The sequence below is a fragment of the Lygodium microphyllum genome, chromosome 16 (genome assembly GCF_053477565.2).
Source record: "Lygodium microphyllum isolate KBCC chromosome 16, Lygodium_microphyllum_v1.1.10, whole genome shotgun sequence".
NCBI classification, from domain to species: Eukaryota; Viridiplantae; Streptophyta; class Polypodiopsida; order Schizaeales; family Lygodiaceae; genus Lygodium; species Lygodium microphyllum.
This window is the reverse complement of record NC_141150.1, coordinates 73,220,839-73,292,927: the sequence shown is the minus strand read 5'-3', so window position 1 is coordinate 73,292,927 and position 72,089 is coordinate 73,220,839. Positions and strand designations below refer to the sequence as shown.

General features: G+C 37.7%; 1 protein-coding gene across 13 annotated transcripts; it reads left to right on the top strand.

Moving 5' to 3' along the window:
* The first annotated feature begins 36,209 nt into the window (after window positions 1–36,209).
* On the top strand, window positions 36,210–42,060 carry LOC148022979 (uncharacterized). Of its 13 annotated transcripts, none has more exons than XR_015693587.1 (2): window positions 36,210–36,441; window positions 41,757–42,060. XR_015693587.1 is itself a non-coding variant. In XM_087695931.1 (2 exons), the coding sequence occupies exons 1-2, from the start codon at window positions 36,215–36,217 to the stop codon at window positions 37,896–37,898; spliced, it is 393 nt and encodes a 130-aa protein (XP_087552057.1). In that variant the 5' UTR covers window positions 36,210–36,214; the 3' UTR covers window positions 37,899–38,373. The 13 variants fall into 13 exon arrangements, 2 of the variants coding, with proteins under 2 accessions (XP_087552057.1, XP_087552058.1); XR_015693586.1 differs by having other exon boundaries at window positions 41,751–42,060; XR_015693584.1 differs by lacking the exon at window positions 41,757–42,060 and adding an exon at window positions 38,411–39,023.
* Window positions 42,061–72,089: the final 30,029 nt, after the last annotated feature.

Below are 72,089 nucleotides of genomic sequence, written 5' to 3'. Positions count from 1 at the left end.
TACCACTTGTAGGTGCAAAGTTGCTAGCGATTGTCTTGAAAGTGTTTGAACTCTTAGGTAAGGTGATTAATAAGAATATAGCCTTCATTTTATCATGAAAAGTGATATTTTATGATGTCAACTGCTCGTCAACTAGCTAAAAATAGTATTAAACTCATTGAGATGATTGCACATAGAAATCTTCTCCTCCATGTGGAGGTCAATGGGTTTCTTCAACTAGTATACCTACAAAGTAGCACTTTCTTTCTCATGCAGATCACACACCTTCCATACAACATATCTAATTTTTCAATATTAACTGGTGTATTTTCTATTGAGATGGTAAGCTCAACATGTGCAGACATTGACGATGGACTACTTGGCTAGATGGGTCCATACATCTACCCTTAGCACGTTGGTGGTTATTATGATCCTCACATGGCCACCACTAACTTATCACTTATTATATTTAGTTTGTTGCCTACCTACAGCTAGCATAGTTATAGTGATAGTCGATTAGTATAGTCAATTATGCATTGTTTGACTTAGTGGGTCACATTCCTTTATATTGTATCTTATCTATACTTTGCATACATTGTATTGTGTAAAGAAGAAGAAGAATAAACCAAAAAGAAAACATTTTGACCTCCATCAATACCATATTAGAGAATTTGGAAAATTTCCAAGTCCCAATTTCAAGTAAGTGATAAATATTTAATCACATGAAAAAATCTTGATCCATATTTGAAAGTGGAATTCGGAAAGATAACTTATATAGTATTTAGGGTAGACTCCACTTTTAAGTAAGACAACAAGATTTGACCATATGGTCAAATAATAAAGGTATTAGGGGTTCCCAAAGTACATGGAAATTTCCAAATTTCCTAATATAGGATTTTTTTCTCTCTTATTATATGCTTGACTGAGCTTTCTCTTGTGTATATGGTGTGTATTTGGCACAAGATCTCAAGCAAGTCCCCCCACCACATGATTCTTGATATGGTATCAGAGCAATGGCAATAAGAGAGGTTGGTTTTGAAGGTCGAAATAAAGGAGAAGAAGCAAGGATTTGAGCAAACAAGCAACATGTAAGAAGCTTTCCCATTCTTTTAGTCTTTCTCTTAGATAGTGCATGTGGAGGCACCAGAAGCAAGGTAGACTGAAAATCCTAGATTGCTGTGAGATTTGGTGTGCAAGTAGAGCACCATATATTTTGCACATCATTTTTTAGGGTTATTTTATTGCTTTTTTAGCCATCTGAGATCGTTTTAGGTCCCACTTTAAACCAACCTTTTAAATCTGCAAGATTGCAGACAATAATTTCAAGGTACACTACAATTTTGATTGTGTTGATAAAAATTTGGTGCAAAGATTATAGATTTTAAATCTATAAGTTCCAAGATATTTATTATAAAGGAAACACAAGTTTTATCTGCAAACAAGTTACATATTACATGTATTACTAAGTAGTTAGTGAAAAAGACTGCTTGATGTATTACTGTGCACTTGTTGCAAAAGGCTACAATAGACTTGGTTGGTGTTTTGCATCAATTTTGTAATAATAGCAGAGAACAGTGGAAACCCCATCAGTGAAAAGCTAGACCAAAATAATTACTATCATAGAAGTTCCATGTGAGACAAACTTCCTTATTGGAAAAGGCCTTTACGAGTTTGTTTCAAGTGAAAGAGAAGGAGCCAAAGCCGAGTGACCTTGCGATTGTAGATGAATTAAAGGCATGGAAAGAATGGAATGAAAATGATAAAAATATGTTGTACTACAATAATTGATAATACTATGTTGAAATATATCAGAAATGTAAAAAGTTCACATGTAGCATGGACCACATTTAAAGATATGTTTTTTGTGAATACAAAGGCATGGAAGATTTAGCTTAAGCCAGAGTTGAATACTTTGAAGAAAGGAAAAATGTTTGTCAATGAGTATGTTTTGAAGGTGAGAAGCATTGCAAATGCTTTGGTAGCAATTGATGCAATACTTAATGATGATGTTTTGGTATCATCTACTTTGGGTGGTCCTTACAATAAAAAGGCCTAGAAATATTTTGTTACTTTTGTGTATGTACGGAAGCCATCTCTAGATTTTGATGAGTTGGTCTCTCTCATGATCATTGAAGAGATCAACATGCAGGGTGAATCATCTGAAAGAAGTGGTGAAGAGGTCCAAGCATTTTGATGAGTTGGTCTCTCTCATGATCATTGAAGAGATCAACAGGCAAGGTGAATCATCTGAAAGAAGTGGTGAAGAGGTCCAAGCATTTTACTCAAGTTTATGAAGGGGATGTGGTAGATCCTCTTCAAGAGGTCAAGGTATGTGATGTGTTGGTGATAACTAGAAAAATAAGTTAAATCAATAGTTCAATGAAATATAGGTTTTAGGAGGCAGTGGAAACTTTAGAGGCCATGGGAGCTCTAGAGGAAGCAGTGGATGGCAAAATAGAGGTTTTGGAAATTTTGGTATTGTTTGTCTTTACTATAGCAAAATAGGTCATATTGCATCCCATTGTTATGCTAAAAAGGATTATATTCATAGTGGTAAAGTAGAACAAGGAAACTATGCATTGTCTTCATGATAGAATGAATATAAAAATGACAGATTGTTTGTTAATATGCAACATATAATAAATGCTATTATAAGAAGGGAGATACATGATGATGTACAATATGTTGATTCTGCTGCATCTAAGCATGTGACCAATCATACTGAATGATTTTGAGAGATGCAAGACTTACAAAATCCAAGTTATGTACAAAGGGGTGATAATTCATGCCATCTAATTTCACACATTAGAAAGGTTCCCTTATCCTTGCATAATGGTTAGACAAAGAATCTCTTAGATGTATTACATGTGCCATCCATCACAAAGAATTTAGTGTTTGTTGGTCCTATGGTAGAGTAAGGGTTGGAAGTTTGATTTAATACAAAGGGTTGCTTTATGGAAGACTTCATGATAATTATAGGTTGGGCACAAAAGGAAGTAGAGTTGGCTGCATGTTCACTTTACATACTGAAATTTGTGCTATGAATGCTAATGTGGATCACTTGGAAGGTTGTAAACCACTTTCAAATGGTGGTGCACCGCATATAACTAGTATGGAAACTTGCATATTGGGCATACAGCTTTTATAAGTGGTAGCAAGGTGCTTGAAATAGTGACCTTTCTTTTCCAAGTGGTAACGTGTCACTTGAAAGTTTTATGCACCAATTTTAGATGGTAGGGGACCACATGTAAGAGGAAGAAACCCCCTTGGAATGGTATCTTGCTACCTAGAAGTGCTTGTTCTTAAATTATAAGTTCTATGGGAATACACGGGAGTTGTAGAATACCACTTGTAAGTGGTAGGGGACTGGCACTACACCACTTACCCACCACTTGCAAGAATAATGTACTAGTTGTAAGTTGTAGGAAACCACTTTCAAATGGTGGCACACAATATGTAAGTGAAAAATACAATTTCACAGTGGGCATAAAGCTTTTATAAATGGTAAAAGACCACTTAAAAGATTATTTATCACTTTTAGGTGTGGTAGGAGACCAGTTGTAAGGTGAAACAAACCATTTGGAATGGTAGCTTACCACTTGGAAGTGGTAGTGCTCTAATTGCAAGTTCTATGGAAGCACTTGAGAGCTACAACACACCATTTGTAAGTGGGGAGGGACTAGTTACAAGTGGTAGTGTACCACTTGCAAGTGGCAGGGGACTAGTTGTAAGTTATTGAGGACTAGTTGCAAGTGATACAGGGCTAGTTCCAAGTAGTGGGGGGGCCATTTGTAAGTGGTAGGGGACCACTTGTAAAGTTTAGAGAAGTAATTGCAAGTGGTAGGGGACCACTTGTAGAGGGTGGCACATCACTTATGAAGGGTATTGTCCTACTTTCAACGGTGTAGCGTTTCGATTGCAAGTTGCAGGGGGGAGAACTTATAATTGGTAATACACCATGTGGAAGTGGCAACGATCACTTGCATAGTGTAAGTGGTGGCACACTATGGTGAAGTGATTGTAAGTAGCACACTAATGAAAAATGATTGCAAGTGATTACAAGTAAAGCATAAAATTTGTGATTGGTAAAGTGAAGCAAAAATTCGTAATTGGTAGCGTAGCACTTCGAAGTGGTAGTGAATCATTTGTAGCTAGTCACACACCTTTTGTAAATGATAGCACTGTAGTGGTAGTGCAAGCCAACCACTTGTGAGTTGTAGCACACCAATTGTACCTAGCTCCAACAAAATGAAAAAATGATTCATGTCCAGCAAAATGAAAAACTAGTTCATAGACAAAAAAGTGGTGTATAAAGTAAAACACGTGTTTAGAGACACAAAAGAGTTGTAGTGCACCACTTGTGTGACTAGCTCCAATAAAATGAAATTTTGGTTCAAAGACATAAAGGATTGGATAATAAGCACAATGAGATAAAATGAACTAGAAATATTTATAAATATTGAAGGAAAACAACATTGTAAATTATTATAGACAAGTATATTGAATTGTCCAATGTAAATAATGAACCATCAACTTTACTTGCCACTACTTAAGTGATGTTTGGGTATGTATAAGTTGCTTATATAGATTCCCACAAGATTAGTAGCTTCCACTATGATCATTCAAAGCTTCACCCCACTTTCACCATTCACCAAAATCATTGCTTCAAAAACAAAGACATATTGATGCAAAAATTATATTTCAAATAGCTGGAGACCAGTATAGTAAATGTTTAAAAACTTATTAGCACTATAATACGAGTGCAAATCACCCAAACCAAGTTGTAGTACTAATAAATAGTGGTAAGAACAAAATAAGTCACTACCTGAGGCTCCTCTAGAAGGTAGATTGGATGTCTTACATATGGACATCTAATGAGTCTTTTACTACAAAGATCATTTTTACTAAGGGACATTGTCATGTGCCTACCTTCACTATTCTTGGAACTAGATGTTTGTGGCCCATCAAGAGGCTAAGGGATGTTAGCTTGTACTCCTTGGAATGACATGGGATTGATCACTTAGGTTCTCCCGAGTCTAGATCACGGTGAAAATGTTCTAGTCACGAACCCACTAGGATTGACTTGAGTCTGTATTTCTAGATCACTAAGGTCACCTAAAGATTCACTAATGTTGGTCTTCAAGTCACAAACCCACTTGGATTGACTTGAGCTGTATTTCTAGATCACTAAGGTCACCTAAAGATTCACTAGTGTTGGTCTTCAATTGTCCACTTTGCATGAGACTCAAACCAAAGTGGACTCTTGTCACACTTGGTTCAAAGAGAGTGAGAAATGAGGGGGAGTGTAGCACATCAATCCCTTTGCTCATACGGCATGGTCTCACTCCAATCCCCTAAAACAACATAGATTCAAGGTTCCTATTTAGTTTTTTCTTGCGTTAACCTATCTTCCTAGCTAACATAACTTTTGGAAGAAGTTTCCGGCTAAATAGGAACACCTTGCTATAAGACACGAACTTGTTGGTGGGGATCAGACGCTCTTGGTTTCCTCTATGGAACTTTTATTTACCTAATTACCTACCATAGTTACAATTGCATACTTAAAATCAAATTCATTAATTAGCCCTTTTAGAGCATAGGTTTTGTTCATCTATTTTAAGGCACAACAAAATAGCAAGATCAAACAATCATTATCACAAACATCTCTTTTATTATTTTGAAGATTTCCCATGCAGAAGTAACATCAAACCAAAGGTTTGGTATCCTCCAAGATTTTGCCCTATCAACTAGTATTAGGGCCCCTATAAAGACCATTTTGGGTCACATAGGGTTTAGGAAAATCCTGGGAGTTAAGGACCTTATTAGCTAGAGCCTCCCTAGAATCCTTACCTCCTCCTACCTAATTGTGAAAAGAATGGATATAAATGCGTGATAGAAGGAACAATGGCACAAGATATGGAGGCTCAAGCAATCTTCTTTATCTTCATCTTCATTCTTCTTCCATTTTCAACTCAGTATGTGCAAAGTATCTCCCAAAAGTGATAAATACATTGTGACCTTTAAGTCACTTCACATACAACTTCTACTTTATTTATGCATACATAGGATATAGACTTAGTGTACGTCTATTTCTCAATGGCCCCCCTCATGCTCAAAATGAGCTTACAAATATAATACCCCAAGTGCACTTCTAAAGTACTCAAACTTATCTTTACGTGAAGCACTCAAACTTATATTTACCTAACACTTTGGTAAATTGCAAGAATGACTCATAAATTGACATTGAAATAGACATGATTTGCTAAAATGTAGGCTAAAAGTATTTTACACCGGCTCTATATGTCACAATCTACATAAATGTTTGCTGTTTATACCACTAATTGGCTAGTTTAGTATCTCTATTGGTTGTCTATTATGGCCTCTATGACTGAATATGTCCATAGTGCTTGATTTACCCTTGACTGGCCACTCGAGTGGGAATGAAACATGAAAAAGTCATTTTGGATCATGTATTCTCTCTAGCTACTCTTTGGATGGTGTTGTAGATCCGGCTACAGAAGTATGCCATGTTTAATAAGACATAAGATATTATGAGTTAATGGTATTCTAAGATACATAATGTGTGTCTTTGTGTTTGGATCAAGTTGAGTACTACAATATTTCAAAAGTGATGAAGCCTCATTGTTGTGTTGATTGTAGAGGTATGAAAGTAAGAAGATTATTGCTGTAATATAGGTTGCTTGATCTATTTGAAGCAATCTATATGATCAATCGATGAATATATGTTACATTTTGCAAGAGTGGATCATGATTTGATACTAAAACAAACCCAATCTATTGAAAGGTAGGTTGGAAGCCTATTATATCAGCTTTGTATATCACATACTACATGAACTATTGTTTTTTTAGTATATCTCTTTGGAAGTCTGGAACAAGAAGATAGTATGTTTACTACTTTACTAGTCGAGTAGGTTGCTAGCACAATCTCTAGAGCTGGATATGTCAATGGTTGCTAAATTTACCCTTTGCTAGCTACTATGACACATTTACTAGGGATGAATAGTGAGAAAATATTTATGCCATTATAATATGGATGTATTATCCCTATATGATCCTTTGTAAAATGGGATGCTTGATCTGTTTGTAATAGTCCATATGATCAATCAATGAATATATGTTACTATTGACAAGAATGGGTCATGAATTGATAGTGAAACAGACCTAGTCTCTTGAATGGGCACAATCTCTAGAGCTGTATTTATTAATGGTTGTTGAGGTTACCCTTTGCTAGCTATTATGACATACTTATAGTAGTGAGAAAATATTTTTGCTATTATAAGTTGTATATTCTCCCTATATGCCCTTGTAATGGTGTTATAAATCAAATGCTAAAGTATGCTAGATAAGATTATTGCAATAAACATGCAAGAAATAAGCACTTACGTACTAAATGCATTCTGAGATATAGAGTGTATGTTTTAATGATTGGACTCAGTTGTTTGTTGTACTATAGAAAAGGTGATGAAGCCTCATTGTTGTGTTACTGGTTGCAAAAGTTTATGATTGGTTGCTACTGAAACTAATTGGTCTGGCATGCAGGCTGTTGCGGGATCTATTTATAATAGTCCATGGTTAATATGTTAATGCCTAGAGACCATGTATAGGAATGTATCTATTTTGATAACAAACACAAGCTACTAGAATCAAAGAAAATCTACCATATGAAAAGCTTCATTGGAATCATGAACTTATGAATGTATGTTGCAATGAATCTATTTGATATCATTAACAAGCACACTCACATATAGACCCTCATATCATCTCCATAAACCTTAGCTATCTTAGAAACGTACTTGCTTCCCACTTATTGAAAGCAAATAAATAGAAGTGACTTCCTAAGTCAATATTATTGACTCCGGTTTCAGTATGTATATCCTAAATTTCCTTTCCTGGTCTTAACTAGGCTACATAAATAAATTGTTTTCCTTGATTGATTATAGGAGGATACTCTTGCTGGTGAAGTTCTAAAGAACAAATGCAAAAAGTTTATTGTGATAGTGTAAAAAGATTCCTATTACTAAGGAACTATGAATATATAAGCAGACCTTATCAACCTAGGAAGGCCAAGTGTATATAATCTATTTTGAAATTTACTTTGAGGCCTATAGTTTGCTATGAGCCAGTTATTACTATTATCATTGACAAAGATAACAAGTGTTTAGAGTTGTTTTGATGCCTATAGTCCCATAGGTACAATCAAGGTTCTTACCTAAAATTTTCTGTGGATGGATGTAGGTAAGCAAACTCTAAACTTGTGGTACTAGTAGTTGCTGCTTGTGGCATCCCCAAGACCTTCATATAGAGAATGAAGAACACTTCGTCTTCATCTTTGAAAAATATAGAGATCCTCTTTTGTCATGTGGTTTATACATTGAGAGTGGGATTTTAAGCACCCAAGACATGTCAGAAAAGAGCGAAATAATGCAAATTTAATGCTGAATTTAAAGCCCAATGGAAGCGGAAGACATGGAGCCAACAACTTTAAGGACCGTGGAAGATGGGAATGAAAATTTTGACCTTTGTGGTGGTTGAGAAATTTTCATAATTTTTTTGAGTGCTAGATCGAAGTAAGACCACTTCTCGGCCGTTCAGGACCTCAAGTTGGACGTGCAAGATTTTCCAGACCTCGAATCAATGGTTGCGTGGACAGGGAAGAAACTAAAGTTGGGCACTTAGAATATTCAAATTGGACCACGATTGAGTTGGGCATGACCTTGGTTTTAGGGGGGGCAACATTAAATTTTTTAATCAATTGGGGGGGGGGGTGTTTTTTTCATAGCGGTTTGCAACAAAACGATGCCCCCTCGTTCACGACTATTTGGAGAGAGGGGAGATGTGCGGCAACAAAGAAGAAATCAAACTGATCATCTCTATGTATAAATCTATTTTTTTTGCTTCCAATCACTACCTTTCTCACGTGAAATGGCTATCTGAATGAGAACAAAATTTAGTCATTCTCTATGCTCTCTTTCTCTCTCTCCTCTTGATGCATGGTTCTATGGTTCAATCTATAAGAGAACGAGCTGGGTTGATTTGAGAGATTTTGATTTGGGAGATAATGCTGAGACACAATGGAGCATAGATTGATGTTTGGAAGAGCGTTAGCAGCTATTAGTGAGCGTTAGTGGCCTTCCAAATATGAGATACATGTAAGATAAGGGGCAGTTTTATGAGTAAGTGATAAATTTCACTATTTTATGATAGATCTTGATTGCAAATGGTTGAAAATGATTGCTCTTGATTGTCAATGATCTATTTTATGAGAAACATTAAGAAAATAAGCAAGAATCAGTCATCTATATTTTTCCATACACACTTTGTCATGGGATTCCTTGCCCATGGTTTAAAAATAAAACTTTTATCCTTTACATGTATCACTTAGTCACTTGTATCCTAGACATGGTACATAAAGACTTGCCTAGTGCAATACATCTTAAACACCTAAGTCCACCAGTTTATGACATGGTGTTAGTACACATGATAATTCAAGTGACTTAGCAAGGTACCATAGGCTGTGTTTTCATGAAGCATATGATATGCTTGTGCAACCATGACATTCAAAGTTTACAAGTGTTTTGATAAGAAGATTCACAAAGCGGTTAAAGTTGATTAAGTTGGATAAGTATTGTGAGAAAACATGGATCTAGAGCATGGCAGGAGCTATGGAGGATGGAAGATGAAGACAAGACTCATGAGAACATAGACACAGACAAGACCAACTGTCACACAAGTGAATTAGGTTTCAAGATTGAGACTTGAACTCATAAACACATTCTTGTGTCTAAGGACAATGACACTAACACTTGATTGAAAGGACAATAGCATTACATTGAAAAATGAACCAAGTACATGTCTTTATAGCTTTCTAGCTTGTTCCACTCTCCTCACTGTGCTTATGGGATACAAAGCACCTCATCCTGTAGCATACATCATTTGTCTATTCCTCAACACCCCCCCTCAAATGATGAATCTCTACCCTTGCTGGCTTCCCCCCCCCCCTACATACAAAGATGGGCCAAGAGACTAGCTCTGTGGCAGCCTAGTCAAGTTAAGGCTTGAAATTGTACATCTTTGGTAGGGTTTTTACAAAGTCAAATCCACTAAGGAAAAGAAAGATCCACTATGGGAAAAACATATGAAAGATACAATGAAAGTTCTTCAAAACAATATGTCAGAGTTGTTGATGGTAGCGGAAGCATCTTCTTCTTCCTCTTCTTCTTCCATGAACTGGTTCTGGTGATGATCACTTTGCACTTGTTGGGCTCTTTTCTTGCGAAAACATTCACTGGGTACATGGCCAGTCTTACCACAATAGTGACATATAATTCGATCCTTGTTGTTGCTATTGATGAATCCTCGACCTCTTCCTTTAGGTCCAACAGCTCCTTTGGTGTACAAAAGATTGTCCCTAGATGATGAGACATCGTCTTTTGCATTCTTGTTTTTTACTTTGCCTTCTTCATCGATTAGTGAGTGCTCAATATCTTTAAGTGCGAGGCTTGGAACATTACTCAAAGTGGACACAAGATTTTCATATGGATCCTTGTTTACACTTGCAAATAGTATAGCTATTGCTTCATCTTGATCAATATTATTTTTAAGAGTTGCAAGCTGGGTTTTTAAACTCTTGAACTTATTAATGTGTGTGGTCATGGAAGCACTATCTTTTATATCTAGCTTATAAAACTGCATGAGCAATTTTACCTTTGAATTCTTTGATTGAGTTCCAAAGATTTTGTTAAGCTCTTCCCAAGCCCTTTTTGCATCTCTGATGCCAGATATATGATGCATTACATCATCAGATAGACCCCAGGCAATGATGCCTAGTGCTTTGTTGTTCATCCTCTTCCACTCCTTGGTTCTTGGTAGAGCTACTGCAAGGATCCCACTTTCAGAATCTTCTTTCTCGCCATCTGCATCAGCTTCATCATCTACTCTATCAAAGTCTGAGAAGAGAAATATTAAGCAACAAGCAATACGATTTTCGATTATAATGGGTGTCTTGTATGATAAAGGTGTGGATGAGATTTATCATCGATGTGTAGTACCTGATGAGGTACCATTTATTCTTGAGGAATGCCATGATTCAGCATGTGGGGGATATTTTGCTGGACAACTTAGTGCCTAGAAAGCTCTACAAATTGGATATTAGTAGCCATTGATTTTCGAGGATGCTTTCAATCATGTTAAGTGCTGTGATGTCTATTAAAGACATGATGCCAGGGATAATTGTAAGCAACCACTGAATCCTATTTTAGTTATGTTACCCTTCGAAAAATAGGGTATCAATTTTATTGGACCAATACATCGACTATGCGGAAGCCTTATATCATTGTAGCAACGGATTTCTTTTCAAAGTGGTCTGAAGCTCGAGCAACGATAAAGGATAACGCTAAGGAATGACCAGTTTTATTATGGAGCAAATTGATTGTTGTTTTGGTCCACCTAAGGAGTTAGTGTCTAACCGAGGGACACACTTTTTGAATAAGGTTATAGTAGCCTTAACAAAAGCTTTGAAGATTAAACACAATAAAACCACCCATATAATCCGCAAGAAAATGGTCAAGTTGAGAGTACAAATAAACAACTTGTAGAGATCTTATCCAAGATAGTGTCTGAAAGTAAGCGAGATTGGGATAATAAATTATATGTAGTGGTTTGAGCTTACAATACGACATTTAAGAGAGCTATAGGACACACCCCGTTAAAGTTGGTATATGGGAAAGAGTATGTCTTACCATTGGAAATAGAGCTGTCCACTGTGCGATTTTCTCTCAATCATTCATTGGGTGAGGTAGAAGCATTGCATGAAAGATTTATTTCTCTTACACATCTTGATAAATTTAGATTGCAGGCTCTATTACATCAAGAGGTAGGAAATAAGAGAATGAAAGTTCTTTAGGACCTTCACGCTAAGAAATATAAATTTGTGAAGGGTCAGTTTGGTGCTATACTATGATGCTTGTCTCGTGAGCTATTTCTTAGTAAACTATAATCCAAATGGGATGGGCCACATAAAATTGTCCACATAGGAAAGAATGGCTCTATAGCCCTTATAACAAACTTTCGGGCTTTGTTGGTTCTCTTTGGTATCCATATCTGAACATGATTGAGGAAAATGACGAGGATGTGGCATTACATAACTAATTTGATGGTGTTGATCCTACGCAAGCAATATTTATCTTCCTGCCGGTGGTCTTGAGGTACGCATTGATGCTATGCATTCTACTTTTACGTGGTCTAATTGCATCCATGGCTCATGTGATTGAAATACTTTTTTACGTTCACGAAAATTGAAATTTGATCTTATAGCCCTATTTATCCCTTTGAACTTAACACTTTTCTTTTTACTACCCTTTATTTTGAGTAATAGTTCCTCAATTATTAGTTTTTGAAGAATTTTATGAGAATTCGATGTGTTTTCATAGGAATGTATCTTCCTCACGTTGGAACTCCAATTTGACATGATAGATCTTCTTCTTCCTTTTTCCTACCTGCCTTGTATTTCTTCCTCTGAGCTGGCTTCCAATGAACTCCTTTGTTTTTCTTCATTCGGATTGAGCCTCCCACTCCTTCTTCTCTGTTTCGGTCGCTCGATTGCTCCTTTTCTTGGTGGGTCAGTGACCTATCTAGGGTCTCATCTTCTCCTTTGTTTCCCTGTTGGGCCTCTTGTCAAGAATCGCGTGGTGGGGGGACTTGCTCAAGATGCTGCGCCGAACACACACAGAATGCACAAGGAGAAGCTCACTCAAGAGACAAGAAGAGAGATGGAGGCCAAAACATTTTCTTGCAGAGTTTAAAAATAAGGTAAAATTTAATAAGTTGAAGCCTTATTATGTGTAAGGATTGACGTTGGGCTTGGTGCCTCTTGTTGACCCTCAAACGAACAAGGTGGAAAAGCCAGAAAATCTAAACTAGAAGATAAGGCCAAGGCAAAAGTGAAATAGAAGACAAAGGCACGCCAAGAAGAATCTCAAAACACAAGAAGTGTAGAAAAGTCCTAAGTTAAGGAAAAAGACACACAAGAAAAAATGTGAGTCTATACTCTTATAAAAAAGTGCAAGGTGCACTATGATTTCTTTTAAGATGCTCGGGAACTAGGTGCTCGAAAGAGGAGAAGGAAGCTAGAAACAAGAGAGAATTTGAGGAATTATTTAAAAGCATTCTTGAAACAACTACGGCCAGGGATTACACCATTTGAGTCCCAGCCGATATCTTCCGTGCCCAGCCTCATGGGAGCCCCTCACTAGCACAACCCCAGTCGCCCGACCACCCGAACTCACCCCACCTCATACAAATAGAATAGCCCCTATGTTGTATAATTTGCTTAAAAAAGGCCATCTTGCCATAACTTTTTGTCCTTAAGTGGTTAAAGGGGCAGGCTCCCCAACTGTACAAACCTCCCTTACCTACTACTAATACATGTCACGTCTTTAACAAGCATCGATGATATGCATCGCAGTCAACACCATAGGATTTTGATAAAGTAATATCTTTTTGTGTTGCATCTGTTCATTATAATTCATGCATGTGACTTGCATATACTCTCACGAAGTATTAAGTGGATGCAGAACGACACATGTCTTTGTACGAAAGTGTTCAATGCCCATGTCACTTCAAGACCGCCAACCTCACAAAGAGCCATGACAAAGCCTCATCATCGAAAGCAAAACTCACCCTTGTCGATCACCCACATCGCATGGCCCAAAGCATGATCAGTGGGGGCCACTCTCTCTTTTTGGGTCAAACTCTATGCCTGGCACTCACGGCAGTATTGTACCAACATCGCATGTTACAAAGAGGTTTTGTAAAATCTCGAGTGTATCTCCCCATCTCAACAATTTTTCCTCTAGCAAAGAGGCTAGGACACAATCATCACTATAATATCCATTTTCATAGCCTTTGAATGTCAACATTTCCCAATCCAATTGAAAGATTGATAGCCTCAACGTATTGCAATGGTTGTACTCATGTTATTCTCTTTAATTTTAAAAAAAGGGGAAAGAAAAAGAAAGAAAGAAAGAAAAAACAAAAAGAAAAGAAAAGAAAAAGCACTCACAATCACAGCACGACACCTAGGGGTCCTCAAATTAGGTATGCCTAGTAACCTTGGTTGGATGGCTCCGTCCCTAGTCCCCTAGCCCTCTACACATCCCCCACAATTGTTTAGGGCACATCAAGGGCAGGACATACCTAGGGAGCTTGTCTCGCCTATGGTTAGACATGTCACCCTAACCCATTTGCATGATTCCTTTTTGCACTCCGCCTTAATACTATTGCAATAAATTGAGGTAAGCAATGCATGAACAACCATGGAAAGTACACCGTACTCGTCAAGCAATAAAAGTAGCTACCCGCTACCGAAAGTAAGGTATCACTGAGCTCAATTGTGCTACATTGTGTTGTCATAGCACAAATGTTGTCTCATGCGCCTTCCTGTGTACTTCCCCTCACCATTGATAACTTTTTCTACCTCACTGAACCCTTGCTTCCTCCACACATTGCTACGAGGCACTAGACCAATAGTCTTCGAACTACGTAATATCTAAGTATGCATGGGCGCTCTCATACTATCTAATCCACACTCTATACATAGTTTGGGTCCTCATGTGCAGGACATTACTCTCAGCTCGCTTAGAGTTCCAACCGGTCTCCCACACTTATGCGAGTTTTCAATCACAGGTACTGAAGACTCCTTCAAATGCATCATCAGCTCTTCATCATCAGTCAAATCTGACCTCTTGACCATTCCCATCATGCAAGCCCACGGTCTGTGCAGAATCCCCACAAACCACCACCTGTGCCAGCCCTCAACGCAATTCCCAACAACGAACATCCCTACCCCCAACTCCAACCACCCTACCACCAGCCACCCATGCCAACAATGTGGCCCCAATGACATCCATTCGCCCCACCACTAGAAATCCTCCAAGGCAACCATAGACGTCTCTCCCACCCACGTCTTTGGTGCATGCTAAAGCTTGCTTCCTATGACGGTGAGTGCCATGGGACTGGTACTCATCTAGGAAGGGGGTAATGTTAACCCTCAAACGAACAAGGTGAAAAAGCCAGAAAATCTAAAGCAAAAGACAAGGCCAAGGCAAAAGTGAAACAGAAGATGAAGGTGTGCCAAGAAGAATCTGGAAACACAAGAACTACAGAAAAGTCCTAAATCAAGGAAACAGGTGTACAAGAAAAAGCGCGAGTCTATACTTTTGTAAAAAAGCACAAGATGCACCATGATTTATTTTAAGACTGCCGAGCTCTCACTCGTGCAATTTGTAAAGGTGGATGGGTGGTAGGAAGGAAGCTAGGAAGATAGAAGGACAATGGGACAAAGGACCTAGGCCACAACGGGCCATGTAAAAAAGGGGATAAGGGGATTACCGCCCAAAAGGGATTTGGGGTTTTGTATATAAAGTTGAAAAGTGAATGAGAAGCTCATTCTTGTGTGTGGCAAAAAGTGGCTCTCTTCTTCTTCTTCTTCTTCTTCTTCTTCTTCTTCTTCTTCTTCTTGCTTGCTTGCTTGAGCTTGTGCTTGATAGAGGGAGTGTAAGAGTGTGAGGGAGTGAGTGCGTGAGGATGAGGGATCAGGGAGGAGAAGCTCTCCATCTTCTCCTCTCTTCTTCTCTTCTCTTCTCTTCTCTTCTCTTCTCTTCTCTTCTCTTCTCTTCTCTGGAGCGTGGAGCTTAAGGATGGAGCTTGCTTGAAGCTTGCACTTGGATTGTGGAGCTACCAGAGTGCTCGGGAGAGGAGGTAACTCGATTGGGCATGGAGGTAAGCTCACTACACCCATAGAGATGGATGGCACATTGGCTATGTGAGAGATAGCCATTAGTGCTCGGCTTGGAACGCTTGAAGCAATAAGCGGTCTGTAGGTCTTGGTGGTTGAGTGAGAGCTCCCACACCTTTGCATGTCCTTCAAGTTTCAACTTTAACTTGCAGTAGGTACCAAGAAAATCAAATGCGAAGAATCATTCCTTATCTTGACCATCCGTATTTGGAGCAGTGTTACCAACAAGGTTGAGTGATCTAGTGGAGTAAAGGTTGTCAAGTTATTGAGTGGTAAGACGGGACTTTCACATGGGATATTAAGGTCTATTGCCACCATTATCAAAGGATTCTTACGAGTGTCCCTATTGGGTTCAGCAACAAGGAAGGAGGGATTGTACTTGTTATACATCCTCTCTCTTGGTTTGACTTTGATTATCATAAGTATGAGTGAGCTGATCAGTATGGCGTGGCCTATTAATGAAGATTGGGTTGATACTTTATATTTTGACGGAGCTTCTAGAGGGCCCGCTAAGCATGCGAGTGTTGGTGTAGTCATTAAAGATCCCTGGTATAGAGTTGTTATAAAAATGGGAGCATATCTTGGCATTGCTTTTACAAATAACATGGCAAAATATAAGGCCTTAATCATGGGACTACCGATGTAGTGTTATTTATCGGTTATTGGTAAAAGGTGACTTGTAGCTAGTGATCAATCAATTAAATGGGACCTATAGTGTGAGGGATCCTATTCTACGGATGTTCCACCATGCAACCTTGGATATGATGCATATTTTTTAGGTATTTGCTAGCTTATTCCACAATAGTGGAATCACTTTGTAGATTCTCTAGCCAATTATGTTGAGAAATGTGTAATCACATCCACCATAACCTCTTTGTACAAGGCAAAGAAACATATTGCAAATAAAGCCTTAGACTAGGTCATGTATGCATGGTTTATTAAAACCACAGCTGGTGATTACCATGGTTCTTTCCACTTTTCTCCACCTACCAATACTAGCTACTGTAAGCCTATAAAAGGCACTCATCCCCACACTCATTCCATCAGTCATTATCAATCAGCTGAACTTGCATTATGCTTGGATAATATCAGTTGTTCTTCTTTGTCAATGCTTTTGCCTCATTATGATTGTTTATTTGCTCATCAGTGATCCTCCATAGCATGCATTCTCAATATTTTAACATGGTATCAAAGCGGGTTTTAAGTTAATGAGTCATTAGGCCACTAATTGAGTCATCCCAGTTTGAATTTTTGGCTCGCTCCACTTTTCCATGAATCTCTCACTATAGCTACCCATCTTCAGTGGAGGACTTGAATCTCCCTCTACAGGCCGTTTCAGCTCGTGGTTTCTTCTAGGCAAATACTTCGACTTACGACGCTCCTACCCATCACATCAAACCCTGACATTGGTGGTTTTACTGTCCAGCATTGAGTGAAATCTCAATTTGCAGACCAGTTTGCGCCCTCTGTTGTTCGTATGGTGCAGTCCACTTGCATACGTCACGATGCTGATAAGCATCATAGGGTTTTGATAGCCTATCTCTTAAGCTTCATTTCTATAAAGAAAGTTTTGAAAATGATCAAGTATTCAGTTCACAGGATTTGAAAAACCATGCTGCCCTAGAAACCCTAATGCAGACTCCATAGCCATCAACCTCAAAGCTCAAAATTTTCTTCAATCTCCTACTTCCTTTGGTTGAGTAATGTCACTAACTCTATGATCTACTACAACACTGATTTCCCAGCTAAATTACCATTTCTAATCAAGAAGAAGAAGATTCAACATCAAGTGCCAACTACATTGTATCTCTTAATACTAGTGTTGATTAACACTAATCCTCTTGTGTCCTTCGACACACTCAAATTCAACACTTCTACTCTCAGTTTTTTTTGAAACTCCAGTATCAAATCAAGGAGGGGAAGACTCAGACTTGCAAGATCTTGAAGATTGCAAGTTCAAGGACATCATAGTCACCAAATCACCTAGTATCTCTTGATACTAATCACCTAGTTCTTCTTAGCACTTGTGCTCAACTAAAATTTGACTTTTTTGGAGCTGATTTATTACTGATCTTGCAATATCAACATGGGCAAGGACTCATCGACATCCTGATTCAATGGTGTTGGATTTCATACATGGCAAACTAGGATCAAATTGATCCTAATGAAGAAAGGCTTGTGGTCAATCACAAGTGGCCAAGCTATTATCAAGATCGAACTTGATGACAACTATATTCATCACGTTGATGACTGTGAAACCTCTTACACGACATGGGATTGATTAGAAACCTTGTTTGGAGCTCATTCAAAATCCTCCAAATATGGCTTATTTTTTAGGCTCAACATGCAAAGTAATACCTCACTTGCAACTCATTTGAATTATATGGAAAGCTTGTTGACACAACTTGCAGGAATCAACTTGAAGATGGATGAAGACATTTGCATTGGAGTGCTTCTCAAGAGCCTTCCACCTGAGTTTGATAATGTTTCTACCACATTAATCAACATGACAAAGCCCAAGCTTGTGGACATCAAAGCCTCTCTCCTGGAAGAGGAAAAAAAGATCAAGAACAAGGGAGAAACAAGCATCCCAAAAGGAGACCAACAACTCCTCTATGTGAAAGGGAAGAATAGCGTAGTTTGTGATTTTTGTAAGAAAACTGGGCATATTGAGAAATTTTGCTATGCTAAGAAAAGGTCTCAATGAGCATATCTTGCTATAGTCAAAGAAGATGAAGAAAACATTGAAGAAGAATGAGAAGAAGAACCCCAAGAACAAAAGGATAGGACTCACCAATCCCTCTTTTGTAGCTCATTTTTTGATAGAATTTTTTAAAAGGTTAAAAATGTAGACTTGCCTAATGTTCCCACCATAAGCTCCTATACTCCTCATGTAACCTTTGCACACTACAGCCTCTACACACTTACTAAGGCCTTGTAATAACCTCTAGCTTTGTATGGTTGTCTTTTTCTTCCATGTGTACACTTAGCAAGGTTCTACTCACGACAGCCTTTGTATACTTAGTGTCTTTTCTGGTTGTGATTGAGGAGGGGTGTTGAGAAATGTGCAATCACATCCACCATAGCCTCTTTGTATGGAATAAACAAGGCAAAGAAACATACTGTAAATAAAGCCTTAGACTAGGTCATGCATGCATGGTTTATTAAAACCACGGTTGGTGATTACCATGGTCCCTTTCCACTTTTCTCCACCTACCAATACCCGCTAGTGTAAGCCTATAAAAGGCACTCATCCCCACACTCATTCCATAAGTCATTATCAATCAGTTGTACTTGCATTATGCTTGGATAATATTAGTTGTTCTTCTTTGTCAATGCTTCTGCCTCATTATGATTGTTTATTTGCTCATCAATGATCCTCCATAGCATGCATTCTCAATATTTTAACAAATTATGCTTTTGTTGAGGATATCTTTTTAAATTACGGTCTTGGTTCACTCTTACAATTGCCTCCTAATATCAGCTCAAGGCTACTTTGGGGATTTCTTGCTAATATGTCCTATTTTGGTTGCTATTGTGGTTAGTATGGATTATGAGTTAGGTGGCGGTTGATCACCTTCCTACTCTATCATGGATGCATAGGATCATTTATCATCATATTTGTCAAACACCCCTTGTTTTTTATGTAGGGGGTTAGCCAATAACTTGATGCACTTTTAGTGTAGGGTCAGAGGAGCCCTCAACCTTGGTTGATTTTATGCTTTAGTAGAGTTATGTCAGGATCAAGGGTTTGTTTCAGCAATACATTTGTTTCAGTAGAGTTGTGTGGAGATCAAGGATTTTATGCTTCAGTAGAGTTATGTCAGGATCAAGTGTTTGTTTGAGCAATACGTTGCTGAATGTTCATTTCCCAAATTATTTCGTTAGGCCAAGAGGACTAGTTATTCTGCAGTAAAGTGCTATATTTCATTAGGCCAAGGGGGCCATGTCTGTCTAGTGTGGGTGCGATTAATGGTTTTATTTTAGTACTATGCTATACAAATAAAGCAAAACTTGAGGGAACCTCTTGTTGTGCAAAAGCTTCTTGTGTCCAAGTCCAAGTGATATTTTTCCTTTACGATGACTTTCTCTCTGTGCTATATGTGTTTATGTATGGACGGGGGATTTTTCTTTTTTTGGGGACTAGCAATCAAGAGATGAAGCCCTAGGGTTAGATTAGGTGTGTCTGAGGGAGGTCTGAGCAGTTGTTTACCTCTTATCAAGACATTATCAAGCATTCTAAGAACTGTTTTAGAAGGTAGTCCTAGTGACCTTGTTCTGCTAGCATGTTAGGCAACTATTTCTAGGAGCTTTTGTTAGTAGTGAGGAAATTTAGAGAAGCCTACCAAAATAAAATAAGAGAAAAATTTAAAAATACATGAAATATAAAAATTTAGAGGTGTGTAAAAAGGACTTCTAACCCCTCAAATAGAAAAGAAAAAGAAGAAAATTTTTACGAGCAGTTGATCATTGCCTAGCGAAGGCATGGTAGGTTCTTGGGGACGAGCCTCAAGGCCGATGCCTTGTCTTCCTACGGGTAGCATCTAGTTGGGAAACAATACTAAGGAAAGTTGGAGCAAAAATAAAAGTGAGTGGAAGAAACAAAGATTTAAGTGCCACCTCGTGAGGGCTTGGTAGGTTCTTGGGTACTGAGTTAGCACTTGAGACCGATGCCCTATTCTCCTTGGGTCACTATGCACAACTCCCTCCTTTTAACACACCCAAGTATGGAAACTAGAAGGAAAAATATCATAAAATGAAAATTTATGCTGACCAAGCTATAGGAGTTCTCGCCTAGTAGGAGATCCTGGTCCAATTGTCCTAAGTTGGGTAGGAAGTTCGGGCCACCACGTAGGATAACTTCTTTGATGGTTCTTTTTAGCTAGTCTGTGTTGGAGCAGTTGGTTAGCGACTTGCTTTAGGTTTCTATGAGATTATGCTAGACCTCTGCCTCGTGTGTTTCATGCCTCGATCTTGTTAGGGAGGGGGGTAGAGTGAGAGCTGTGTTTGTGCCTTGTTGTGTATTTTGTCTTGTGGGTGGTAGCTTGATGCTTTTTATTGTTGTTGTTTTGTGCATATCAATTCGTGGATTCGACAGGTTGAGTCACCCTATCCTGTGTGGTTGCCAATGAGAGTGTGATTTTTATACACCCCATACATGTCACAAAAGAGAGGAATGATGCAAATTTAACATTGAATTTAAATCTTGACGAAAGTGGAAGACACGAAGCCGACGATTTTAAGGGATGGTGAAAGATGGGAATGCAAATTTTGACCTTTGCGGTGGTTGCAAATTTCTCATAATTTTCATGAGTGTGCCAAATTGAAGTAAGGCAACTTCTCAACCGTTCAGGACCTCAAGCCGAACACACAATATTTTTTGGATCTCAAATCGGTTGTCAGATGTGGAAGAAACTGAAGCCGGGCGTGTAGAAGATTCAAATTTGACAAATTTTGAGTTGGGCAGCATGACCTTGGTTTTGGGCCGGGGGTGGCTTTTTTTCATGACACCCTACAACAAAACGATGCTTCCCTCCTTCACAATGATTTGGAGAGAGGGGAGATTTGAGGCAACAAAGAAGCAATCAAACTGATCATCTCCATGGATTCCTCTATTTTTTTTTGTTTCCAATTGCCACCTTCCCCATGTGAAATGGTAGCCTGAATGAGAAGATCAAAATTCAATCTTTCTCTTTCCTCTCTCTCTCTCTCTCTCTCTCTCTCTCTCTCTCTCTCCCCTCTTGATGCATGGTTCTATGGTTCAGTTTATAAGAGAAGGGGGTGGGCTGATCTGTGAAATTTCAATTTGGGAGATGATATTGAGACACGATGGAGCCTAGATCGATGTTTGGAGGAGCGTTAGCGGCCTTCCAAATGTGAGATAAAGTGTGATTTTATGAGTAAGTGATAAATTTCATCGTTTTATGATAGATCTTGATTGCTCTTGATTGTCAATGATCTCTTTTATGAGAAATATTAAGAAAATAAGCAAGAATCAGTCATCTATTGATCTTTCCATACACACACAAAACCTGCAAAATTGTAGTTTTAAGGTAAATCATGGATTTTGGGGGATTTTGATGTGTTAATGGTGTTCTGGAGGGATGAAATGAGGAATTGAAATCATTCTCAGCAAGTCTAATCAAGTCACATTAGAAAAGCAGGAAATATCGGCATTTCTTGATAAATAAATACAAAAAGTAGAGAAAAATGGATAGGTTTTTCACACTTTAAAAATAGGAAAAAATAATATATATGTCCATGGATGTATGGTGGGACTAAACCATGAGGTTTAGCCTTAGTTTAGTCCTATATTTATGTTAAAGTGAGTATTTATCACCCTTTATGAAGAAAAATACATCAAAGCACTCTCTTAACCTACCACCAAATGCACAACCCTAAACGATAGGGAGAGGGGGGGGACTAATAAGTGCTTGATTACATGATGAACCTGATTTTTTTTAATGCACTTTGCATATAGGATATGCATGTTTTGAGAATTAAAGGGTTTAGTAGCACGAGCATGCTCGATGCTGACCCTATGTAATGCAACAATTACGCTTAGAATGAAAACATGAAAAGGAATGGTTTCACACTGTCACATTGTTGTTTTAAATGAATAAAAATGGTTGAGCACTATGAATCACTCATAGTGGCATTGCATTTAACACATGGTATCATCCTGGATGCATGGCAATTGTTTTCATGAGCATTGACCCACACTGAGAGTGAGCTATCCCAAGATGTAGGGTTAGTGATTCATTTCCTTTGGGGGACTTACCAAGTGAGTATTATCTTTTATCTCTTGGAATGATTGATAAAAATAGAGGATTATGTAGTATCACATGTGCTTTATGTGTTCATAGTGCATCTTGAGGCCAATCCTCGAGGTGTAGGAGAGCCATAGAGGGGATGCGACAATTAGGTGAGGGGTGCTCCCTATATTTGTTTTACATGGTGTATAACACCAATATGTGTAGGGACTCCCTTTGAGGAGTTTGGGAAGGGTTGTCCATTGGACTATGAGCCATACAAATGCAAATATCTAAATTAGAAGTTAGGTTAGTGTATCTCTGAGATGCTTGTGTGATCGCGAGACCGTGGGGTGTTTTGGTTTAGCATAGATGCTTGCCGGCTAGAGTTTTAGAGCTAGTGTTGGGCCCGTTTTAGGTCTCTACATACATTTTTTAAGAAATAGATAGATTTTTCTTGTTTAAATGATAAAGTAACCACAAACAGCTTGCTTTAAGATATATATTATTTCAAATCTTTATTTATTGTTCATTATTTTTTATGAAGTACATATGGTTTAAACATTTCAAAGGGATTTTTATATTGAACACACACACTTGCTATCCTTGTTAACCCTTGGCAAGTTTAACACCATATGTATTTAAGAATGAAGTATAAGAAATTGTATTTTCTTCTAATAAGGAAAATTTTCATTTTAAAACACTTGGATACCATCATTGGTCAAGTTGTGATATGGAACTACTCTAACTATGTTTGAGCCACCTCCCATTGCCATCCAATCAATCTTAGCTTGTTTTAAAGGCTCGAATTTTCACAAATGGCTTCTTGACTTTGAAACTCAAGCTTTGGAAAACTAGTCCCTATCAACCCTTAAAAGTTGCCTCCATTTTAATGATTGGGTTGCTCTCATGGTCAAAGCGCAGAAGGACCCTAATTCTCTAGGTGATTATCTTACAAGATTACTTGTTGCTTTGCCAAACATAAACTATGAAGATGCTTGTGGCTTGGAATTTTATGTTTCATCTCTCCCTAGCATAGTAAATAAACTATACCAGGTCAACTCTCTTCCACAATGATTTCTCTCTCATTGATCCCAACTTATTAGATTCAGAAGAAGAGAGAAACATTTCTTCCCTTACAAGAAATGTATCACAAAAAGAAACAAACGGGATCATACCTCTAATTAGAGTAATCCCTCTCTTACCCTTCAGGCAACTAGAATTGAACTCTATTAGGATTGAACATAAACTTTGGGACTTCGAAGTCATTAATCATTGTAGTCCTTTTTCAATAGAATCCCTAGCCCTCATATGCAACTTATCCCAAGAAGCAGGTGATTAGTGTAATTCATTTGCCATATAGGCTAGGCAACTACTCTCAACGAAATTTTCCTTTGATTTACATTTGATTAGACTCTTCGAATTAGACCACACCAAATGTGCTAGCCAACATCTGATTGCTCGTAGAAAAGGTGCATTAAATTTTGACAAGGTAGCCAAGCCAAAAAAGTTTCTTAAAAACTATTGGAATACATTTAGGCCTTTTATCAAATACCAATGTAGATCTACAAAAAACCCTTGCTCTTCATCTATAATTTGGGTTGTTCATCTCCTTTGTTATGTGTTTCAAAACCTCCCAAAATTCTTTCCCTTCTCCTCCAAACCTGCCCAAGTTTTTGCCTTCATAACATGGGTCTCCACCATACCCATGGAAATCAAAACAACCCTCATTATTTATTACCACTTTCATTCTTTCATGCTTGATGCCGTGAAAATTTTGTACTATGCACCATCCACAACTTCCCTTTTACCAAAAATGGCAAACCCCAATTGCCAATACCATTGAGATGATACTTTGGCAACAAAAAGATGACGCTAGTAATAAAAGAAGCCTCTCAACAATATCCTCCAGCAGAGCAGGGGATCATCCTCCAAAAGGCAGAGGCAATACCATGGAACTTTTGAAGCTCATGAAGTAGCCAAAGCATTAGACTATATTTGGTGCGCAAATCGGTCGCAGAATGCTCACGTAGTGAAGCCCGGAAGGTCCCCAAGAACAATGAACTCTACCTTTTTGCACAAAAAACAATGTAAAAGCATGAACGACAAGAAGCAAGAGACCAATTGGGTTCAATCTCCCCCCATGCCTTGTGTGAGCGCTTCACAAAGCATGTATTTTATGTATATTTCCATCTTTATGCTCAATAATAGCCCAATTTACAAAAATATGACAAGCTTTTAGCTTTTGAGTTTGCTTTCTACAAAAATAGGAAAATAAAGCTAATGGACGGTGCCCATAGAGTCTGGCACGCCCAATCTCAATGTCCAAAATAGAAATAACATATCCGTGCACATAGGCACATACAAAATAATAATCAATAATCGATGTCTCGATAGACATAACAAAATATAGGCGTGGCGCCTATCAAAATATAGTCCAAAGGTTGAATACTCGCGAATACTCGCTAGACTCCAATGCTTTCCTTCGCCACTGCTGCTATCTCTACACATCAACTGAAGCATTCACAATCGTTAGTAAAATAATACAATTAAATCGACAAAAGTGAATACCTAGCAGTCTTCAGCTACATAAATAAATCAACTGGTTAGAAATAAATCCTAACCTTAATTTATTACGAGTGCGCACTCTAAACTCATAAACGTTTATTAATTTAATATGCATTTTGCGGAATCACCCGCTATGGAATCACCCACATACACACTAAATTAATGAAACGCTCGAAAAGGATAGGCGTCCCCATCAACTTCTCGCACAAAGAATCCTCTTTGTGTATGAGCCCCGGTCATCTAAGTTTATGGAATCCACCGTAAAACCTCACGGAATCCACCGTGGAATATGCCTCCTGGCATCATACCCCCGGGGTGGGATAGCAATTGACCTCAATTGCTATTAGCTCAATGTGGAGCTAACAGAGTGGGGAAAGCATTTAAGTCTCTAGCGTGCATCCATTGTGCTTCCTCTACAGGATGGTTCTTAAATTTTACTAGATATCTAGAATACCTTCGGCCAGTTCTAGTGGTCATGTAGTCAGTGTCTATGATGGCTTCTGGTTCAAGTATTTCAGTCTCTTCTTCTAGTAAAGGTGGATTTTCATAAACAGGGTGGATAGGTAATTGGCCTCTAAATGGTCTCAATAAACTAATGTGAAATGTATTGTGAATTTTCCAATGAGATGGCAATTCTAACTTGAATGCATTATCATTAATCTTATGAATGATTCTAAATGGTCCATAGAATCTAGGAGCTAATTTGACAACTGGATGTCTATCTAACTTTGCAGTCTACGCTTTTCTATTCTAAGCCAAACATAATCATCAACTTTGAAATTCATGGCTTGTCTTTTCTTGTTGGCTTGTTTGGTATATGATTGTTGGGCTTTAGCAATCATATCCTTAACCTCATAAAAAATAGTGTTATGCATAGTAGCAATATCATCAGCACTCTGAATTCTATTAGACAAAGATGCAACATGTGTAGATAATCTATATCCATAAATGACTTCAAAAGGTGCTTTCTTTGTAGATGTGTGCGGTGTATTGTTGTATGCAAACTATAATAAATGCAAATGAGTGTCCCATGTCTGAGGTTTAGAGATAGTATATGCACGTAAAAGATCTAAAATGGTGCTATTTGTGGCTTCTGTTTGTCCATTTGTTTCTGGATGAAATGCAGATGAGAAATCAATCTTTGTGCCTAGATTTGCAAACAATGTAATCCAAAAATTATTACAAAATCTAGAATCACGATCTGAAATAATCACTTTTGGCAATCCATGGTTAGTAAAAACAGTTTTCAAAAATAACTGTGCTGCTTGTGATGCTGTTGAAGTTTTCTTACATGGAATGAAATATGCTTGCTTACTAAATCTATCTACAATTGTCCAAATCATGTCATGGTTAGATTTAGTATTTGGTAAACCAGTAATGAAATCCATAGAAATATGTTCCCAAGGTTTAGATGGAATAGACAAATGCATTAATAATCGATACTGTTTACCATGATGTCTTTTTATTCTTTGACAAATCAAACATTCAGAAACGAAATTAGATACATCTGCATCCATATGCGGCCAATAAAAATCTTCAGTTAACATGCGTAATGTAGATATGATACCTCTATGACCTTGATATGGGGGACAATGAATTTCATTCAAAACAAAAGATCGGAATGGAATAGTAACACACAGTCTCTTTTCAAAAAACATAAATCCATCATTGTATGACAATGAATTAATAGGAATGAAATTATTTTGAACTAATTTTTGCCAATTAGAATGAAAAGTAATATCCTGGTGATATGTATCTTTCATAGCAATCAAAGAATCAAAAGATATGATAGAAATATTATGAATTGCAGGTCTTCTACTTAATGCATCAGCAAATACATTTTCTTTTCCAGGTTGATATTGAATGATAGGATGAAAACTTTGAATGAAGGAAGCCCATTTGATATGATGGTCGGAAATTTGGGGTTGGCTAAGTAGATGTCTAATGCTTTGCTGGTCGGTCTTTATCATGAATTCTGAACCCATTAAATAGTGCTTCCACTGTTTTAATGCTTGTACAACTGCTAATAGTTCTTTGTCATAAGTGGAATATTTCAGCTCAGAGGGTTTCAGCTTAGAACTAGAATATGCTATTGGATGATTGTCTTGCATTAGTACGGCTCCTATTCCTGATCCGCTAGCATCGGTCACAACTAGAAAGAATGGTCTATTAAAGTCAGGCAATTATAGAACAGGGGCATTGGTTAATGCACGCTTCAGTAAGTCAAAGGATTTCTGCTGAGTTTCAGTCCATTGATAAACAATTCCTTTCTTAAGAAGTTTTGTTAATGGTAAAGCAAGTAATGAAAAATTACGTAGAAACTTCCTATAGAAACTAGCAAGACCAAGGAATGAGCGTAACTCATGTACGTTTTTAGGAACAGGCCAATGCAATATTGCATCAATTTTCTTAGGATCAACTTTAATTCCTTCTTTTGATACAATATGACCTAAATATTCTATTTCTATCTTAAAGAATTCACTCTTTTCAGGATTTGCAAACAATTGATTTTCTTTCAGTAATTGAAGAACTAATGATAAATGCTCATAATGCTCTTTTTCACTTTGACTAAACACCAAAATATCATCAAAGAAAACAATCACACAATACTGATATTTCAGAAAGATACGGTTCATCATTCTACTGAAAGTAGCAGGTGCATTAGTCAATCCGAATGGCATGACTAAGAATTCGTAATGGCCAAACTGTGTCCTGAATGCGGTCTTAAATATATCGGATCTATCTAGCCTCACTTGATGATATCCAGACTTAAGGTCAATTTTACTAAATATAGAAGATCCTTGCAGTTTGTCCATAAGGTCATCAACTCTAGGTATAGGATACCTATTCTTTACAGTGATCTTATTTAATGCTCGGTAGTCAATACACATACGATATGTATTATTCTTTTTCTTGACTAAGAGTATAGGTGCACTGAATGGAGAACTATTAGGTCGAATTAAGCCTCTATTTAGTAATTCTTCAACTTGACTCTGGATTTCTTTTTGCTCTATTTGATTGTGCCTATATGGTGCTTTGCAAGGTGGTTGTGTGCCAGGAATTAAATCAATCTTATGGTCTTCTGGTCGTGAAGGTGGTAAACCTGGTGGTAGGTCTTCTGCAAAACAGTCCTTAAAATATGCAAGAAATTCCTTATGCCTAGGGTGCATATGATTTTCCTTTGCGTGCAATTCATTCATCCAAATGAGATATGATTTAGTACTCTTGCGTAATGGAAATAGTCATCAAACTGGCTAATGAATGATAAAACAGTCTTTCCTTCTCGTATGCCATTGAAAGTGCGAAATTTGAAACTTCGTTTACTTATCTTTGATTCCTTGCGAATGGTTTGTGCTTCAAGAGTGGCGTCGATGGTACGTCGAATCAAATCTTCAGCTTGAGGTTCTTCTTTGTCGGTGGATGCTCTTTGTAATTTTGTCAATTGCGCTTGCAATGCTTGCCTAGCCCTTCGCTCTTCTTCCAATTGTAACATGATTAGATCCAGCTTTTGTTCCATGGTAGGCTCAGGTAAGTCGTCTTCAGCCATAGGATCATCCATATGTGGGGTCGTCATCCTGTAAAACTCAATAAACCTTTCTCACTCAAAATCAGGTTAGTGGGATGAGCGTAGCTCAAATTCGGGGTTACAAGGCTATGTATTTTTGGGTATTTCTTTCTCAATTTTCAGAAAATCTGCAATATTTCCATCTTTGTTTGCTGAAAATACTTCAGCGAACCTGTAGATAGGTAGAACACCTTGCCACGAACAACTTTCCAGTTCAGAGTTTTTGCATAGGAATAAGCCTTCTAGGAGTTTTAAGCACTAGTCAGTTATGATTCCAGTTGACTAGTCTGACTTGCAGAGTTGCAGACTTAGCCGACTTGCAGAGTTACAGACTTGCAGAACTTAGGCCGACTTGATGAACTTGCAGGACTTGATTCCAATTGACTTGCTGAACTTGACTTCTGGTGCGCAGGACCTAGAGTTTAGTGACTTTGTTGCCCTGTGTGACGTGCAAAAAGCTTAGGAGATTAAGCTTAAAAACTTAATCAGCAGGTCGTCGTGATTTCGTGGGGAGGGGGGGCCGTTTTTTTTCCACGTTGCGAAATTTTCGGCCTTCCTCAGAGACCACGTCGAATAATCGTGAAGCTATTAAGCTTCTTGTTAAGCTTATAAGCTTAGTAATTAAGCTTTGAAAAAGATAGATTATAAATTTCCTCACTGTTTCTTCACGACTTGATGAAGGAGATGGATGCGTGGTCCTTCGCCTACAGAGCCTGGTCCTTCGCGATCTGACAGTAGAAACAGGGGTTCTTGATCGCAAGAAGTCTATCTGTATCGACGGTTTGCGACGAGATTGACTGTAGAGCCCGATCGTTCCTGGAGCTCCGCCTTCGCCCGAGATTGGTAGCGATTGGAAGCTCTTGATCTCAGCTCCGCTCTGATACCACTGGTGCGCAGATCGGTCGCAGAATGCTCACGTAGTGAATCCCGGAAGGTCCCCAAGAACAATGAACTCTACCTTTTTGCACAAAAAACAATGTAAAAGTATGAACGACAAGAAGCAAGAGACCAATTGGGTTCAATCTCCCCCCATGCCTTGTGTGAGCGCTTCACAAAGCATGTATTTTATGTATATTTCCATCTTTATGCTCAATAATAGCCCAATTTACAAAAATATGACAAGCTTTTAGCTTTTGAGTTTGCTTTCTACAAAAGTAGGAAAATAAAGCTAATGGACGGTGCCCATAGAGTCTGGCACGCCCAATCTCAATGTCCAAAATAGAAATAACATATCCGTGCACATAGGCACATACAAAATAATAATCAATAATCGATGTCTCGATAGACATAACAAAATATAGGCGTGGCGCCTATCAAAATATAGTCCAAAGGTTGAATACTCGCGAATACTCGCTAGACTCCAATGCTTTCCTTCGCCACTGCTGCTATCTCTACACATCAACTGAAGCATTCACAATCGTTAGTAAAATAATACAATTAAATCGACAAAAGTGAATACCTAGTAGTCTTCAGCTACATAAATAAATCAACTGGTTAGAAATAAATCCTAACCTTAATTTATTACGAGTGCGCACTCTAAACTCATAAACGTTTATTAATTTAATATGCATTTTGCGGAATCACCCGCTATGGAATCACCCACGTACACACTAAATTAATGAAACGCCCGAAAAGGATAGGCGTCCCCATCAACTTCTCGCACAAAGAATCCTCTTTGTGTATGAACCCCGGTCATCTAAGTTTACGGAATCCACCGTAAAACCTCACGGAATCCACCGTGGAATATGCCTCTTGGCATCAATATTGGAAATTGAGATCAAGTTAGATTTCTTGTCACTAGAAATAATAAGTTATTTTCATTACATAAAAAATTAAAGAAAAGTAAAAGATTTATTCATATCCTCTTTGCAAACAAGGGCTTTGATTTCATAAAACCAAAAGGTGTGTTTTTTGAGGTTGCTTCCAATTTTGGTTTACAACATATTTTTTATTTATTGATATGATTGCATTTAGTTGGAGATATATTAGCAATATTAGCAATATAGTGTACAAGCCCAAAGAAGTATTTGATGAACCCTTCAATATCATGGAAGAGTGTTATTTGTAACTATTCTAAACAATTTTGTAGGGAAGTTGAGGACCTTGGAACACACATCATTACTAATGATGTTCATATTATCTTCCACCATCCCTTTTAGAAATAAAAAATTAGCAAGGGACTAACCCATATCCCCATGGCCCCTTTAAAACCTTTCAACTTGGTATAAGAACTCTGGATACGATGGAAAAAACTTTGTTAGTTATCTAATGTACAAACTTTTCAAGAGCAAAAGAGTTGCCTTAAAAGCGTTGTCCTTTCCTTGTTCAATAAAACGTTCCCACATCATAAACAAAATCAAAAACCTTGGTTTCTAGATGAAAGGATACTTGATGAGTTACGATAACAGAATGGGGTACCTATGTGTATAGAGTGATGCCATTTGGGCTTTGTAATGCCCATGCTACCTTTCAGTTAGTCATGATGATCACATTTCAAAATCACATACATGATTTCATTGAGGTATATCTAGATGATTTATGTGCCTTCAATCCACTCAGTAAGCATTACAGACACCTAAAGTAGTGCTTTGATCAATGCCAAGAGTATGGGATCTCTCTCAACCCTGACAAATGCATCATTGGAGACTCCTTGGGATTACTTTTGTGCCACAATGTCATTGCACAAAGAATAGCAACAAACCCTACTGAGATTGAGAAGATTGCGACCCTAATTATACCAACCAACACTCGGGAGTTTATATTCTTCATTTGTCTTCTTCCCTAAAAGAACTACCCATTTGAGTCATACTATGACTCTTGTCCCATCTTCAAGCAATCATGTTTGTTCCTTCTTCCCTCTTTCTCCGAATATTCTACAGTATTGACCTAGGGAAAGGGCCTTCCCATGCCTCATCCCTTTTACCATACCCCCCAAAACTAGGGTATAGTTTAGTCAAAAAATGTATCGTTAAATTATGCATACTTTGTGGCTTTCTTAGCGTGACTCCTAGCATGCTCATAATATTTCTATGTTTAATGCTTCTGATAGTGAAAGATATGGTTCTATGCATTCTAGACTGAATCATTAAATGTCTTTCATACAATCCAGACCACTGCGTAGCAGCCCAACAACATGAATTGTTTAATCTCTTTCCCTCTCTTTCTCTCAAATAAGTAGTCTACATTGGCTCCAAAAATAGCTCATGATCATTACTATTGGAAATAGCATCGTGTAATCTTTTAGAAACAACACCTATTCATGGCATGAATAATATTAGTATCCTTGCTGTACTATCAAAACCCTACAACAATCCCTAATAGGCGTGGTGCCCATTCGATCCCACTTGTAGAACTTATCCTAGTAGCTGATACCTCTTGATCCCTTAGTCCTAATTTGACAACCACTAAGAAAATAGATATAATTTTTATACAGAAAAGTGGTTCCTTAGATCTTAGATGATGCCCTAGGTTGTAGGCCCTTTTTTGTGTCCTTTCCATGACATAAACAGAGGAAGAAGGAATATTTGTACCCTTAATTTGGATATCGATGTGACCATTGATGCACAATAAAAATCTTGAAATAATCTTAAGAAAATAAAACATCTTAGATGCATGCTATTAACTGATCATCACAAAAAACTAGGATTTATGTTTTTTTATGTTCAGATAATCTAGCTACTAGTTGGGATGCTGGAAGTCCCTTAAGTTATTGTCTTTTACTTTGATATGCCAGGACCATTGTAATTAGGATTAGATGATTGGATATATTTATGAGGGAACTAATCTTTACTTGTATGAACAATATAACCAACCTCCTCCATGAAAATACTTTTGCTATCAAGGTAGGTATGATGAAAGATACTTCAAGGTGGTATTGTAGGGTCTTTTTTGGAAAGCCACGAGGTTTGATGTATCTTATGATTTCTCATAATAAATAATAATGACTTTAAAGTTCACGATGATTTACAGATAAAGTTTTTGCATTGCAAAAGCATGAAATATGCTGATGTATTTTAATATACAAACCGTATGAATTGCTTGGTCAACAAAACATGAACTTTATGATAAGATTAATCCATGGTAAACACATGCTGGTTATTGCATTGTATTGATAATTAAAGCCTACAAGAGAATTATTTATGTCACTATTTGTAGGTATAAATATTGAAACATACCTATTTACCATGGATGCTAAAGTGCAGGCTGCAAGTCTTTTTTACTAGATCTGTATGTCACAGGCTGCATGAAAGGTGACTATTTGTACCTTTGATTAACTAATCCATTATCCTTGTTGGGAGTCTACAATAAAATGGTATGTCTATTACTATTTTACTGGTTCAGTAGGTTGTCTATCATAGCCTCTAACCTGGATCTATCCAATAATGTTAGATTTATCCTTAGCTTGCCACTTTATTGAAAAAGACAAAGTGATAAATTATTTTTTTTGCTGAAGTATTCTCCCTACCTACTCTTTGCATTGTGTTATAAATTTGCTACAGAAATATGTCATATCTTGCAAGACATGAGCAGTTAGTTTGCTCGTGGATTTTGGGGATGCAAACTGTGTTTTTATATTTGGAATAAGCTGATTAGAATTGATGAAGCCTCATAGCAGTGTGCTGATGGCAGCAATATGACTAAAATTGGCTTATTGATTTAATACACGATGCTAAATTTATTTAGGGAATGTATGCTTCTATTTGCAAGAATGGATAAAAAATTTGATAATTAAACATAACTAGTTTGTTGAAATGTAGGCTGGAAGTCTTTTTGTACTTACTATGTATCTCACAATCTACATGAATGGTTGCTGCTTTTACCACTACTTGTCTAGTTAAGTATCGTTGTTGATTGTCTATCATAGCCTCTAGTGCTAGCTTTGTCCATGGTTGCTAGAATTAACCTTGGCTCACCACTTTACTGAGAATGAAAAGTGAGAAAGTAATCTACTCTTTGGATGGTGTTATAATTCTAGCTGCATAAGTATGCCATAAGTTGCATGACATAAGTAGATATATACTGATGGCATTCTAAGTTGTAGACTGTGTGATTAAGTTGGTTAGTGCAATATATCAAAAGTGAAGAAGCCTTATTGATGTGTTGCTGATTGCAGTAGCAGTACTGAAGTATACCTATTGCTGAAATACAAGTTGCTAGATTTGTTTGTAATAGTTTATATGATTGATAGTTTAATGTATGTTGTTGCTGATTGCATGAATGGCTCATAAATTGACATTGAAATAGACACGGTTTGCTAAAATGCAGGTTGAAAGTCTTTTACAATGGCTCTATATGTCACAATCTACATAAATATTTGCTATTTATACCACTAGTTGACTAGTTTAGTATCTCTATTGGCTGTCTATCATGGCCTCTATGATTGAATATGTCCATGGTGCTTGATTTACCCTTGGCTGGCCACTCGAGTGGGAATGAAACATGAAAAAGTTATTTTGGCTTATGTATTCTCTCCACCTAGTCTTTGGATGGTGTTGTAGATCTGACTAAAGAAATATGCCGTATTTTATAAGACATAAGCTATTATGAGGACTTATTGGTATTCTGAGATACGCAATGTGTCTTTGTGTTTGGATCAAGTTGAGTACTACAATATTTTAGAAGCGATGAAGCCTCATTGTTGTGTTGATTGTAGAGGTATGATAGTAAGAAGCTTATTGCTGTAATATAGTGTTTGAAGCAGTCTGTATGATCAATCAATGAATTTATGTTACATTTTGCAAGAATAGGTCATGATTTGATACTAAAACAGATCCAATCTACTGAAAGGCAGGCTGGAACTTCTATTATACTAGCTATGTATGTCACATACTGCACGAATTGTTGTTTGTTGGGAAGTCTACAACAAGAAGATAGTGTGTTTACTACTTTACTAGTTGAGTAGGCTACTGGCACAATCTTTGGAGCTGTATATGTCAATGGTTGCTAAGTTTACCCTTTGGTAGCTATTATGACACATTTAGTAGGGTTAAATAGTGAGAAAATATTTTTGCCATTATAAGCTGGATGTATTCTCCCTATATGCTCTTATGCAAAGTGGGATGCTTGATCTATTTGTAACAGTATCTATGATTGATCAATGAACACATGTTGCTATTGACAAGAATGGGTGATGAATTGATGAGGAATTGATACTGAAACAGACCTAGTTTGCTAAATGGGCACAGCCTTTAGAGTTGGATTTGTCAATGGTTGCTTAGTTTATCCTTTGCTAGCTATTATGACATACTTATAGTAGTGAGAAAATATTTTTGCTACTATAAGCTAGTTATTCTCCCTATATGCCCTTTTGATGGTGTTATAAAACAAATGTTGAAGTATTTCATATAATATTATGACAATAAACATGTAGTGCATAAGCACTTATGTGTTGAATGCATTCTAAGATGTAGATTGTATATATTAATGATTGGACTGAGTCGATTGCTGTAGAGTATAGAAAAAGTGATGAAGCCTCATTGTTGTGAAACTAATTGGTCTTGCATGTAGGCTATTGGATCTATTCACAATAGTCCATGGTTAATATGTTTATGCTTGGAGACCATGTATAGGAATGTATCTATTTGTTGATAACAAACACAAGCTACTAGAATCAAAGAAAATGTACCATATGAGAAGCTTCATTGGCATCATGAACTTATGAATGTATGTTGCAATGAATCTATTTGATATCATTAGGAGGTACACTCACATATAGACCCAATTGAGACCATATCATGTCTATAAACCTTAGCTGTCCTAGAAACATACTTGCTTCCCATTTACTAAAAACGGATAAACAAAATTGACTTCTTAAGTCAATATAATTGACTCCAATTTCAGTATATGTATCCTAAATTTCATTTCCTAGTATTGACCTGGATGCATAAATAAATTGTTTTTTTTAAATTGATTATAGGAGGATGCTCTTAGTGGTGAAGTTCTAAAGAACAAACGCAAAAAGTTTGTGTAGTGGCAAAGATGCGTACTAAGGAACTATGAATATAGAAGCAGATGTGATCAGCCTAGAAAGGTCAAGTGTATTTAATCTATTTTGAAATTTACTTTGAGGTATATAGTTTGATATGAGCCAATTTTTACCGTTATCATGAACAAAGATAACAAGTGTTTAGAGTTGTTGACGCTTGTAGTCCCATAGGTACGGTTAAGGTTCTTACCTAACGTTTTTTGTGGATGGATGCAAGTAAGCAGACTCTAAACTTGCGGTACTAGTAGTTGTTGCTTGTGGCATCCCAGGACCTTCTTGCAGAAAATGATGAACACTTTATCTTCAGCTTTGAAAAATACAGAGATCCTTATTTATCATTGGTTTAGACATTTAAAAAAAATACAAAGTTCTTTCTTATTTAAATGATAAAGTAACCATAAACAACTTGATTCAAGAGACATATTATTTCAAATCCTTATTTATTGTTCATACTTTTTTCTTAATTACATATGGTTTAAAACATTTTTCAGGGATTTTTATATTGAACACACACACACACACACACACACACACACACATCTTCAGGTTCAATGCATGTCATATTTAATCCCTTTTCAAAAATGGCAGAACGCTTCTGGTTCTACATCAGCGGGGTCACAAGTCGCTATTCTTGGCTGTTTAATGGACGCAGACTCAGGGCTGTCTACAAGAAACTCTTCTTCACAATGCTCATGGTCGTGTGCTATGGCTGGTCATCTGGTATCCACAATCAGGCTTTCCACATGGCGCTGGTAAAACCACGGCATCCTCTTATCAGGTTTTTCCCATAAACCAGGATTGTTGTATTAAGAAGACTGCATGATTAATTCCAGTTAACCAGAGATGAAGCATGCCTGTGGAATAATGGTAAAAATTAGGCTTGCATACAGACAGATTACAATCTCGTTGATGAGCATCAAATGCATCCATATCTTCGATTTGTCTACGCTCTTCTTCAGATTCCATAGATTTATGGGTAGGGCACTGAACTATTCCTACCATGTACATATGCTTGGCTCCCTGATCTGCTACATTTTGTGAGGCTCAATAATACTGTTAACCTCATCTGTAGCAACAATGTAATTGATTACAAACTTTAAATAGACACATATGTGGTATGCTTTTTTGGGCTTCTTGTGTCGGAAGATATGAAGATCTATTAATTCAATAGGAAATACAGAGTCATGAATGCAGCAGCCCTATATCAAAATGCTTTCATTAGATTCAGATAAGATATATACAGAAGCCTCTTTATATCTACATACTCTGGCTAACGATTCCCTAGAGCATACTCATCAATGCCTGCAGTATACCTAGGTACATTGCAAGATACAATTAGGATGCTCCCTATATTGGCAGTAATGAGCTGTATATTTTGGCACAATATATTCAACTAGGTGTACACCAAACAAATACAGGACATTGTAACTAGTCCACTGGATCTATTCAAGAGCAGGCTCGCGAGTGCTCGAAAGGCTCAGACACAACTCCAAGCTATGGGATGCATATTCTGTCGCAGTGGAAGATACTGTATATCCACTTAAGGGCACTACAACCAAGTCAAAGACGCTATGAGCAGCCCAATAAAGGATGCTATGAACTAATTATAGAGTCTACCATGATACATGGTAGGTCATGTGAAGGATTCCCTTGTTTTATGAAAATTTTGAGCCTCATAAGTTGCATGTTGTTATAAAGTTGATATATAGTAACTCATCAGAAATCAAATGAATGGTCTGGACATAGTTGGTAGCTATCTAGATGTGGGAATTGCATTTTCTAGCAAAGTAATCCAAGGAGAAATATAGCTATGTACATATATGAGCTACATATTCTGGCACAGCAAGGCAGTGGAAGGTATGATGTGTCCACCCAGGTATGCATCTGACAAATAGAAGATAGTTTATACTTAAAAACGAGTCCATTGGGTGTTACAAAAGTACATGTTCATGAGTAATAGCAGTGTACCAAGATACATAGTAAGACATAATGCTCTGTGCCTTGACAAGCTATAAAGCTCTATTAACTGAAGTTTTGTCACAGCAATACAATGAAGATACTGGATACCCTGTATGGGGTACAATTACCAAGCAAAATACACTGTATATCTACATAAGCAAGCCGATAAGTGATCCTAATTCTGTGAATACGTCAGATTTGATGCTCCTGTTCAATAAAATCTTTGTGTCGTATACCATGAGACTATATGAGCTGCATATTGGTATAGTAACCTAGTGGGAATGATTGAATTTGATATACATAAACTCTGCAGAAGTCTTTTGTCTCAAATCTGAGCTTTTTCCTTTTGAAAAGAAATTTGAAACGAGTTTACTAATTTAGAATAGATATGATGTTCTCCTGTTTTAGAAATTGTATCATGGGCTTCTTGTGCTAAGAAGTATGAAGTTTTTATGAGCTACTCAGGTTAACAAAAGTACAATAACCCAGTTAAAAGTATCACATACTAGCAAAGTACTCTGTATTTGTTCCCTGGATATATGCTCATTGGTAGCCTAAAAACACATTTCAGTCTTATGCCCTTTTTCTTGTTTTTGGGATGCTTTGGATAATGCTCATTGGTAGAGCAACTACGGAATTTGATTTAAGGCCTGCATCACTAAGCATATTATGGTGCATGATGGCAAAAGTGAAAGAATGTACCCATTTTTTTCATAAGATTATGAACTTGAAAAAAACACAAGAACTGATGTTTATGCTCAACATAGATTTTGGTTTTTCAAAACTAGGGCCTTCAATTTTCTTCAAGGAATGCTAAGGTACAATGAGAATTATGGATGAGAGGCCGTTGTAAGAAATCTACCTCTTTCTATGGTGGGCATTGAGTATTCACCCTCAATGTTGGTGGGAAAGGCAAAAACCCTTAAGCTCCAAGAAATGGATAATGTTTACAAATGTGCTAAAAGATAATTACAATGGCACACCCTTTCCTTTTATACGCTAGCCCCAATTAAGGTAAAATTTCCTAAGCTAAAAGGTTATAAAAGTTGTTTTATTACACCAACTAAACTATTTAAAGAAGGGCCCCTCTTCACAATTGGAACACACAAAGATGAAGAGATGACTCTTGAGAGAATGAGAGTGAGTCAATGTGAGAGGATCATTGAGAGGTGAGGGAAATTCTACGAGAAGGAGATAAGCGCCTGTTTGTGTGCCAACCTCCGAAATCCCCCTTTTCTATCACATTTTCCTTACCCAACTTGGTCCCACGCAAGCGTGTTGATATGATTGGGGACTGTTGATCAATCAAAACGCCAAGAATATTACTCCAAATATGATTGAGATATACTATTTTGTTTTTGAAAATCTTTCAATTAATTTGTATTGTTTGAGTTTTAATTATACAAATTTGTGTAAATTAAAAACTTAAAAAATTATCTTATCTTCACTAGATTTTGAATCACACTTAATTTGTTAAATTAGAAGTATAGTAAAAATTATATCAAAATATTAAAAATCCATATTTTAAAGTTAAAAATATGTCTTAATTATCTTAAAACTTATATCTAATAAAGTAAAATTAAGAAAAACTTAAAAAACGAGAATTTGTACTTAAAATTAGAGTAGCAATTAGGGATATAGTTTTATTAGTAAATTAGTTAAAATTATTTCAAAATATATTGAAAAATAAAAAATATAGTTTAAAATATATTGAAAAAGAAAAAAAAATATATATCTTATAATTTATCAAAATTTTAAAAAATTTATTATAACATGATTAAAACTCTTAGATAGTTTTTTGTTTTAGTAATGAGATTAATAGTCAATAAAAATTAAAATTTTGTTGTCGTAGCTTAGAAATCGTGCTAACAAAGTAATATCTTTGTAGATTTACATGTGGCATTCATATTTTTTGTAATTAGTGAAGAATGTAAATATGGTCCATGTGTATTTGTGTGGACTATGTTATAAAAAACTTGAATTATTGCACCTATGGATATATGGTTGCTCATCCACATGTAGGTTAAGTTGTGGTGGACTTGGTTGATTGGGAATTGTTTGGAGGAGAGAGAAAAGCTTATAAATGGGATTTTGACAATGAGTGCTACTATAATACCAACCAGTTTAGTGGCTCATGCTTAGCGTTGTTAAGTTAATAGTTGAATTTCTTCGACCTAAGTTTACATTTTACCCTAAAATTTCTCTTTCTAATCTTGAGATAGCCTTTACTTTTTTGAATTAAAGTGGTACTAAGAGCTCTAAAAAACATAAGGTCAATACTTAATGCATACACATTCCCTTACATACACCTTCCATTTGGTAAAACTTGGAACATGTTAAGAGGACCCTCATTTTGGAACATCTAGCTGTTAATCTATATCTTTATAATATTGTGTTTTCTTAGCATTTTTTATATATATGCAAGCTAAACTTGGCCTTTATGTAAACTCATATTTCAATTATAATATTAACAAGAGTATTATTTTATCCATTGTTGTTTTTCTCACTCAACATGTTATGTCAAGTAATGATATTGTGTGTACATTTTGATACAATGTGGGTTAAGTTTATATAAACAATGTGTAATGTGCATGTAAGGGGGATAAAAGAAAACTAGGGACTTGTTAGTTGTAAAACTATGGTTTTAGCTATAGTTCTGAAACTAGCAATTTCCTATTCCCCCCCCCTTCCCCCCTTCCCCCCCCCCCCCCCTTGGCTTGTATATTTATTATATTGTGAATGTATCCATGAAAACTACAAGCAAGCACATCAACAAAGGCACAAGAAATCATGCTTATTTTGTGCCAAAAAAAAAGATTTCTAACATAGGTCTCTTAATGAGATACAAGTCTAGACACACTTGTAAGTTTTTTTTAAAGTTCAAAAAATGCATTAACGCGATTGTTTATGGCTTGAATCCTTTGTAGTGATATTTTTCAAGTGCATTGGAAGAAAAGTGTAAACATGACACTAGTGCGTCATCTTTAGCATACATAAAGAAAATACAAGGATTGATACTTTCATACCAAGGGGGAATGCTTATAGTGTGATCTACTAGTAGCTATGCATTCTCATTTGGTAAGTTGGAGTAGTAAGAAGTAACCTATAGTTGCTCTATCAAGCACTGAAGTAGAGTATAGAGGCATTGCATTGGCAGCATGCGAGCAGACATGGTTGAGATTGATCTTATATGACATGGGAATAGAGATTGAAGGTGGAGCCATTATGTATTGTGACAATGTTAGTAGCATTATGTTGGCAAAGAACCCAATCTATCATGCAAGGACAAAACACATAGAAGTGCACTCTTCTTCTAATGTGTTTTATCTTTTGTTGAATGATGGTTAAAAAGAGCATTTAAATTTTGATTTGATAACATTACTAAAAAAAAGTAGGATAAGTTTGTACCTTTCAAGTAACTCTCATTATGAGGACATAATTTATGCTTATAGTTATTAAATAACTAAACCTTGGGGAATATTGGTAGCTAGAGGAAGATGAATGGTAGAAAATGACATTGATTTCATTTACTAAGAAAACATAGTAGTTATTAAAAAAATATAGAAAATTAAATGTAAGACAATGATGGTTAGTAATAAATGGTAAGATAATGGTAGCTACCACAAGGAAAATGGAAGATATAAGTGATTGTTGAGGGTTGAATAGACTTGTTTTTTGGGTTATTTTTGTTATTTTAGTGAGCTAAATGGTTGATTTTATGATGGATTGATTGATTTTTGTTGAGTTTGGAAGTGTTTTGGAGTGTGTTGGGATGGGTTCAACATGTTTGAGAAGCTCATGATGGTTTTTGATTGAGATATGATGTTCTGATAGGTTTTGTAATGTGTCTTTTTGGTTTTGATAGGGTTTGTTTTGTCTATGCTTTGATATGATTTCTTTTTGTTTGTGAGGTTGAGAATGTAAATGAGTCTTTTGAGGAATGATTGAGAGTGTGTTGGAAGGTTTTTGATGGTTTGAAGTGGTTTTGGTTTGAGCTATATGGTTTTTATGCCTTATGTTGATATTTTGTAGTGTTTTATAGAGCTTCTGTATCTGTTCTGTAAGCCTCTATTTGCTTCTGTATGTGTTCTAATGGATGGATACTTAGCTTGGAGAATGTTTTGTAAGGAATAGGAAGAATACAAGCTCATAATAGCTTGAAGAAGCAGAAGTAGCTAAAGAAGACTTGAAGTGAAGGTTGTAGTGATAGTGGCAGTAACAAGCTTCTAAGGGACACTATAGTGGCTCTAGTGACTTTTTATATCATATATATCTCTTGTCTTGGGAGGGCTATCCACGAGAAAAAGAGGATTATTGAGAGTAATTTTTGATTATTTTGATGTATTATTAAGAGAAAGCATATGTGAAAAATAATATATAAGAGATAGCTAATTTCAATAAAGAAACATTGAAACTATATGAGACAGAGACTATGAAGATGATGAAAGATGAATACTATATGATGAATTTCATTAAAAGGCAATATTTTTTTGTGTAATTTTGGTTCTTTGATGATTTCTATAAAGAACATGAAAAATATATTAAAGTTTTGTTATAGTAAATCCATGAAAGATTCACTATATGATGCTACATGAAGATTGGTGTTTTTTTTTCTTGTGGTTGATTAAAATATGAAGAACATGGTTGTTGGTGTGACAAGATAGATTTTCTTGTAGTAGTTTTTTCATTTTTCGTAGTGTTCATTTTAGGGCTATATGGATCCAAGCTAGCTAACTATAGAATAGTTGTAACTATAACTTTTCTAAAAGTAGCTTAACTATAGAACAATGGTAGATATTTCTTTTCTAAGAAAGGATGCTAGTCTCATTAACTAGAAGAAGAAGGTAGTTATCTATAGTACAATGGTAGCTATTAACGTGCAATAGTAGTTGATAGTACAGTAATGGTAGCCACCAATAAACCCAGGAAATATTTAAGTATTTACAGTACATCATGCACTATAGTCATTGAATGTTGAAGGTTAAAGTACTTTCATTATTACATGATGGTTTCGAGTAGCTTTAAGATAATTCAAAGTACTTGAGCACATCGTAGTTCAAAGACATCATTAATTGAAGCGAGAATGTTTAAATACTTGTATTACATCATGGGTTATAGTCATCAAATGTTGAAGCTTTAAGTACTTCATTGTCACATCACGGTTCAAAGTCATCAAATGTTTGAAGCTTTATGATATTTATGTCAAAGCTCCTAAATACATCATATTTAGCATAGACATAAAATAGTTAAATATATTAAATGGATGATAATTTACCTTGTTATTTTGACTATATCATGGTTTAGGATTCCTAGCTATAGTGTACTCTATACCATATAGTCTTGATTGCACTACTCTCAGCATCTTCTATTCATTCAAGGGTGAAATCATTGTAAAATCCATATAATCTTCAACTTCAAGACAAGTACTGAGCCAACTTGAGATAGTTTTTTAAAGATGCTATCTTATCTCCACAAGATCTTGATCTTGTCATTTTCTTCACTATGTAACTTGTATTTGGGAAGTCCACAATGTTCTATACTACTATCACCCACTACAATAATGTTTGATGGTACTTAATTTGGCTTTAACTTCCAAAAGAGCAACAATTTCTTATAAAGAACTAGTTTTCTCCCATACCTTTCATAAGCACTCTCCACTACAATAATGTTTGATAGTACTTAATTTGGCTTCAACTCCCAAAAGAGCAACAAATTCTGATAAAAAACTAGTTTTCTCCCATGCCTTTCATAAGAACTCTCCAATGTAGAACTTCCTTATGCAAGCACTTCTTTGATGTATTGAACTTGAAAAGAAAGCAAATCTTTAACAAACTTGATGCTTTTCTCTTCTAGCAATATATTTACACAAATACATCAAAGCATTCCAAGTATCAATCCAAGAATTGAAGTGCATATTTATTCTAACTAAAAAATAATATAACACCCATATTTATCACTTTTAACTAATATAGAAAGTGTGGCATTATGTAAAAAGCATATAATTGATATCCAAATAAAAGCTAGCCTTGTCTCAAATAGTTGTTTGAGTATTGAAATGACTAAAAATTTAGTTATTTTTATTAGATTTTGGGTGATTTTTGTTTAATTTTGTAGTTGATTGATTTGTTTTTGGATTTTGGAAAGCGTTTTGAAGTGTGTTAGAATAGGTTGAGAAGCTTTGAGAAGCTCATGATGGTTTTAGTTGAATTACGATGTTTGGATTGAGTTTGTGGTGTTTTTTTGGTTTTGATGGGTTTGTTTTGCTTATGTTATGGTCTGTTTTCTTTCAGTTTAAGAGGTTATGATTGTGAATGAGTGATTTGGAAAATTATTGAGTGTGTTGGATGTTTTTTGATGGTTTGATTTGGTTTTGATTTGAATTATATGGGTTTGATACCTTTTGTAAACCTTCCATAACATATTATTGAGCTTCTGTATGCCTTTTGTTGTCTTTTGTATACTTATGTTAGTGTTTTGATGGATGGATATTTAGCTTGAGGATGTTTTCTAATATTTGAAAGAGAAGAATGAAAGCTCTTAATAGCTTGAAGAAGTAGAAAAAGTAGCTGATAAGGACTTGAAGTGAAGACTGACATGACAATGACATTGATGACCTCTCAAGGGTCACCGTAGTGGCTTGGGTACCTCTTTATATTAGGTATACCTCTTGGGAGGGGTATCTATAACCAAGAGAGGATTATTAAGTGTGACTCTTTGTTATTCTCATATACTATTGAGAGAGAGAATATGTGGGAGTGTATGAGAGATAGCTAATTTCTATGAAGAAACATTGTATCTACAAGAGAGAAATTGAGAAAAAGAGTATGAAGACTATAAAATTGATGACATATGAATATTATGTGATGAATTTCATTCAAAGTTAAGCATTATTCTGTGTTCTTTTGGTTATTTGGTGGTTTTATGAAGAGTATGAAGAATATGTCGAAGTTTTGTTGTGAAAAATTTGTGGGAGATTTATTATGTGATGTTATGTGAAGATTGATTATTCTTGGTGTTCTTTTTCTTCTTGTGGTTGATTAAATTATGAAGAACATGCTTGTTGGTGAAACAAGATAGATTTTCTTGTAGTAGTTTTTCCATTTTCTTGGTGTTTCTCTTAGGGCTTCAATAGCGGACTCTGTGGATCCTCCCAAGGGTGATACATCTTTCCACTATGTAGTCTCAAATACTCGCTAGCATCAGTTAAGCAAGATGAGCCGGAGTCTCACAACCATTAGCACAAAAAAAAGTTATCCCAAATCCTTTTTGTCTTTAGATTCACATCTTCCATCATCAAATAAAGCACCATTAGCTTCTTCATGAGCTTCAAGCTCACATTCACTACCATGAGCCAAGCAACCTCAACTTTTTTACTAGCTTTATGCTTGGTTGTCATATCTTCACCCATTGTTGCATTTACTTTGACAACTAAGGTGTTGAGATATCAATCTCTACATGAGTTGGTATCCACTATGTGTCTTGGTGATATGACATGATATTATTCACTGGCATGTTAGGTGATTGACATGAATATATATCAGTGATTCTATAGTCTACACCCACATAGTCCATCCTTGGTTATGGCACATTCATTGTGTCAACTCTTCTTTATTTAACGTGTTCACACTTAGTGATCACATGTACACATGTTATGGTACTTTCATATTAGTCTTTTATCATATTGTAGACTTACTTCTTTTATGTGGAAGAGGAAAGAAGAAGAAGAAGAAGATTTCAACCCTATCTCTTTGTGTTCTCAAGTTTTCATTGCTTTTGTATGTGTGCTCTTGGGTTCTTTAACTCTCTCCCTTTTGTCTATTTTCATGGTATCAGAGCCATCCTACGACTACATGGAGCTTAATTGAAGGCTGAGGTAAAGACATTAGAGCACAAAAGTAAGCAAGCAATGAGTAAAAAGCTCTTCCACCTTGCTTTATTTGTCTTGGATTATAGCCACAAGAGGCTCTTAAGATTGTCAAGGCTACAGTCTCTGATTGCATCGAAACTTGTGAGCATGAATAACAATGCATATATTATATATAGTCTCTCTAAGGCTTCCTGCTATGATTTTTGGCATTAGAGATCATTTCGGTCTCCGTTCTAGATCTACAAGTGGTCTTGACAACTATTTTTGGGTATACTATAGTTTCGATTTGTCGACCATTTATAGGTGCACATGTTACAAATTTTAAATTTGTAAGATTTTACATGTTTGCTGGGTTGTAGATACAGAAGGTGTCTACATATAGATTATATATTGTGGTTATTATTGTACAGTTCGTGAAAGAGGATACATGTTTAGTTGTGATGCACCTTGTATTAGCTTGCTTGCACATTGCAATTTTTTGCAAGTTTTTTGTTTTGTCAAAATGTCTTAAAACTTGAACCAAATTATCAGTGAGAAGCTTGATAAGACTAATTATTCTACATAAAAGTTTATGATGATAAATTTCTTGATCCTACATAGAAGTTTAGCATGATAAATTTCTTGAAGGGAAGAGGTGTTTGAAATTATATGAAGGAGATATGGTAGTAGCACCCAAAGTTCTTGCACAAAATGCTATTGTAGAGCACGCAAAGGCTAAGAAAGATTTGGAGTAGACATAGAGTAAAGTCATGTATTGGCTATCTATCATCAGTATCAAAAATAACATGATGGGCTATTTTCAGGAATCTAATACCCTTGCTATTGCATGGAGGAATTTGGTAAGATTGTTCAAAGTAAATACAAAGGCCAGAAAGTTTCAACTAGAGTAGTGAAAAGAGGGAACATGTCCATTAATGATTATGCCTTGAAGATCAAGAGTATTTTGGAAGCTCTTCGATCTATCAGTGTAGTAGTTGATGATGATGTTGTGCATGGATGCTTTGATGGCCTTGGAGATGAATACAAGAGCTTTAGGTCATCTATAAAAACAAGGGATGATATTCTTGATTTGAAAGACTTGATTTCTATGTTGATACTTCAGGAGAAGAACCCTGGCTTGGATTTCTTTTTTTTTGAAGAAAAAATAAGTTTGAACATGTGTTTTACTTTATTAGCAAAGATAGAGGTCATGATGGAGGCCGTGGTGGTGGCCATTTCAAAGTTATGGTGCAAAGAAAAATAGAGGATGACAATCTTGAGAAATGGGGAGTCAAAGAAGCCAAGTTGCATATTCTAATAGGCAGTAGACTTCTAGTGATGGCAGGGAGTATTTGCATTGTGGTCAGAAAGGCCACATTTCTAAAAACTATGTCAAAAAGAAGATTGAAATTAGAAATGAGAAAATTAGTGTCAGAGAGAGAACTAGGGAGAGAGAAAGAGGAGAGAGAAAGACTGCAGAGGAGAGAGAAAGACTGCAGGAAGAGAGAGAAATAGAGTGACGAGGAGAGAGAAAGACTAGAATTGGAGAGAGAAAGACAGGAAAGATGAAGAAGCCATGGAAGCTTGAAGCAAGAAGGGAGAGAAAGATTGTAATTGTATTGATATGTCAAAAAGATATGAAAAATTACAACTTCTCTCCTTATATACCAGTGTCAGTGTGACATGGCATATTATTAACATTCTAAGTATTCCCAGCTTCTTACAATCCATCCCTTCCCAAAAGTTTTTGTCCCCAAAAACAAAACTAGAAAGAGCTAAAGAAAAGATGGATAGAACAGAGTACTACTCTGTTTTACAGCTTAACAAATAGGGAATGAGTGAAGAATTTATCATTACAAGGGCTGAATTTGAAGTACGAAAAGTGGACCCTGCTATATACATGATTTGAAGAACCTTAGAAGCCATTGGAGCCATAGAATCTTCAACAAATAGTTCCAGAAGAAAGTAGACAGCTTGCTGGAATAACAGTCCCTGCTGGACCAAATCAGCCATAACTTTTGATAGAAGTGTCCAAATGAAGTGTACCACATATCAAAACGAAGCTCTTGAAGAGTACTTTAAGCTCATGTAGATAGCTCAATTCTGAAAATGAAGTACGACAAAAACTGTTCTAAAACAGCGTGCTGTCCTGAACCAGTCTGCACCAATACTAGCTCCATAAGCAATAGGCTTCAGCCACTAATGTATCCTTCAAGTATGGATACTCATCCAATATTGAATCAGGTCTCCAAGAAGCCTCTTCAGAGGGTAAACCTCTCCATTTAATCAAATATTCCACAATAGAACGTGATCGAAGCTTCTTTTCACGCTGACCTATAACAGCCTCTGGGATGTACTGAACAATACCATCTTCATCAATAGGTGGCAGCTCATCAACTAAATCCACTGGATCACCATAATAGGGCTTGAGCTGACTAACATGGAAGACGTTATGAATCTTTGTAGAAGAGGGAAGCTCTAGTCTGTATGCCAAATCTCCAATCCGCTTAAGGATCCTGTAAGGGCCATAGAATCTGTGGGCAAGCTTATTACTGGATCCATCTTTCAATGTAGAATACTTGGATTTGGGCACCTTCAACAAAACCAGCTCTCCTTCCTGGAACTCTAAAGGCCTCCTCTTCTCATCAGCATACATCTTCATCTGATCTTGAGCCTTCCTTAGATTCACCTTGCATTGCTGAAGAAGGGTCTGCATTCTATCCAACTCTTCCTTCCCATGAGGGTTGATCTTTTCGTTAAAAATGACTGTGGGTAGGGGCACCTTGTAACCATACAAAGCCTCAAAGGGTGAAACTCCTATGCTCGCATGAGTGGAATTATTATAAGCAAACTCAGCCAGGTGTAACCAAGAATCCCATGAGGTTTGGACATCATAGCAAAAATGGCGAAGATAAGTCTCCAACCATTTATTAACTCTCTCTGTCTGTCCATCAGTTTGGGGATGATAAGCCGTAGATGGAGCCAACTTGGTACCCATAGATGTAAATACCGCTTGCCAAAAGTTACTCATAAACTTTGAGTCCCTATCATGGACAATCACCTGCGGTAATCCATGCAATCTGAAAATATGCTCCATAAACTGGTTGGCCACCTGAGAAGCAGTAAACTGAATTTTTGTTGGGATAAAATGAGCTGCTTTGGTGAGTCTGTCAACCACCACATAAATGCTATTCCACCCCTTCTTGGTAGTAGGTAAGCCAGTGATAAAGTCCATAGTAATATGAGTCCATTTACCCGTAGGAATAGGCAATGGCTGCAATAAACCCCCTGGCTTATGGGTGCTATCCTTATTTTGCTGACAAGGCATACATTTCATAACGAAGTCCTTGACATCTTTCCACAGTCCTTTCCAATAAAAGCTCTTGCTGATCCTGTCATATGTCTTGAAAACTCCCAAGTGTCCAGCTAAAGGCGAAGAATGCATCTCCTCCATAATTTTTCGCTTGAAAGAAGAAGTAGAGGGAATAACAATCTTGCCCTTCCACCAAATAAGACCATTTTTAAGCTGGTAGTGCGAGTTTTCTTCCATGAGACCTTGCTGTAATTTCTGAAAGATTTGGCTGAATTCCTCATCTAAGAGATATGCCTCTTGTAGCTCTTCAATCCAATCACTATGTAATTCCGTCATGGCTGATATTTTGCAGGCCCACATACGAGAGAGAGAATCAGCCACTATGTTATCTTTGCCCCTTGTATGAGTGATGTCAAAGTCATAATTTTGTAATGTTGCTACCCATCGTCGTTGCTTTGGAGTAAGATTTGACTGAGTAAGGAAATACTTGAGTACGCGATGATCACTATGCACTCTGAATCGGCTGCCATATAAGTAATGGTGCCATTTCTTGATTGCATGCAGAATAGCCAACATTTCCTGATCATAAACATTCATGGCCATCTCCTTATCAGTAAGCTTACGGCTTTCAAATGCAATTACTCCATGCTCCTGAAGCAAAACAGCCCCAATGCCACGGCCACTAGCATCACATTGTATAGTAAACTCTTTAGAGAAATCCGGGCATACAAGAATAGGAGCGGAGGTAAGTAATTCCTTTAACTGGTTGAAGCTGCTATCTGCAAGAGAATCCCAAAAGAAAGCCTCTTTCTTCAACCTGTCAGTTAAAGGGGCTGCAATTGCCGCATAATGCTTAATAAATCTGCGATAGAATGAAGATAGACCAAGAAATCCTCTAAGAGAGGTAGTAGTAGTAGGCGTTGGCCAATCTTTTATGCATTGCACCTTCTTGGGATCAGCCTGTATTCCTTTTTCACTGACTATATGTCCCAAGTATTCCACTTCAGTCTGCATGAAAGAACACTTCTTCTCCTTAGCAAAAAGCCTATGATGTCTCAACACATCAAAAACCCTCCTCATATGCGACAAATGATCCTGAAAAGTCTTGCTGTAGATCAAAATGTCGTCGAAGAATACCAAGACAAACTGAAAGAGGAAAGGTTGTAGAATCTTATTCATCAGGCTTTGAAAGGTAGCTGGAGCGTTTGTAAGGCCGAATGGCATCACCAAGAAATGGTAAAGCCCACGATCAGTCCTAAAAGCAGTCTTAACCTCATCACCCTCTCTCATGCGAATCTGATGATACCCTGATCTCAAATCAATCTTCGTGAAGAATCGAGCCCCCTTAAGCTCATCAAGCAAATCGTCTATCCTGGGTATAGGATACCTGTTCTTCACTGTTATCTTGTTAAGATCCCTGTAGTCAATGCACATTCTGAAAGATCCATCTTTCTTTTTGACTAACAGGACTGGGGATGCATACGGTGAAGAACTTGGTTCAATGAATCCCATTTCAAGAAGCTCTTTGATTTGCTTGGCTACTTCCTCTCGTTCACATTTTGATAGTCTGTAAGGTGGCTTATTGATCGTCTTTGAGTTGGGTTCCAAATCAATGGGGTGATCCACCGCTCTCTTAGGAGGCAATGAAGTAGGTACTTCAAATAGATCTCTGTACTCCTCAAGAAGAGCTGTCAAGGCTGGATGGTTTGCTGAATTTTTGGGCTGATCCTGTGTTTCTTTGTTCAAATGCAATACAAATATCTGTGAGCGCTTCTTATACTCTTTCTTGAGTTGTTGAATGGTGATAAGCTGAAAATCAGATTTACTAGGGATCCCCTGTAAACGGATGAGCTGTCCATTGGAGAAAAACTCCATATATAACTGTGAGAAATCCATAGTAATCCTGCCTAAGGTCATCAACCAGTCACAACCAAGTACAATATCTATGGGCCCCATTTCCAAAGTAATCAGGTTTACTTTGACTTCAAAATTTTCAGCCATCTGCAAAGAAACCTGTGGACAAATCTGTGTGCTGATTTCCTCTTCACCATTAGCCACTTGTACTCTAATGGGCTGCTGTAAGTCGGTGGGAACACAATTCAACTTGTACAAAATGGATTTATTGACAAAACTGTGGGTACTGCCACTATCTATCAGGATGAACACTGGCTTTCCACATATGCTTCCCTTCATACGAAGTGTATTAGGGTTCTTAGATCCCGTCCAAGCATCCATAGAGATAGAACAATTAGTGGCAGCAGGCAACTCATTACAAAATCCACCAGGATCAAATGGGATATCACCGCCTGGATCAAAAGGAAAAGAGTCAGATGGATCATAGAAGTACTCATGTCCACCATCATCCTCGAAATCTTCATTTTCAGCATTGATTGGGACTGTATTAACTTCATCTATGTCATTTTCAAGGTCCTCAAGAACTAGCATACTCTGAATTTTTGGCTTGGCATTTTTGTATACACACTTTGAAGCATGGTCAGGAGTATACTTTTCTCCACACTTGAAGCATAAGCCTTTGTCCTTTCTTTCCTTGTAAAGATCCATGGGAATATTTCTAGAATTTGTATTGGCTGAAGTAGACTTAGGCTTATTGTCACCTTGCTTAAATTCAACCTTTGGACTGTTTGCTGTCCTGAAATTGCCTTGAAGCCTAGAAGCATTAAATGGGGGATAAGTTGGTATCCGTAAGCTCCCACTAGGCATATGGTTGCTGCCATAATTGTTACCAACTTGCCCTTGCTTTAAAACAGTCCTTGGCTGTCCATAACTTGGCTGAAATGAAGATTCTTTCCTATACTTCCTTCCAAAGCGCTCTGCAAGCTCAATAGCCTTGAAAAGTGAAGTAGGATTTTGCGCCATAACATCAGCTGACAAGGATGGTTCCAAACCATACATGAACTTGTGTAACTTGGCCTCATCACTGATGTTTTCCACATACATGGTCAAGTTAAGGAATTGGTTTGTATAATCTCTTACACTTAGGCTCCTTTGTTCCAAGTTATACCATCTTCGTTCTAACTTCTCTTTTTCAAGAGGTGAAACAAAGACTTCAGCCATAAGTGCCTTGAAAGCTTCCCAATTCTCAATAAGTACATTCTCTTTCTTGATATACCTCCACCAAGTGTGAGCAAATCCTTCTAAGTGCAAGGAGGCAAAGTGTATCTTCATAACATCAGTTTTAGGAAATATATCAAAATAAGACTCCATCTTAGAGGTCCATTCCTCTAATTCTGATGGTGAAGATGACTGGCCATTGAATTTGGATAAAACAATTTTGTCCTTGAATTCTCTATCATGGAAGGGTTGCTGTCCCAAAACTGGCTGATCAGAATTTCCAAGTACAGAACCCCCAAAATGAGATTGAAATCTTCCAACAGGTGGCTGAGAATTACCCTGTAATCTTCCTGTTGGTAAAGCACCCCTAGAATGCTGTGTATGCAGTCCAAAAGCTTGAGTATTGGCACCGTTCAAACTGCCCAAATAGTCATCATGCCTTTGTGAAGCTTCTCCCACTTCATATTGACTATTGGGTATGCCTCTTCTTCCTATGATTCCATCTCCATGACCATTTTGGTTGGATGGCTGAAGTGGAACTGAAGGATCAGTATTTGAACAGGCCTTTTCATTAGCTTCTTTTGATGCCACTTGTAATTGTAAAAGTTTAGAGACTTGTGCCATGAGTAGTTCATTGGACATTACCAATCTATCAATGGAAGCCTTAGTCTGATCAGTAGATTGAACCATCTGATCCATTCTTGATAGCATGGCCTCATGTCGCTCTCTATGCCTTAGTTCATGGGCACACAAAGTATCATTGAGCATGCTAATTTCTCCTTGTTGAGGCTCTTCAGGGTTCTCTTGAAATGTGCTTTCCATCATAGAATCCCTGATTTGCTGTGCATAGTCCTCCTGGACCTTATTTTTGCCTTTATGCCCTGCCATAATAGTGCAGTCCTGCAGTACCCCCTGTCAGTAAAACGGCTATAACTTTGGCTAGAAAACTCCGATTGCAAAACTTTTTTGTGCGAATCGAAGCTTACAATGCCCTCTTCGAGATGAGCTATAGCACGCTATAACAGGTTTAGGACAGAAAATTCTGTAACTGACTTTCAGAGTCTGAACTGTCCAGTCCTGCACCCTGTTTAGACCTGTAAGTGCCCTGTTTTGACCCTGTAATGCAAGAAAGTAACCTCCAAAGGCTACCAAACCCTGCAAAGGGGTATATAGGACCTGTGGGTACCCTGTAGTACCTGCACCTGTACTTCAGTATCAAAGGGTGTACCTGTATCCACCTGTAAATACCCTGTGGGTAACCTGAAAATGCCCTGTTTTACCCTGTTTTACTCCAATAGGTACTTGAGTCGTTGGAAAGTCTTCAATCTTCAATTCTCCACTCGCTGTACCTGTGTGAGGGATAAAACGGCAGGACGGGCTCCCTACACGGGCTCCGAATCACCGGGAGGTGGGCAAAGTTCCCCCCGGGTCGGTTGGTTGCACCCCTTCGGGATCTTCGATAGTGAGGGAGGGTCACCTCTCTTTTGTCCCACTATCTCCCCCGGCATCCACCTTTTTCCTCGGTGGGAATATCAACATGGCAGAGGCTAGTGTACTAAGCAATCAGCATGATATGCATTTGGAAAATATTCATTCAGCCTTTCATGAGATGCAATTGATTGAGATAAAAGAACTTGAGATGGAAGAAGGGTTTTACCTATGCAATTCAGTGACTCACTGATTGCTAGTACTTACCCTTTACAATTTTCCAATTTAGGCAAAAGAGAATCAACCAATCAATTGGATTAGAGTAAGCAAAGGAATCAATGAATGTATTCAGTCCATAGGATTCAAATGTTATGCTGAAATCTCAGATTGAGGCCCTTCATTCACTGATTGAAGCTAATATGCATTAGACAAGCATTGCATTCATGAATAGATGAATTCAAGCAAAGGTTGGCTGAGAATTTGATGAAAATGTTCAATTCTTTAATCTCTCAGTCAAATGGCTTAAGCTCAGCAATTGGATTAATGAGAGAGATTAAAAATTGAAGAGAAATACCTTGACATGGCTGAAAATAACTTGCCAAATGCTTGATAGGGCTCCCGGTTGTCCAATGTTAGCAAAATAATCCAAGAAGCTTGCTTATCTGATGGTAGAGACCAATCTTGAGGCTTCAAATGCTTGAAATTGAAGCATTAAACCCGTTTCCCCCAAATTTTTTGCTCCATTGAAGCTCTTGATCTTCAATCTTAAGCCATCCCGTGCTTAATCCTTGCAATTTGTTGAAGAATCCTTGCTGAGATGATTCCACGGGCCAAAAGGATGAAGAATCTTCAAGAAATTGTCAAGAAATGGAAGCTTGGGCTGAAGCTTTCATGGCTGCCCATGGACTGTTCACCTAGGGTTCAAGAGAGCTGAGGAATCTTCAAATGTTGCTAAGAATCTCAATGTAGCTGAAGATTAATGCCTGGAATGGATGAAGAAGAGTGCCAAGGCTGAGGGGAAGCAAGCTTGGAGCAGGGCAGGGCTGGAATCAGCCCGAAAATTGCGCCGCAATTTTCGGGGCTGTTTCTGGCCTGTATGCTGCTCAATCTTGAGCAACCTTATGCTCAATCTGAAGCTCTTGAAGTCAGGGATCTATTCCAGGTAGATTTTGGTCAAGAAGATCTGAGGTGAGAGAGATATGAGTAGATCTTGGGGCTGAACCTCCATGGAACCTGCAGGAATTTCCAGGAAAGGGGAAAGAGAAACCCCTCTTTTCAAAGTAACCACAGTTTGTTCTCAAACTAAGCCCGGTTAACCATTCTTTACCCTAGTTACCTCCATTTTTGCATAAAATTTGATGACGTCCAGCCATTTAAGCCTTTACCCGCCATATCTGACCTTGGATAACTCCAGATGTAGTCATTGCTAACTGTAGTTGTCCTGCAGCACTCCACTAGTCACTGTCTTGTACCATTTTTGTCTGAAATTGGTTTTGAAATAGGAAAATGAGAGTGAAAATGGAAGAAAATAATGGATCAAAGACTGAAGCTCTGATACCACTTGTCAGAGAGAGAACTAGGGAGAGAGAAAGAGGAGAGAGAAAGACTGCAGAGGAGAGAGAAAGACTGCAGGAAGAGAGAGAAATAGAGTGACGAGGAGAGAGAAAGACTAGAATTGGAGAGAGAAAGACAGGAAAGATGAAGAAGCCATGGAAGCTTGAAGCAAGAAGGGAGAGAAAGATTGTAATTGTATTGATATGTCAAAAAGATATGAAAAATTACAACTTCTCTCCTTATATACCAGTGTCAGTGTGACATGGCATATTATTAACATTCTAAGTATTCCCAGCTTCTTACAATTAGCAAGGTAATTATACATCCAATAGTAGAAACAATGATGAAAAAAGTGAATAGTTATTTGTTATACAGCACTTTATGAATACTATGACTGCTAATGGTTCATTAAAGAATGCTATATGGTTTGTAGACTTAGATGTCTCTAACCATATGACTTCTCATGGAGAGTTCTTTAGAGAGATGCACAATCCAGAGTCTCTAAGAAGCTATGTAGAGATAGCGAATGATACAACTCACCCCATTGCTTATGGTGAAAATTTTTCTTTGAGTATGCAGGATGGTAAAACTAAGTACTTGATTGATGTGTTGCATGTACCAAATATTACAAAAAAAAAGGTTTTTGTTGGTTAGATGGTAGAACAAGGATTGTGGCACATTTGATGGTTGTTATGTAGAATATCTAAAAAATGATTACAGGTTGATTGAAAAAGGGAAATATACTAGCAGATTGTTTACTCTTGATGTAAGTCTGCTTGAAGTGGATGCAACCATGTTTGCACAAGGTTTAGGTGTTGTGGCTAATATTGAAATTTGGCATAAGAGAATTGATCATGTGAATGTGTAGTAGTTGAAAGGCATGCAATTAAAAAAAGTTATGGATGGTTTATCAAAGTTTAGAGTTGATGGGATATATAAAGTATGTAAAGCATGTCAATTTGGAAAGCAAGCAAGATATGTATTTCCAACTGAAAAATATGTATACAAGAAGCCACTTGAATTGATACATTCTAATGTGTCGAGTCCTACAAAGACTGTAACTTTGAGTAATTGTAAGTATTATGTTTCCTTCATTGATGATCATACTGACAAAAAAGTATGGGTTTACTTTATGCATGAGAAAAGTGAGGTATTCACTCACTTTAAAAGCTTTAAGGCTTTGGTTGAGAATGAGATAGGGTTGTATATTAAATTCCTAAGGTCAGATGAAAAAGAAAAATATATCTCCAATGAGTTTTTAAATTTTTTGTAGACAAATAGTATACAGAGGCAATATATATGTAGATATACTCCATAATGGTGTTGTTGAGTGAAAAAACAAGCATATTACAAAGATGGCTTATGCATTGATGTTAGAAAGAAACTTGCCTCATCATTATTGGGATGAAGCAGCTGTTACTATTGTATACATCATGAATAGGAGACCTACTGCTGTTGTGCATGGTGTGACATCCAAAGGGAAGTTTATAGGTAGAAAGCCAATCTATCCCATTTAAAATTATTTGGACGTATTACTTATCTACAAATTCTTGATGAGTTGTTTAGTAAATTGGATTCCAAAGCAAAAACATATATTTGTTGGACATTTTCTTGAATAGAAGTGATATAGATGTTATAACCCTATTACACGATGTGAGCTGAGTGTTAGCATGGATGTTGCTTTTGAGGAAATGAATAGCTATATAGTAATGTGCAGAATATAGTTGGGATTGACAAGCACGAGTGATTTTGCAAAATACATGTCAATAGTCACAAACATTGAGTGGACCACAATAGTCTCCTAGTCATGGTTGTGTTAATAGACCTTGGAGTGGTAGATTGAGATCATAGGTTACTCCACCAAGTACATCACATATATCAAGAAAAGATAAAGAGAAAGTTAGGGACTCACCTATTATGACAAATGTATTATCGGGTTTCTATCATGTTGACTCTGAGCAAAGCTTGGATGAGGAGTTTGGGATTTCATCTATTAAAACACCTAGTGTGCGAAAGGAACAAGAGGATGCTAAAGCATATGGTAGCAATCTAGATCCATGCAGGTCAATTAGAGTAAGAAAGACAATGCAATGATTGACATATGATAGCTATGTAGCTCATCACTATGCATACATGGCTAAGATTGTGTAGGATCTAGAACCCACTTTGTTTTGAGGATGCAATGGATAACGAGTATTGAGATCGTTCTATGGATAAAGAAATGGCTACACTCATGAATAATGACACATGGGACTTGGTACCTTTACCTGAAGGCAAGAAAGCCATCAATTGCAAATAGTTTAAAAGGTCAAGCATAAGTTAGATGGATCTATTGAGTGCTATAAGGCATGATTGGTTGCTAAAGGATATGCATAGACTCATAGTATTGATTAGGAGGAGACTTTTACTCTAGTGGCTAAAATGGACACTATAAGAGCTGTCATAGCAGTGGTTGTATCAAAAGGTTGGATCATGCATTAAATGGACGTTAAAAATATCTTCTTGTAGGGGAGTTACAAGAGGAAGTTTATGTGGAGTAGCCACTTGGTTATGTGGATGAGAATCATCTAGATTATATATGTAGGCTTTGTATGGGTTGAAGAAAGCTCGAAGAAGGCACCTAGAGCGTGGCATGATATGATTGCAGAATACATTTTCAACATTGGATTTTGCAAAGCATAGGCCAATCAGTCACTTTATGTCTATGAGAGTGATATAACTATTGTGATTATTACTATATATATTAATGGTTTGATCATCGTGGGTGATAGTGAGATAGAGATTGAGCATGTGAAGGATCTCCTCAAGACTCAATTTGAGATGAAGTATTTGGGAGAGCTGTACTATTTTCTTGACATAGAGATAATCAAGACTCTAGAGGGTATATGGTTGTCACAGAGACAATATGCATTGGATATGTTGAAGAAGTATGGTATGGCTAATTGCAAGTCTATTTCTATACCTTTGGATGTTAATGCTAAGCTTGGTGCACATGAGAATGAATTTCTTGAGGATGTCACTACGTATTAGCAAATTGTGGAAAGCCTTATCTATTTGACAATTACTAGGCCAGACCTAAACTATATAGTTGGCTTGGAGAGTCAATTTATGTTGCTTCCATAGAAGCCACATTTGGATGCAATGCTACACATATTGCATTATGTCAAGTCCACATTGGAATATGTCTTATTCTATGGTGTAGGTATACCATCGACATGCATAGCTACATAGATGTATATTAGGCTAGTAGTATTTTAGACATGAGGTCTACTAGTGGTTTTATGTTTTCCTATTACTTGGAGCAACAAGAAATAGCCAACAACTGTATTGTCTAGTATAAAGATAGGGTATATATTTGCTATAATTGTAGCATGTGAGGTAGCTTGGTTTTACACAAGCTACTTGGTGATTTGATGATGTAGGTGGACAAGAAGATTATCATCTACTGTGATAACATTACTAGTATTCAATTGGATAGGAACCCAGCGTATCATGCATGGATCAAACACATAGAAGTGTGAGGATTAAGCTACTAACATTTTCACCAAGGCCTTGGGAATTTAGAAGCTTTAATGCTTTAGGACTATGATTGGAGCTCACAAGCTCATGCTAAGCTCAAGGGGGAGTCACGGTTGAGATGTTGAGCTATAAATGAGCTCATATCCACTACGTACCTTAGTGATGTGGTAAGATAGTATTCATTGATTATTAGGTGATCCATTTAAGGATACACCAGTGATTCTATAGTTAGACTACATCCACATAGTCCATCCTTGGTTATGATACATTTATTGTGTCACATCTTCTTTGCTTAACATATTCAAACTTAGTAACCACATGTACATGTTAAAATGTTGGATCTAGAGCATGGCTATGGAGGTTGAAAGAGGAAGAGTGTATTGGGGTAAAAGTGTCAAGATTGTGGGAGAGAAGGAATGAGTCTCACTTGTAGCTTTCTTGCTTGCACAATGGGGGAATACACACAAAGGTGGAGGCTGAAAACAGTTTTCCTCTTCTTAGTTGTGTAAGCCAAAAAACTCAAGTACATAGAATAGAAGAACCCTATATATGGGTCTCAAACCAAACTCAACTAACTAAGGTGGCATACTAACTAAGCCACGAACTAGAGTAGATAAGGATAGCTGTCATCTAGCTATTATTCATGGGCGGTGTACCAACCGCATCTGCAACTGACAAGTCGGTGACATAAATGCACAACGGTCACCCTGGCATATCACGAGTGGAGCTCGATATCTCAACACTCCCCCTCGAGCTCAATCCCAATTCCTGCACACCAAGCAGGTCTCTGAACCTGCACAGTTTCTCTGCGCCCAATGCCTTCGTAAATATGTAAGCTACCTGATCCTCTGTGCTGACATAAACTAGATTAATAAGACTTAGTAAAACCCTCTCCCGCACATAGTGATAATGCACCTCAATGTGCTTTGTTCTAGCATGATAGACTGGGTTATTTGCCAAGTGTATACTACTCATGTTGTCACAATAAATGACAACTGGCCTATCTGTAGGTTGATGCATATCATAAAGTAGCTTATGCAACCAAGCTATCTCACATGCAGCCATTGCTGCGCCCCTGTACTCAGCCTCTGTGCTCGACAAGGCAACTGTAGGCTGTTTCTTGCTACTCCAAGTGATTGCAGCACTCCCAAAAGAGAACACATATCCACTGGTAGATCGTCTATCAGAAACACTACCAGCCCAATCAGCATCAGTGTATCCATGCAATTATATCTGAACCCCAGTCTCATAAAGTAGTCCATACTGCAATGTGGACTTCACATACCTGAGTATGCGTCTAGCCGCATCCAAATGCGGTTTCCTTGGAGCCTGCATAAACTGACTTACCAATCCAATAGCATAGCTCAAATATGACCTGGTAATAGTCATATAAATCAAACTTCCTACTATGCGTCTGTACATAGTAGGGTCTTCCAGAAGCTCACCTGCATCTGCGCTCAGCTTCACATTCTGCTCCAAAGGATCTGAAATAGGCTTATAGCCTGTCATCCCATATTTGGACAGCATGTCCAATCCATACTGCCTCTGCAAGAGCCATATCCCACTTGGTGATCTAATCACCTCAATGCCCAAGAAATAACACAGCTCTCCCAAATCCTTCATCTCAAACTTCTGCTTCAATAGCATTTTCACATGAAGGATATCTTTATCACTGTCACATGTCATAATCAAATCATCAACATAAATGACAAGTAGCATAATACATTTCTCTGTTTTTCTCACATAAAGTGAGAAATCTGCCTTGAAAATCTGAAAGCCAATAGTGACAAGATACTGTTCTATCTTGTCAGACCATGCTCTAGGTGCTTGCTTCAAGCCATATAAGGCTTTCTTCAACCTGCAAACAAACTCAGGATGAACAACATGCACATAACCTGGTGGCTGCTCCATATATACCTCTTCTTGCAAATCACCATGCAAGAAGGCATTCTTTACATTCATTTGATATAAAGACCATTCCTTTGATGCAGCCATAGTAATGACTGCTCTTACGGTTGCCATCCTTGCAACCGGATTGAATGTTTCTTCATAATCAATGCCATATGTTTGTGCATACCCCTTGACTACTAATCTTGCCTTGTATATGTTCACAGAACCATTTGTATTGTGCTTCACCTTATAAACCCACTTACAACCAATTGCATTCTTACCTTTAGGCAAAGGTACCAATTCCCATGTAGCATTTGCTTCCAAGGCATCCATTTCTTCATCCATGGCTTTCTCCCATTTTTCTTTTCCCATGGCTTGCTCAAAAGAAGTGGGTTCTAGTTCCTGTATCACTTTGACCATATAGGCATAGTGAATGGCTGTAAATCCATCATATTTCAGCCTTTCCACAGGATACCTAGCTCTGGTAGACCTGCGCAAAGTAGGTTCACTCCCAGATGCTCTCAAAACATCCATGGTCTTCCTTACTCCAAGTGTAACAATAGAAGGAATACCCAACTCATCATCAATGCTCTGTTCTGAGCCATTGGATTCACCATCCACATAAGAGTGACCTGCATTCACATCAAACATGGGCTGATCTACATTCTCTTTTCCTTTTTGTGAAACCTGCATACCACTATCTGCATTGTTTTGAGGAGATTCTCCTGATCTCAATCTGCCTGTCCATGGCGAAGAATGTGAACCACTGCTAGAGGACACTCCAGGTCCACTAATATTTTGTGACTGCTGCTGTGAATTCTGTGCAACATTACCATTTTGTGCATCTACATCATCAATCACATTTACTGGTTTATACCAGCTACTCATCTCATAAAAAACAACATCTCTGCTCACTGTAAACTTACGAGTAGAAGGGTTATAACATCTACACCCTTTCTGCTTTTGCAGAGAGTAACCAATAAAGATGCACTTCTCAGCTTTTGGATCCAACTTGGATCTCAACTCATCTGGCACATGAACATAGGCAATGCAACAAAAAATCTTCAAATGAGAAATATCTAGTTTCTTACTAGTATACCTCTCCTCTTGAGTCATCCCATGTATTGCTGCAGTGGGAGTCCTATTCATTATGTAGACTACTGTAGCAACTGCTTCAGCCCAGTAAAAATCTGGCAAGTCTTTTTCGTTGAGCATGGCACGAGATACCTCACAAATATGCACGTTTTTTCTTTCTACAATTCCATTTTGTTGTGGGGTATGACTGTATGAATATTGCTGCTTTATGCCATGCTCCTGCAGGAACCTTACAAACTTATTTGAGAGGTACTCTCCCCCTCCATCTGACCTTAGGCATTTTATTTACAGGCCTGTTTCTTTTTCAACCATAGCTTTAAGAATTTTGAAATGCCCAAAAACTTCACTTTTTTTTTTCATAAAATACACCCAAACTTTTATGCTATAGTCATCAATAAAAGTGACAAAATAATGACAGCCTCCAAGAGATGCAGCTTTAGTAGTCCACACATCAGAGTGGATTAATTCCAATGGCTTCTTACTCTCTTGAACATGTCTAGGAAATGGTTTCCTTGCTTGTTTTCCAAATTGACAGGCTTCACATACCTTATGCATTTCTGCAACCTTGAATTTAGCAATCCTGCAACAATATTTTGGGCTTGCATTGATTTAAGTCACTGTACATTAACATGACCAATGCGTTTATGCCAGATATTAATATCTGCAACTACACTGGTTCCATGTGCAAACATTGCTGCACTTAATTCAGGCATGTTTGCATCCAACGTAAACATTCTACCCTTCTTCTTTCCTTTTGCTATCAAGTGACCTTTATTTTTCATATCCTCAACAAAGCATCCATGAGAATTAAATCTGACCTGCAAGCCCTGCTCAACCATTTGACCAACAGAAACCAAGTTCTTGGTGATATTCGGGACATGAAATACATCCGATAGGTATTTCTTTTTCCCATCTTGTATAGACAAATGAATTTTTTCAATCTGCACAACAGGATGTGCAGTATCATCACCAGTCTCCATAAATCCTAGTTTTTCCATTTTTCTTGCATCCTGCATCCATTTTGCATGACATGTCATGTGGTTTGATGCACCTGAGTCAACATACCACACATCGTTTCTTACTTCTGCACTTGTCACAGAATTGGTCATGTACTGCACCATAAACAAATGCTCATTTCTGTCATCACCCTGTCTACTAGAAGATGCATAATTCCCTTGTTGCAATTTTCCATTCATGATGTCATTCTGCTTTTTATAGCAGTCTTTAGCCATATGACCCATTTTACCATAGTAGTAGCATTCAACATTGCTGGTTTGCATTTTGGCCTCTTTGCCATCCACCACGACCTCTTTAGCTCCCCCTGCCTCTAGAGTTACCACGTCCTCCTCCATAGGACTGGTTTTCTTGAGTTCGCTGCATATTCTGATTTCTACCACGGCCTCCAAATTGGCCTCCTCTACCTCTGCCTCTACCTCTACCTCTTCCAGCATTTGAGTAAAAGACAACTTCTTTTGAAGTTCCTCCTGAAGAAGATGCACCACCATTTCTCTGCTCCTCAGAAATTAGAAGAGCAATCAACTCCTCAAAATCAGAAAATCTTTCACGGACGGAAATGGATGTTCGGAACTGTGCATAATCCTTTTCTAGACCATTCAAGGTCACAGAAACTAAATCATCATCTTCCACTGGCGACCCAATGGAAGCAAGTGCATCTGCAATCTTCTTCACCTTCATGTGGTAGTCATTGGTGCTCATACTTTCTCTTTGCACATTGTGCAACTCTTTCTTGAGCTGCATTTTCCTGGCTTGCGTATTTGTGCTATACATTTTTGACAAAGTATCCCATGTCTCCTTTGGCGTACTTGCATCTTGAATATGCACAATCATAGAGTCTGAAATGCTGATAGACAGCAAGTATATAACTTTCCTGGCTCTCTCATGCCATGCTTTAAATGCCTGCATTTGCTGTTGATTGGGAACATAAGGAAGAACTGGTTCTTCTTCATTTCCTGCAACGAATTCCCAATATCCTTTTCCCATAAGGAAATTCGTCATTCTAAACTTTTTCTTGTCAAGCTTTTCAATGACAATCTGTGAAAGAGAATCAGACGCCATTACAGAACACTGCAAAAAATTTTGTCACTGCAAAGAACACAGCTTCAGCCTCACAAGGGCAAATCTGCAAAACTGACGAAAGTGGTATTTGACCACACAGTCACTTCCTAGTGACGATTTTGCATCAACAGGCAACAAGGATGATTTTGTAACTCCCAATGTCTCTGCGCACAGGCATACGATGCAATTTCTACAGTAACTTTTCACCGACCTGTAGAACAGTGGTCGCACAGCATAAAACAGGGCCTTTTCCTGAGTGCGTGCAGAAAACTTCTGCCTCCAAAACAGGCCCCGAAATGGCCTCAAATAAAAAAAACAGAGCAACCAAGGGCTAAAGCCTTATCCCGCAGCATATACTGCCCTCTTGCTACACCACGAAGGGCGTCTCAATCTGAGACAATGCACTCTTGCACTTTCCGGCTGTGCTACCTGCTGCAGAGACTTATTCCCAAAATAGAAAATGAAAGCAACACTGCTCCTCTTACCAGAACACCGCGAGCTTGGCTTGCTTTCTTGAGCTCCTTACCACGAACAAGGCTCTGATACCATGTCAAGATTGTGGGAGAGAAGGAAGGAGTCTCATTGTAGCTTTCTTGCTTACACAATGGGGGAATACACACAAAGGTGGAGGCTGAAAACAGTTTTCCTCTTCTTAGTTGTGTAAGCCAAAAGAACTCAAGTACGTAGAAATAGAAGAACCCTATATATGGGTCTCAAACCAAACTTAACTAACTAAGGTGGCATACTAATTGAGCCACGAACTAGAGTAGATAAGGATAGCTGTCATCTAGCTATTATTCATGGGCGGTGTATTATTCATCTAGCTATTATTCATAGCCACGAACTAGAGTAGATAAGGTAGACAAGTCGGTGACATAAATGCACAACGGTCACCCTGGCATATCACGAGTGGAGCTTGATATCTCAACAAAAAGGCCCTTGGGCCTGCCTATGTATAGTGACCACCCATATTCTTTATTCATATATATATGAGATAGTGCAATAACACTATCATATATCATTCTTGATAGCACCTACATTGTGTGTGCTCTTCTCTCCCGTATCTTCCTCTTCTCCTTCTCCACTACCATTGCATCCCAATTGGTATCAGATCTTGGTCCTCTAAAGTGCAATCAGGTTGCCATGCGCGCGAGGTACAAGATCCTATTCTTAGGTATTCTCAGCCCATTCACAGGTTCATAGCAGGGTTTCAAGAAGAGGCAGCCATAGCTTCACTTGTTGGAGCTTGTTTCTACTTTCCCTTGGCTTGAGCCTTTGTAGGCTTGTTTCTAGCTAGTGTATGCCATCATTGGCACTTGGCTTAAGGCCTCCCCACCCTATTTTTCTCAGCCACATGCTACTGTACCAACAACATGATTTGCACCAGGTTCACAGCTTGAATGGACAGCAACTCTTTCACAAGATAATCATCATGCTTGATGTCTAGAGCACCTTGGACCACTTGGCAATGATCTATGACACCTATTGAAGCTTGCACATGACTTGAGGCTTTGATCTTGAGCTCCTCTTGGCCAAATAAACAACAAAACACTTGATTTCAGCCTGTCCCAAACATTTACAGTAGCCCTTAGCTCATTTACTTTATCTGGCACTTGGTTATGGCTAGTTGAAGCCTCTCGACACTTTGGGTTTGGGTTTGGGAACTGATATTTATGGTTGGCATTGAGCTTGGAGCTGATTTAGCTCAGTCATGGACTATTTGAATAGTCCCAGGACTATCATAAATAGGGCATCACCCTGTCATTGAACTTTACAGGTACATGTGATGGTCATTTAATGCCCGATTATCCTCGGATGATGCCTAAATGTCAAGGAATGTATGCCTATAGCTTGCCTATCGATTTGAGATTGGTTTGAGCACTAATTTGCTCATTTTACATAGGTTATTTGCTACTAGAATATTCAGGGCTGAAGCTATTTATGCTATAGTTTGGTTATGCCTATGGTCTACTGAGTACTCCCAGCTACTTGGGATGATGTCTTAATATATTTGAATGATGCCACATTGATGTTTACGCTCCTGGAACAATTTTGAACCAAGATTAGAGCTCAATTTATGGTTTCACTGTCATTTTTATTTGCAGCTAGCATGCTACTTGAGATAGTTTATGATGACTTGGATTTCTTGTCGTCTTCTACAAGTTCTTTAATTACAGATGTTGTATGCTTCCATTGTGGAAAGCTTGGGCATGTTAAAAGAAAATGTTTTATATGGATTAGAGAGGAGCTAGAGACAAAGACATATTGACATGAGCAGAGAGTTAGTGATGCGATAAGTGTTACCACTCTTTCTAGTGGTGAGCTAGATGCAGTTACCCATGGTGATGCAGTTCAGCATGTCCTCCTATCATCTAGTTTCCCTATAGCTTACTTGCTCAATGATCATGACTATGTCTTTGATTGGCTATTGGATTCTTTAGCCTCTTGTCATGTTACCCCTCATAGAGCATGGTTCTCTTCTTACAAGGAGGTTGATAGATGTATTGATTTGGGCCTTGAGCAGACTTATGCTATTGTTGATACAGGGGACATACACCTAGCTTTGCATGATGGGACTTCTCTTGTGCTCCATGATGTATTACATGTTCCTATTCTTAGTAAGATCTTGATGGCTATCCGTCAGTTGCATGATGCAGGTTACTCTATTTCTCTTCAGGATAGGTCATGGAAGATTTGTCGTGGTTGCTTGGTTTTGGCCAAAAGTTCTAGAGATGGTTCTCATTACCCAATGCATGTCTGTCATGTGGGAGATTCTATGGTTCAGTTATGGGGATACCACATGCATTGTTATGGCATTATCACCTAGGCCATATGCACCACATAGAGATGGAGCTATTGTCTTGTATGGGTTCCTTGCTGGCTCCTTTGTCACATGCAGATCTTGATGCTTGCCCTAATTGTACTTATGGTCCTTGTAGAGCCCCTTTGGCTCATGGTGATCGTGAGAGGCATGATCCTCTAGATCTTATCCATTGTGTAGTATATGGACCTATGCCTTCCCAGTCACTTGGTGGAGTGTTGTACTTTATGACCTTCGTGGATCATGCTAGCCACCGTGTTTGGGCTTTTCCCTTGGTACAGATTTAGGATGCCACCATTATGCTTGATAGGTTTATGGATTCTGCTGGTTGTAGGCCTAGGTGCTTGCAGATGGATCATGAAAGTCATGCTATCTCTCCCAGCCTTCAGTCCTATTGTCAACAGTTTGGTATTGATTTCCTATGCCCATGGTATTACGGGATTGCTCATGGCATGTGTCTGACTCTTCAGGAAAAGGTTGCTTCTATGCTTATCGCAGCTGGGTTATCTTATGGCTTTTGGGCTGAGGCCCTTATGATGGCAGTCTACTTGCTTAGTAGGACGCCATGTCTGACTTTGGATGGTATTACACTACACGAGGCACGGAGTGGCATGAGACCCTCCTATGATTACTTGAGGATGTTTGACTACCATGCATTTGTATGCATCCCAAATATGCCTATGTTACGTAGATGTATCCTCCTTGGTTATGGAGATGGTGACTTTCACGCTTATAGGTTATGGAATTTGGATGCCCAACAGGTTATACGCAACCGTCATGCTGTCTTTTATGAGACGTAGATATCTCTCAAGCCTCTTGATGTGTGTTCAGTGTGCTTTATGGTTGATGTTACAACCATATGCCAGTCTTCTGCTTTGCTGAGGCCGCATACTATCTTGAGACCTTGTATAACACTAAGATGATGTCCCTTCTTCTACGATTGACTTTGGAGAGTCTATGTGCTCTCAGCTGTCTCCTATGTGCCATGCTAATGCTATGCGCTACTCTGATGCTTATGCATTACATCCTTGTACTCATGAGTTGTGCTTGCTTTATGAGAAGCATTTTTGGACTGCTCCGTTGTATGGAGCTATGGGATTGCTTGTCTCTTGGATGTCATGGACTTGGGGATGCTTCTCTTCTGCAGAGGTTCTTGATGCTTATTGCACAACTCACTTTCCGACTGGGCATTGGATGAGATGTCATGATTCCTCACCTTGTCTCTTTTCTTTTTTCTTTGTTTTTTCACTCCCTGGCCCATTGGCCTTTTAGTGGGAGGTTGTTGGGGTAAAAGGCCCTTGGGCCTACCTATGTATAGTGATTTTCCATATTATTTATTCATATATATATGAGATAGTGCAATAAGGCTGTCATATATCATTCTTGACAGCACCTACATTGTGTGTGCTCTTCTCTCCTGCATCTTCCTCTCCTCCTTCTCCATTTCCATTGCATCCCCTTTAGAGTGAGCTCATCATGACATAGACATTCAAACTGATTGTCACACAAGTGAATTAGGTTCCAAGATGAAAGCTTGGACTCATAAACACAATCTTGTGTTTTGACAATGACATAGACACTTTGCTGAAAGTACAAAAGTACTATGACATTGCATTCAAAAAGAGAGCAAGTACAATTCTTTATAGGAATAGACTAGGATGCACTTTCCACCACTGTGCACATGGGATTCTACATCCTGAGCCCACACTGCTCCATACAAAGAGGCTAAGTTGGGTGTGATTGTCAATATCTCAACACCCCTCCTCAATCAAAATCAAAGAAGTACAAAGTGTGTAGAGGCTTTAGTGAGCAACCACCTGCAAAGTATGGACACCATAAACATGGTAGACACCAGAGGCTATTGCAGAAAAGGATAAGTGTGGGTATCAAAGATGTGGTGGATATTGAGAGGTTGTAATAGGGGCCTCACAAAGTATATAGAGGCTGTAGTACAAGGTTACATGAGGAGTTTACAAGCTTATGTCAGAAGCATTAGGGCTAGTCAATACAAGGCTAAAAAGGCCTATCAAAATAGAAGTAGAAGGAATGACACTGTAATCTCAGGAAACACCACAATGTAGGGCATCCAAGACAAAGCCTAGATCTTGCCATGCATAAAGAACGGATAATAGTTTTTAAGCTCCAAAGCACAACTCCCAAGAATCACAATACATGTTAAATAAACAAATAATTACACTCATGAATGAGCTCCCAAGAATCACAATATATGCTAAACAAATAAATAAGTATACTCATGGATGAGTTGAAAGTTCAATCTTATTAATTAATTAAAAGTGTATGACTACTATAAAGCCAATAGGGCTTAAGGCTTCAAAATATACTCTAATGGTAATGATATAAGAGAATTATGTAATCAAATATTTTCTAGCCCTAGTAGTGATGGCACTTTACCTCCCAGATTCTTCTGACATTTTTGTTTTCATAGTGAGCATAGCTAGAACATCATTGTCCTTTGAAGTCACTTGCATACTTGCAACATCTCATTCCACAATTCTCTCAATAAGGTTATTTGCACCATCTCTTGTAGATAAGAAGTTGTAATCAATAATGATGAAGATTAAATAATATCTTGTACATTAAGAAAAATATAATGTCAACTACCATATGTGAACTTTTGTTTTCTTGCCCCTTGCATCATCTTTATTTTCTACAAAATCTAAGGACTCATCTTTGTAAGTTCATTCAAATACATATTTAAGGGAGTAGCAAAACCACCCCCTTGTAATATTTCCACGTAATTAATAGCTAGTTGGTTAGTTCAAAAGTTAGTTAGTCAATTAATAAGTTAGTAAGGTTACTAAATAAAGACTAACTAAAGTAAAAACTAACTAACATTAATAACTAATAATTTTATTTAATTAAAAATATATTAAAAAATACAGAGAGTCGTAATCCGACATTTTTCTTGGATTGACAAGGACCATAGCCACCCTTCACGAAAGTTACAACATGAATGAGAGTTATGAGCTATATTAATCACTATTGTTAATGTGCATTATATGGATGGTCCAACGATATTAGATTTTTGGGCAAAACTATCATATTTTAGATATTACTTATTATAAATATCCTAAAAAAGATATGAAAATTTCTAAAACTACATGTCATGCAAGAAAAAAAGTGAGTAATTTTTAAGCTAGATTTGGAGATTTAATACCAAAAAAGAGAATTTGCAAAATTACGTGCGCCGTGACCGTAGTTTATAGACAGTAAACAACACTTCAAACAGGGAGAAAAAGAAGGAGTGATCTCGAAGATTTCTAACTAAGTATCTTGGGGTTTCACTCCCCTTTCAAAGCCAATGGAACCATCAAATTTATGATTTAAGCATCGGATCACAGATTTTTCCAAGATCCCCTCCACAAAGAGCTCTTCTTCTCAGCCACAACCCCTCTTCTCTAATTCATTATAAATAAGAGGCATGGGGAGCAGTTAGGGAGGCACAAAGAAGCACAAGGAGACCCCGAGAGGCTGCGAGAGAGAGGTAGAAGGATAACCCTCCAAGATATTGAGAGAGAGAGAGAGAGAGAGAGAGAGAGAGAGAGAGAGAGAGAGAGAGAGAGAGAGAGAGAGAGAGAGAGAGAGAGAGAGAGAGAGAGAGAGAGGAGTTACCCCGAGAGGTTGCAAGGGAGAGAGTTAGCTCAATTCCCCCGATCTCAGTCTTCGATTAAGCCATCTTCTCTTACGCTCTCCCATCTCAAATTCATTCCTCCTTTATCTCTTGAATCTACTTGTGGATGATGTCCCCCAAGCAAAGAATGTTGCGTGCAAGTGGAAATTCCACAACCAGCAATGAAGCTTCGGCGAGGGTATCATTGTCAATACAACTACGGCACCGGATATAAGTAATATATTTCCAAATTGTTAGTTGCTCGCTTTGATTCTCGCATGAGATACCTTAGGTCCCGTACTATGCCGCATGAGAATAGGTAATTGAAAGGGATAAATTCCGTCTTTATAATTGTAGGATGAATATTCAAGTGCAAGAGTTAAAACTATGAAAAAGAAAATTGCACTCATCCATGTATGGTAAACATATCTACACTGAAGTCGTGTTGTCAAAGGGTTTTCTGTTCATGGCATAAAACATGGAGTTCTTATGTTTGCAGAAAAACTTTATTAGGATCCACATAAGAAACTTTCATACATAATTCAATCATTATTCCCTTACATTTGTCTTAGATGTCATTTAATCTCATAAGTTTCTTTGTAACTTGACATGCAATTTTCAATTTGTATCAAGAAAAATGGCAATGATAGTGTATATGAGGACTTCAACTTGATCAACAGGTGGTAATTGATAGTTTACAGGTTATGTCACATTGGTTTATGAAGTTCATTAGCTTGGAAGATCCAACTTTTGTCAAGAGCACTCCAAAGCTGACTAGGTCCACAAGTGACATGGAGTAATAGTTGCAAAGGACTTATATGACTTGTATATGATCTATATGAACTCTTTTTTGTGTGGACGAAGGAGAGGAGTCCAGCTCGCATTTTGCGGCGCATTTTTTGGCCTACACACCTATGGAAGATGGAGGGAGACTTGAAGACTATGGTGAATGCTCCAAAGCATGCAAACACAAAGCAAACTGAAGATCAAGAGAAGATACAAACAAAGAAGGTAAGAGTCCTTTTGCCCCATCCATTTGGTAATGTGGAAATGAGTTGTATGACAGTCCATGAAAGGGAAAAACAGAGATAAAGTATTCAGCCTACTCTTATGAGCTTGTTCTTCCATTCTCTTACCATATTCGTGTACCATTGAAGCCCTTCTTGTGCCCAAGTACTTGAGTGACTTTGGGGCAAGTCAAGAGGTGATTTTTGCCAATGTATGGGCTGAATAGGCTCTCCCAAAACTGTCATAAACAGGGAAGCCATTAAAACTCATTCATTTGAAGGGGTTTCTTAAAATCTAATTCCTTCCTTGGGTAGACAATGCTCCGGAAACAATAGGGCATTGGTTGAGATTGTAATGAGAGACTTTCCCATGAGTTTGTATACATTTTTGAGTCAAGTTTGAGGGCTGAAAATTACTGTTTTAATGTAGGGATGAAGTGCATTTGTGGTTCTATTGATGCATTTTTGTTATCCTTTGGACTCTATGTCAGTTGTAATGAGTTCTATCTCTCTATACCTTGTATCTTGAAGTCTCTCAAAACATTTGGCACATGTACATAGGCACTTCTCAGCTTTTGGATCCAACTTGGATCTCAACTCATTTGGCACATGTACATAGGCAATGCAACCAAAAATTTTCAAATGAGAAATATCTGGTTTCCTACCAGTATACCTCTCCTCTGGAGTCATTCAATGTATTGCTGCAGTGGGAGTCCTGTTCATTATGTAGACTGCTGTAGCAACTGCTTCAGCCCAATAAAAATCTGGCAAGTCTTTTTCATTGAGCATGGCACGAGATACCTCTCCAATATGCCTGTTTTTCCTTTTTGCAATTCCATTTTGTTGTGGGGTATGACTGCATGAATATTGCTACTTTATGCCATGCTCCTGCAGGAACCTTGCAAACTCATTTGAGAGGTACTCTCCCCCTCCATCTGACCTTAGGCATTTTATCTGCAGGCCTATTTCTTTTTCAACCATCGCTTTAAGAGTTTTGAAATGCCCACAAACTTCACTTTTCTTTTTCATAAAATACACCCAAACTTTTCTGCTATAGTCATCAATAAAACTGACAAAATAATGACAGCCTCCAAGAGATGCAGCTTTAGTTGTCCACACATCAGAGTGGATTAATTCCAATGGCTTCTGACTCTCTTGAACATGTCTAGGAAATGGTTTCCTTGCCTGTTTTCCAAACCGACAGGCTTCACATAC

Coding starts and splice junctions, on each gene's coding strand:
- LOC148022979 (XM_087695931.1), top strand. CDS start 36,215: ATGCATGTCATATTTAATCCCTTTTCAAAAATGGCAGAACGCTTCTGG. Junction 36,416..37,706: donor AGGCTTTCCACATGGCGCTG/GTAAAACCACGG, acceptor GTTTTGTCACAG/CAATACAATGAAGATACTGG.